Here is a 72,089-nt window from a genome sequence, read left to right as displayed (position 1 = left end):
GGCTTTTGCAGCTCTATATCTCTTTTCATTTTGAGATTTACATTTAGAGAGCTCTTTAAAAGCATAAAAATAAAAAGTGGGAAGATATATAGGCATGAGTCTATGCATGTCTCAAGATCAACAAAACCATTCACTAATCGTTCATGACAAGGTTGAAGATCTATTTACAACAATCACATAGATTTCAGAATTTCTTCTACAATGATATGAGTGCATGAGAGACAAGCTAAGCTTGTTAAATGCACAAAGCCATTAATACAAAAGTACAAGGCTAAACTAGCTTTGAGACAAAGCTCAACAAAGTGATCAAACCTTTTGGATTTTCAAATTTTTATGTGTTTTTGGATTTTTGACACAAAAGCAGTAGAAGAGTGATAAAAAACAAGACAATGAGAAAATATTTTGAACACAAACAAACCACAAAGTAAACATATACTCAAAACACAACGCAAATAATCAATCATATCCACAAAGCATAGGAAGAATTGATGCATGGACATGTTATAATGCTTATGCATGAGTACCCTTTGTCACCCACACGTCACGTGCGTTTGGGGTGATATCCTTGATGGATCGGGTACGAGAGTTAGGACTTTCAAACCTTCTATTGAAGCTCTCCAAGCAAGTGGTGAATGCACCAATCATTTTCATCATGTCCGTCATTCTGGAATCCCGGTTTTGACTTCTTGATTGCTCACCACCCCAGGCCCTCAAGTCATTTCTTCTTCCTCAGGACCGAGGTACACTCGCATTGTTGTCTGCTCTTAGCTTTTGACAGTTTGGTCTAGTGTGTCCTTGCAATCCGCAATAGTGACAAATATAGTTTGTTCTAGGACCCTGCTGCTGTCTTGGGAGAGATCTTCCTCTAGCTCCAAATCTGACTTCAGATTGGTTTCGGGACTTGTTAAACATCCGTTGATTAGCCACATTCATTTTCTTTTCAGCCTCAACTGTCTCTGGAGTAGACTTATCAACAGCCGTCTCTTTGTTTTTCACAAACTTTACTTCCTTTGTGACTTTGGCTGATGAGCTGCTCCCTCTGGTATATCCCAACCTGGACTTGTCCGAGGCATATCTTTGAGATGAAATAACATCATCTAGCTTCTTAGAGGAGACTCTGTCTACTTGCACTACCTCTTGCTCGAGAAACCTCACCTTCGTGTACGCTTCTGATAGCTCACCATTAAGTGCTTCAATCTCACACTTTGCCTCCTTATATCTAACCAACAGGCTTTTGAAATCTTCCTCAGCTCTCTTCATTTTCTTCACGGCTGCCTTTGCTACCTTTGTATACTCTCCTGATTTCTCAAGAAGTATTGCGTAATTCTTTTTAAGGGTTGATGCGTCTTCTTCTTCTTCACCTTCTAATTCTTCAACAATCCCAATGGACTCCTCATCAGAACATTCACCCTGCTCATTCACAAGAGTACTCAAGTCATTTGAAGATCCCACATGTGCAATGGTCATGAATGCTGAGTAATTTCCCTCTCCGTCAAAACTTTCTTCAGAGTCAGATTTTGATGAGTTTGAGTCACTCAAAGTAGTGGCATAAACCTTTCCTTTTGTCTTCAAATAATTTGGACATTCCTTTTTGAAGTATCCATGTCCGTTGCACTCGAAGCACACAATGTCCGAAGGAGATTGAGTCTCCTTCCTTTCTTTCCTTGTAAACTCTTTCTTATCACCTCTTGAAGATGAGAATTTCCCTCTATTAAATGGTTTCCTACTGCCCTTCATCTTCAGAAATTTTCGGAAGTTCTTTACAAGATATGCCACTTCCTTTTCCACTCCATCTTTTTCGGAGGGGTCATCCATTCTTTCGGTGATGGTTTTGAGAGCAAATGATTTACTCGTCTTGTGTGACGGCAGTCCCAGTTCATATGTTTGGAGAGACCCAATCAGCTCTTGAATTTTGATCTCATCCAAGTCTTTACTCTCCTCTATGGCTGTGACTTTTGCTCTAAAACATTCAGGCAAGGACCTCAAGATTTTTCTCACCACCTTGGTGTCTTCAATCTTCTCACCAAGATTGAGTTTAGCAATGACAATTTCGTTTGGCTTCCCATAGAATGAATCAAACGATTCATCTTCACCCATCTTGAGCTCTTCAAATTTGGTGGTAAGCATTTGAAGCTTTGTGTCCTCCACCTTCTTAGTCCCCTCATAAGTTGTCTCCAAAATTTCCCAAGCTTCCTTGGCCACAGTCATGTGAGATATCCTATGGAATTCATCAAGAGACATAACACAAAAAATAGCATTTAAAACTTTACTATTAGCATTGGCTGCTGCAAGAGTAGCCTTATCCCAATTGGCCTTAGGAGCCTCTGGTTTAGTCCAACTTATCTCAACCGCATCCCAAACGGTATCTTCTATAGAGCATAAAAATGCTCTCATTCGGACTTTCCAAAATGCATAATTATTACCATCAAAAAATGGTGGAACAGTGAGAGATTAAGACCTATCCATCTCAACAAGGGGTCAAGGATCACACTTAGGTATTAACACCACAACAAGTGTACCCGCTCTGATACCAATTGAAAGTTCAATATGGGTATGAAACACCCTTGAACGTTTAGACCCCCAGAAACAAAATACCAATTCAAGCTTTATATCAAACAATCAATATGCGGAATATGATAACAAGCTTATAATAGAATTGATAAAACAATCTAAGTCAAATATAAACACATTCACAGCAGTAAATATAAGGCAAAGATAAAGGAAAGAGAGATGCAAACACACGGACAACACACGATGTGTTATCGAAGAGGAAACCGAAGTCCTCGGCGTAAAACCTCTCCGCGGCCATCCAAGCGGCGATAAAATCCACTAAAGAATATAGTTGGGATACATGAACAGCAGAAGACCCTCCAAGCCTAATCTACCCAAGTACCTAAGCCCTCCAAGCTTCTTGCTCCAACTAGGTTATGCCGAACCTATTTCTTCTTTAGCTTGCCGGATTCCGCTACTTAACCATAGCATCAACCAATGTATATTGGTTTCTTTCCAAACTGCTTCCCAAAGCACCAAATGGACCTTCTCACAGACGTGGGTGTGGTGAGATAAGGGTTTGGTAAATGACCTCTCAAGGGTATAACAATGGAGAGGAAGAGAGTAGAGGAATTTTTAGAGTCTCTTTAGATGAAGATTGGGGATGAATCAATCTTGTATTTCTCTAGGGTTTTCTCTCACAAAATTCTCTCTGGAAGCTCTCTCAATATGATGGGTATAAGGGTGTATATATAGTAGGTTGAGAAGGGAATGCAAAACGTCAGTTTTTGCCAAATAGGGCAAGTTGGCGACTTGATCTCGTGGCTTGACCAAGTCGCGAATTCAAGTAGCGACATAACGGCCTGGCCAGACTGGAACTTTTGTCTTATAGCATGACAGCTGGCACGACCCTTCAGCTTCCCAGTGTGCCTCTTACGTGCCTGCCTTTCGCGGCTTGTCAGTCGCGAACCACCCGCGAGTCCTAGCCGCGAGACTCTGTTTTTCTTGCACACTCTTGAGCTTTTCTTCACATCTTCTCACACACTACCCTTACAATTTTTCCACCTAAATACATGGTTTCTAAGTGCTAAATTACAAACAAATTGGTCACATAATAAAGCCAATTAAATGGTTGATTAGATTCAACCTTACAGTCTTGGTCAAAAGTCCAATGCTAGCTAGGATTCTAATTAATAGCCTGTTTAGATTGAGGGGGGAGGGAGGGAGAGCAAGGAGAGTAGATTAAAGTTGGTTAAAAATTGGACTAATTTTTGGTTAACTCTGTTCAGGGACGGAACTATTCAAGGGCAGAGGGGGGCCATTGCCCCCCCCCCCTCTCCCAAAAACCTTTGGAAAAAAAAATCTTAGTATGTGTATTAACAAAAAGAATTTTAATTCTAGCTCTTAAATTTATATACTTGGCCCCCTCCCCAAATTTACAAATTGACTCAAGAAATCCAACAAATAGATAACAAGCAAAATCTATATAAAAAAAATGCACATATCCAGATAATAAGAAAAATCATTGGACAAATCATAAATCCGATCTAAGCAAAAAGAATAACAACAAATTAATTACAAATCCTAGAAAAAAAAATCTCAAAAACCCAATAACTTTTACCCAATTTCTCCCTCTCTCTTGAGAGCTCTATGCCCCTCTCAAATGACTCCACTCTCATAGCCATAGAGACAACTCCTATGCCACATATTAATTACTTCATCCACACATTAATTAGACTTTGAAAATATTAAGATGTGCCAATTGACTTGCAAAACTCTTGATTAAAAAATTCTATTATTAAATTTTTTTCAAAAGAAAAAATACAAATAATAAATAATAAATTAATCTTAATAATGCAACTTTATCAACCTCTAGTATTGATATTCCAATTTTTTTAAATCTAAGAAGAAAGAACTTTGGCCCCCCCTAAGTTTGAATCCTGGTTCTGTCCCTGACTCTGTTATACTCCTCTTCAATCCAAACAGATTACAAATGCGATTGGCTATTTATGGATTTTATCAAAATTTCAATGCTAGGATACTAACAATTTCTCAACTTCTTAACGTGATAATTAAAATTTTGATTTGGAAAAAATCACTCACATAAATTTATTATTGACACAACTTTTACTATGTACTATTAAAACAAGTCATATTAATAGCTATGTAATAAAAAAATAAAAAAATAAAAAACTTATAAAAATGTCAATCACTCAATTTTTTATTGTATGTCAAAGTAACCCTCTCAAATACAATAAGCTTAATGCAATAACAAATTTTGTAATATTTGTCACAACTATTTAGATGGTTGGTTGTGATTCGTATACAATAAAAGTTATATTAGTGGTGTTCTCATGTGAAATTAATATTGCATTAATCACAATCTGTCAACTTAATAAATTGTAAAAATTAAAAATTAAAAATTTGTCTATACCATTATGAGAAAGTCTAGGGATCCCTAGAAAAGAAAAAGAAATAGAAAGTTTAGGAATACAATTTTTGTGCAACAATTATTGCTACAACTCTAACAAGGTCGATTTTGAGTGGTAGAGAAAATATCCATATAAAAGTGATTGTCTATTGCTAAGAGTCGACTACTTCAACAAATTTTAGTAAAATTTGTGATCGTATAAGAATTTTATATACACTTATTGCCTCAAATAAATATAACTTTTCTTATGTAACAAAACTTTCGTGGAGGAAAGTTATTGGCCAAAAATATCTTGGATTCCATCAGCTGTGATCCTTATCCTCTAGATTTATTATCGTCGAATTATATCAAAGTAATAACCTTCTAGAATAAAGTAGACAAAAGAATATTTTTGACCCCTAAAGTCTAGAATTGTTTTCATTTTAGTCCTTTACATTTGAACATTTTTTTTGGATAGGTAAAGAAATATTAATAATGAACTAATTCATTTTATTTTTGACCCTTTTACATTTCAAAATTTTTACTTGGGCTATATGATTGATTCAGTTATCTATTTGGCCCTTTACATTTCAAACTTTCATTTTCCTGAAGGACTAAAATGAATTGTCAATATGAAAGTTTAAAATGTGAAGGGTCAAACAAAAACAAAATCAAACATAAAGGATCGTAAGAGCTTTGCTTCTCCTTCTTCTTCCTCACACTCTTAACAGTTTCAGAAAGAGGGTTCAGATTGTGAATTGTTGGGTGGTTGCCCTTCTCTAAATCCAATGATTTCTATTAACTTAGCCCTTCAAATCAACCACCCATGACCCTTCTCTTCTAAACCCTATACCTAAAGATCAATATTAAAAAAAAAAAAAACAAAAAAACAAACATAAAGGATCATAAAAGTAATTTTAACACGTAAATGATCGATATAAAAACAAAATCAAATATGAATAACCAAAATGAAAATTTTAAAATGTGAAGAGCTAAAATGAAAATAACTCCAAACTTTAAGGACCGAAAATGTACTTTAATCAATAAGGAACTATTCATAATTAAGTAACTTCCTCCGGGAACAATTTAACAAAACTTCCATAGAGGAAGTAATAATACTGGGTAGCCTCTATTCCTAGTTTCCGATAGTATTATTGGAAACAAAATATTGTGAAACCTGCTCGACATTGGTCCTCTGCATTTAGTACTGCCAAAGACTAATTGTTAGTACATACACTAAAAACTAAATTAATGTTCATTGTGTGTAATATGGATAGACATTTCCCTTTGCCAAATTACGTCAAAGTAAAACCTCATCAAGTAAAGGCAAAACTCTTGTGCACTCACTGACATTTGGGCCCCACAGGTTAGCGATTGTGATTCCGTTTCAGAATGAAGACATTTAATGAAGTAATCTCATCAAAAAAAGTTGTGGACCCTGCCCTACTTTATATGAAGTGAAGACAATTCTTCATACTTCATACCTAACTTTTAAGACAATTCTCAAAAAATGAAGTAACATAATAACATTGAATAAAGACAATTCTTCATACTTCATACCTAACTTTTAAGAGCATTACTAGAATCACAATTTTTGCTACAACTTGCTCATATGGTAAGTTATAAGTTGTAAGTAATAGAGTAAAAGTGGTGATTTCATTTGAATTTACAACTCCGCCACACATAACTCCACCACTCCCAATTTGCGACATGAGCAAGTTTTGACAAAAATTATGATCCTAGTATTACTCAACTTTTAACACTAGAAAAAATTCCATGGAGAAGGTGTGTTGTCTTTATTGACCACAAAATATTGTGGAGCCTCTCTATTTGCATATTATTATTCTCCACATAGTATTGTGGACCTGTGCTACATAGTGACTATATGTATTGGATCCGTTTGGATACAGTTAAAAAGTGAAAACTAAAAACTAAAAAAATATTATAGTAAAATAATTTTATAATGTGTGAATAGTACCGTAAAACCCATTTTTAATGAAAAAGGAACTAAAAAGAGAATTTGCTGGTCCGTAAATAGTGCACAATGTGTACTATCACAAACTTTTTAGCTGGGAAAAAAAAAAAAAAAAAACGTAAACATGCGTCTAGAAAGCGCAAAAAGCGCTTCCCAAACGCACACGTTGAGAACGATTAGGTAAATAATGCGTTTTTAATGAAGTTCTAGAATTTTAGTTGCATAGAAACTATCCCACCGTACGTGATAGCTGCAGCCTGCAGGGAATAATAGTGAGGTTGTCGTATCTCTGATATAAAAATGACCTTGGAGATTTGCAATTGGTTCGTACCCAGGTACATGAAATTCATGACCATATTATTAAAGAATATTCTCAGATTGTATCACATGAAATCATGACCATATTAGTTGTAACGTTTATCGCATGAGTGTAAAATATCATGTGCGAAAGTGTCCTCTTCTTGGGCCGATGACAAGGATACGACCACGTGGCTCGCAGTATTAGATCTTTTTCGGATGTCAATTTCGATAACAATAGTCAATAACATCCAGCAAATGGCTTAAATCGGTAGTTTGGAATCGGGTAAATTACATTGCATGTGGAATCGTGGATCCTTCCTGGGAAAGTAACTAGAAGTAAAATATGCTTACTTTTGGGAGATAATCACGAATCCATATAGGTTCTTTAAATCCATATGAAAAGCTAGCATGAATTCCATCAAAAATAAACACAGAAGTTTGTAATTTTATTAATATGAAAACTGAATTACCCTGAAGCCTATAATGCATTTTAATAGAAAATCAGTCCTAGGGTTCTAGGAGATGCTTAGAAATCCTAAAGCACTCTTAGAGTAGCTTCGAAAACACCCTATATAAAAACCCTAATTATATTCTACCACATCATGTGGTATTTGTACATTGTCAGATTAAAAAAAAAATAAATCTTAATAATGGACTCTAATTCATTTAATGTGGAATAGAGATAATCTTATTCTCAATATTGATAAAAATAACAACTTGTCCGTAAAGAAAACAGAAAAATCACCCTTTATTAGTGGCATTGATATCCCTTTTAAATGTATAAATAAGATTAAGAAATCCCAAGTGACTATTCTTTTTCAGTTAGCACAACAATTATTCAAGATACCCAAAAATGCTTTCCTTTTGTAACTTGGACAAATTACAATGCATGTAGATCTTCCTTTTAGATGTTTGGTTAAAGTTGTTGGAACTGGGAGCTTATCTGCCTATATTGTGGAGCCTGTCATAATGTGATCTTCTATCTAAGGTCTTGGTCAAAGTCCAATGCTAGCTAGGATTCTAATTAATAGCTTGTTTAGATTGAGGGGGAGGGAGGGAGAGCAAGGAGAGTAGATTAAAGTTGGTTAAAAATTGGACTAATTTTTGGTTAACTCTGTTCAGGGACGGAACTATTCAAGGGCAGAGGGGGGCCATTGCCCCCCCCCCCCCCCCAAAAACCTTTGAAAAAAAAAATCTTAGTATGTGTATTAACAAAAAGAATTTTAATTCTAGCTCTTAAATTTATATACTTGGCCCTCCCCAAATTTACAAATTGACTCAAGAAATCCAACAAATAGATAACAAGCAAAATCTATATAAAAAAAATGCACATATCCAGATAATAAGAAAAATCTTTGGACAAATCATAAATCGATCTAAGCNTAAAGAAATATTAATAATGATCTAATTCATTTTCTTTTTGACCCTTTTACATTTCAAAATTTTTACTTGGGCCATATGATTGATTCAGTTATCTATTTGGCCCTTTACATTTCAAACTTTCATTTTCCTGAAGGACTAAAATGAATTGTCAATATGAAAGTTTAAAATGTGAAGGGTCAAACAAAAACAAAATCAAACATAAAGGATCGTAAGAGCTTTGCTTCTCCTTCTTCTTCTTCACACTCTTAACAGTTTCAGAAAGAGGGTTCAGATTGTGAATTGTTGGGTGGTTGCCCCTCTCTAAATCCAATGATTTCTATTAACTTAGCCCTTCAAATCAACCACCCATGACCCTTCTCTTCTAAACCCTATACCTAAAGATCAATATTTATAAAAATAAAATAAAATAAAATAAAATAAAATAAAAAACAAACATAAAGGATCATAAAAGTAATTTTAACACGTAAATGATCGATATAAAAACAAAATCAAATATGAATAACCAAAATGAAAATTTTAAAATGTAAAGAGCTAAAATGAAAATAACTCCAAACTTTAAGGACCAAAAATGTACTTTAATCAATAAGGAACTATTCATAATTAAGTAACTTCCTCCAGGAACAATTTAATAAAACTTCCATAGAGGAAGTAATAATATTGGGTAGCCTCTATTCCTAGTTTCCAATAGTATTATTGGAAACAAAATATTGTGAAACCTGTCCGACATTGGTCCTCTGCATTTAGTACTGCCAAAGACTAATTGTTAGTACATACACTAAAAACTAAATTAATGTACATTGTGTGTAATATGGATAGGCATTTCCCTTTGCCAAATTACTTCAAAGTAAAACCTCATCAAGTAAAGGCAAAACTCTTGTGCACTCACTGACATTTGGGCCCCACAGGTCAGCGATTGTGATTCCGTTTCAGAATGAAGACATTTAATGAAGTAATCTCGTCAAAAAAAGTTGTGGACCCTGCCCTACTTTATATGAAGTGAAGACAATTCTTCATACTTCGTACCTAACTTTTAACACAATTCTCAAAAAATGAAGTAACATAATAACATTGAATAAAGACAATTCTTCATACTTCATACCTTACTTTTAAGAGCATTGCTAGAATCACAATTTTTGCTACAACTTGCTCATATGGTAAGTTATAAGTTGTTAGTAGTAGAGTAAAAGTGGTGATTTCATTTGAATCTACAACTCCGCCACTCATAACTCCACCACTCCCAATTTGCCACATGAGCAAGTTTTGACAAAAATTATGGTCCTAGTATTACTCAACTTTTAACACACTAGAAAAAATTCCATGGAAAATGTGTGTTGTCTTTATTGACCACAAAATAGTGTGGAGCCTCTCTATTTGCATATTATTATTCTCCACATAGTATTGTGGACATGTGCTACATAGTGACTATATGTATTGGATCCGTTTGGATACAGCTGAAAAGTGAGAACTAAAAACAAAAAAATATTAGAGCAAAATAATTTTTAAATGTATGAATAATACTGTGGGACCCATTTTTAATGAAAAATGGACTAAAAAGTGAATTTGTGGATCCGTGAACAGTGCACAATGTGCACTGTTCACAAACTTTTTTGCTGGAAAAAAAAAAAGAAACGCTAACATGCGTCTGGGAAGCGCAAAACGCACTTCCCAAATGCACACATTGAGAACGATTAGGTAAATAATCACGTTTTTATTGAAGTTCTAGAATTTTAGTTGCATAGAAACTATTCCACCGTACGTGATAGTTGCAGCCTGCAGGGAATAATAGTGATGAGTGTTCAATCGAGTGATTGAACAGTCCCGACTCCATATAATGCACACAATGATTAAAAAATCATGCATGATATTCTTTATTGGATAAAGTTTAGCTACAAAATTAATTGTAGTCTAAGACTACAAACTTACTCAATATCTTTTTATTGAGGGTTTATTTTGACAAATCCATCATTGAATTACATTTTCTTCTTATATCCTCTGTGCTTACGAAATTTCTAGAAAATTAAAAATTAATAGCTATGTTATCAATAAATTGTTAAAATTGCAAATTTTTATAGTTTAAAATTATGTGCAAAATATAGACCTATTGATACTATAGTAAATGTTAGGGATATTACATAAAATAATGATGGAAGAACAATGTCAATGGAAAAGACAAACATAAATAGATAACTTGAAGACACAAAATTGTTATCCTTAGACACTGTTTGTCCAAACAAAAACAAGACTAGGCCAAACAACATGTGAACAAATTAATTCAACAAAAATCCTATTCAAAAACAAAAATAAAAATACATAATCATTCAAATTTGTAACTCTTCAACCCATTACATAAAAATAATCGTTAATTTCATTTTTCCTAAAAAAAAAGGGGTAAAAAGAGAAATACCGTAGTCGTGAATTCTCCTTGACAAAGCCGGTAACTATGCTAGTTATCTTTAGCTTTGTAGTCACAGCAATTTTTCTCTCTTTAGTAACTTGATTCAATTGTAACAAGTATCATCTCTCTCTCTCTCTCTCTCTCTCTCTCTCTCTCTCTCTCTCTCCATTTTTTTCTTCTCTATGATCATTTCATACTCTCTCACTTTATTACTTTCAACTCAACATTCTCAGTCTCTACTTTATCTCCGATCAGTCCATTTTGTCCTTTTCTCTTTGTTAGTAGAAGGAAATTGTAATGCTTTATATATTTGCATTTGTTTTTATGTTAATATATTTAAGTTATCTCTTTATTAAATTTTGTATCATTGAAGTGTTTTAATGACCACTCTAAAAAAAATTTCTAGAGTTATCATTGATTATAAAAAAAATTAAAATAATATAAATTATTTAAAATTATTTTAATACAATAAAATCATTTTTTGAAAAAATAATTTTTAATAAGATATTGATTATAAAAAAAATTAAAATAATATAAATTATTTAAAATTATTTTAATACAATAAAATCATTTTTTGAAAAAATAATTTTTAATAAGAACATGTACAAATTTAATTTTTAGAAAAAGAAACTAAATAGTTTTTTTTTCCTCAGTTTCTTTTACCAACAAAAAAAAAAACAAAAATTTTCTTCTCACCAACCAATTAGAACAAATGATTATATAGATATATATATATATATATATATTCTTTCACTTACATAGATTTTCTCCCCAACCAAGGAAGATGACTCCGTGGCCATGGTAAATGTGAAATTTGATTTTACATGACACTTGAGTTTTTCAAACTTTTTTCTGATTGTCATGAAAATTTTATAGGAAGGTCAAACAAATTCAACTAGAAAAACAATTTTACTGTCAACATAGAAAATGAAAATCACACTTAAAGTTACAAGTCACAATCATATATACTCTCATATAATCAAGTTATTTGGGCTATAGTCTATGGACTTAAAAGGCACATAAAATCAAGCTTCACCTTTACCATGACCACGGAGTCATCTTCCTTGATCTGAGTTGTTTAGTTAAGGAGAAAATCCGACAAAGTGAAAGAAAATTTTGTTTTGTTTTTAGTCATTTGTATCTACTTGGTTGGTGAGGAGAAAATTTTATAAAGTAATGTTCCATCCACAATAATTTCACAACAAATTCTAGGTAGCAAGTTATTACTTGTGGGTGAAAAAATGGTTTTATTGGTGGGCTTAAATTAAAACCAATAACAATTTTTTTTTTTTTTTTTTGAGATGAAAAAACCCATAACAATTTATCACCTAATTAATTAAGATTTGTTAAGAAAATATTGTAGACATAGCATTACTAAATTCTATATTATTTTTGGTGGGTTATTTATTTGATTGATGAGAAAGAACAAGAAATTGGGAAAAAAAAATTTATCTTAATCTGTTACTAAGAAGGATGAAAAAGCTTAATGGAGGGACCAGTAGCCAGCTACAAGGATGTGACACTAAGGCTATGACATGCCATCTGATAAAATAAAATAAAACGCGTTTATTTTCTCATGTTTATGTTTTCTATACTAGTTAAGGTAGCATGTGCAAGGCACATGCTTGCCGTGGAACGAGAGTAGTAATTAAAGTTAATTCTAGATTTTATTTATATTACAAAATAAAGATATAAATTATTTGATTTCTAAAGTACATAAAGATTTACATTAATCACAAAAGACATTAATTTTAAGAATTTTGATAATTATGTCATAAAAAGTTAATCTCATTCGTATAAGAATTTTGATCACACACAAAATTAGGGTAGCTATTTAACATATAAATATCTATTTTACTATAATAGTTTTTTAGTATTTATTTGCTAAAGGCAATATATTCACTCACTAAAAACTTCTAAAAATGATAATGAATATCATCATCTTCCAACAATAAGCAACCGAGTTTTGCTAAGAAAAGAAAAAGATAACAAAAGGCATGTGTTATCAAATTTTTCATTAGATATATTATAAGCTTCAAAAATTTAAACCTATAAAATCAATGTTCTTTGGATAACAAATAAAACACCTTATATTATCATTCCAACTTTCCAAGCATTACTACCATCTAAAACTCAAAATACATGAAGAAAATTTTTGGGATGTTAAAATTTAGTGGAACTATTTTAGACATTACACAATAAAATATTTAAGAATCATAAGTTTTCATTGGGGGTTTAATTGAGAGAATAGCATATGACATGTTGTATATATAGGTATATACATGGATAGGTTATAATAATGATATATAATTTTGGAGAGTATTGTTTTATAAAGATGATAAAATGAAAATTCAAGTTTTAGAATTTTCTAAGTGAAAATTCGAAATTCAGGATTTTTGATTAGTCGAAGATTTGCTCAATTGATTGAAGTGATGATGAAAATAATCTTGAAGCTTCTACCTGATTCGATTAGTGTTCGATTCTTGTTTGATCAATCAAAAGATCTAAAAGAGCTTTCGATTGATACTCAATTCTCTAGATCGATCGAGACTTATAAAACTAAATTTTCTGCAAAATTTTCTAGTAACTGTTCCGAATGTTTGAAAATGTTTCAAGGCTTGTGAATAGTTTTATGAAACATTTTAACTCTCCATACGTGCCTTTTGAAGGAATATAACCCGGTGGGTATAAACAGTGGTTTATGTTCACTTGATACACATCTTTTTCTCTTCCAAAAATTAGTTTTTAAAAAACACAATAAATCTTGTGGGTATTTTCCAGAATTGCTATCTGTAGAATCCAACAACTTAGTTATATCATGGGGATAAGTTTATGATAACCCTTTAGCAACAATAGTGTAGGGGCAAATATTGTCTAAGGATAACAATTTTGTGTCTTCAAGTTTTCTATTTTCTGTTTGTCTTTTGTGTTAACTTTGTTCTTCCATAATTACCTTGTTTAATATCCCCAACATGACATATTTGCTCTTTTCCAAATATTAAGAGAAAAATTGCTTGAATTTAAAGTTTAAGAAGAAAATGTAAACTGTCCCAAACATAAAGAATGAAAAGTTTTTTTTTTTTTTTTTTTGTATGTAAAACTATGTATTTTTACTTAAAATGGTGCGTAAAGAAAAAAAATATATACAAAAATTCAACTCAAGAAAACTGTATGTGAAATAGGTTCATTATACCTTTATAATTTTGTTATATTTTATTTTGACTTGTAAAGAATTGGCAGCTCAGCAGTTTTGAAAATATTGTGACGACAACAAGATATTTTAACATTTTCACAAAAGAAATGTTATGTCCATAACATTTTCACAAAAGAAATACTATGTCCATAACATTTTCATAACAAATCATAAATAGTAGGTTATTACAAGTTGTTATTAGTGGGCAAAATGATAATTTCATTGGTAAGTTTAAATTAGAACCAAAAACAATTTATCATCTATGATTTATTATGAAAGTGTTGTAAAAAATGTTGTGAATATAACACTTCTTTTTTCACAATACCTTTATTTTTAGTTACAGTTAGTTCTAGGATGATATTTTATTTTGACCTATAAGAAATTAACACCTCAACAATTGTGAAATTATTGTACTAATTTGTTGTCTTAAAATAATGTCTATTACATATTGTGTGTAATAGACATTATGTAATAGAATGTAATGTAATTAATAAAAAAAATTTATAATTATTGAAAACAATAAAATCATTTAATTTTTTTTAATAAGAATGGATATATATATATATATATATTATATATATCAATTCTGGATACACACTAGGCATTTTTTTTTGTCCTCTTCCATAATTGCTTCACATCTATCAGTTCTCAACCTCATCAATTCAAAGTGAAAACGCCTTGCTTGCCACCCTCATTGGTCTCTAAACTTTATTAAAAATTGTTTCTAATCTTTAAACTTTAAAACATTCTCATTTTTTTTTTTGGTTCCTAAACTACTAAAAATTCGTTTTTCATCCCTAATTAAACGGTTGAAAATATATCACCTTTTATCCTTAAACTTTTTTAAAAACTATTGAAGAAAATATCCTTAAACTTTTGGCAAGTATAATATAATATTGAGTATTTTATTTCACTATTATATAGAGTTTCGATTTATAACGTTCACTTCTGATAATTGTGCTCTTCGTTATTACCAAGATACCAATCAGTTTTTGGTATAAGTAAGAATTGAACTCTAAATCTCTTAATTAACAATTAAAGACTTTACCAGTTGATGGAGTCCGAATTGAATGCACTAATATATGTGCACTTGTGCCGACAAAATAAACAAGAGAAAAACTTAGACCCGGTACCTCTCATATATGTATTGGATTCATTGCAATGATGACAAATTTAGCCCCATGAAACGGAATGATTGATCCCATGGACTTGCATGCACCCCTGGATAATGGAAATATCATATGTCGGTTTGGACAGTAGCAAATGGCATCCAGCAGATGAGATGACATGATCTTGACTTTATAGGTCCAAGTCCTTGGATAATATATTTTCTCTCTTTTTTTTTTTTTTTTTAAATTTCATATCCTAATTAATTAGAAATGATTTGTTGAGTTTTACAAGGAGAAATGAGTGACAACCTAGGATAGCATTGTAATTAACTGTGAATGTCAGTGAGTCCTTAAGAGCAATTGTATCAATACACTCTGGGAATAGTGATGAATAGTTTGCAAAACAAGTAATTCTGAAGTATTTCCGAAGTAAGAGAATGGTACTCCTTCTCTCATATTTATGGTGAGATTCATCATGAATATAAGAGAAATAAACATCATTTCACTGTACTACAAAAATACTTAAGAATTTTCCTTACATGACAGGGTCATTAAAAGAAAAGAAGTTCCCTAATAAATAATCTGTCCTTACAAAAGGACCAAAAAGCTTAATGGACAGACCAGCTGCCAAGGTTGTGATGCGAAGGTCATGACGTGCAATCTAATGAAAACCAAAATTGTCATGTTTTCTGTTTTGTTTTTATTTTTTAATAAATAAACGTGTTGAAAATTAGACACAATGTTTTCTGTTTTCTCTTACTTTCTTACCAACCAAAAGAAAATACAAACCACTAAAACAAACAAAATTTCTTCTCACCAACCAATTGGATACAAATGATTATATATATTTTACGTTCTTAGATTTCTCCCCAAACAAGGAAGGCGACTTCTGGCCATGTTAAGGTGAAACTTGATTTTATGTGCCACCTAAGCCCAAACTTGATTTTTCCATAACATTTTTATGATTGTTATGGGAGAGAGGCATTGAGTAAGAGTAATCACATTTATGTTGTAGGAAGAACATGGAATGAATGGGAGAGAGGTGTGGAGGAAATAGTAAGAAATTTATAGGGAAAAGAAGAAGAAAAAGAAGATTTAGAAAAGGGAGATGAAAATTTGGAGGAAGAGTAATTGAAAGGTGAAGGCTAAAGAATGGTTGGAAGAATTATGAGGGGAAGAAAAACCAAGAAATTAAAATTGATTAGTAGACCTCCATTATTATATATTTTATAGATATTATTATTACTTTATATGTAGTATTAAAAAAATGTTAGGAAAAAAAAGTGATGTGGCTAAAGACGTGGCACAATAGGAGTTTTGCAAAATTTAATGCAATCTTCTATTATTATAAAGAATATTTAAAAACGAGGAAAAAAAGTGACTTGACTAAAGACGTGGTGCAATAGGAGTTTTGCAAAATTTAATGCAACGTTCTATTATTATATAGGGTATTGATAGATGCTTGTGCATTGTGCTCGTTCATAAATGTGTATAAAACAAAGTTTGTCCATGGATGTATGTAGACAAATGTATGTAAATTATGGATTTTGCCCACCACTAAAATTAAATCCTTAGCTATGTAGGAAAAAAAAAAGAGTCAAATTCTAGCTTTGCCACTAATCACATCTCGGTCTCCAAACAAAAATTCCTGATTCTGCCCTTGACTGCAAGACCTTAGCAGTAAAGTTTTTGCTATAACTCTAATGTTTTGAGTATTTGACACATTGCAATAAATAATACTTCAAATTTCTGAATTTATTTAGTATGGGCCATGCTTCGTAGAGTTTTTCTCCAAAAACGCTAAATTTTAACAATAGAATTTAGTAGGTAGAATTTTTGCAATATCATTCTTTAACTAAAAGACACTTGAACATTTTGAGTGTTTTGATAAATTACAGTGAATAGGATTTTAAATTTAGGAATTTTGGTACGGCCCTTTGTATTTTAACATGATTTTTTATTTTCTTTTTAAATGAAGAAGAAAATGAGTAGATGAGAGATTATTACTACTAGTCGCACACCCACACATTGCGCGTGATAATTTTTTAGAGTTATCTCATAATATATATATATATATATTGTTGTTGTTGTTGTTGTTGTTGCTATTTTACTTTTGTCTATGTAACTTATGTAAAATTCTTATATGGTAAAATTATCCATATGTAATAGAATAATATTATATTCTTTATAATGCAATAGGATAACATTTAATAATCAAAGAAAATAAGAAAGAAAGAAACTTAAAACACAAAACTAAATTGCATCAACTCAAAGTAGAGTTCTTAAAAATACAAAAAAAAAAAAAAATTAATAACCTAAAGCAGAGATGCAAGAAAAATAAAAAATCCACCAAAAAATTGAGAGGGAGAAATAACTTTTTTTGTGAGGGAAAATTATGCATAGAAATATAGAATAAAAAAGACAATGAAAAATTTATAATAAGAGGATAAGAATAAGAAGAAATAAAATAAATGAAGATAAAAGGAAATATGAATAGTGATATTAAGGTAAACGGTAGTAGGGAGATGAAAATGTGAAAGGAATGAGAAATGTTGAAGAAAGTGTAAATGTTTAAAAAAAAAAAAAATGAGTACAATTTTTTAAGAAAATTTTTATTTATTTGTAGTTGAATTTTTTTAAAAATTAAAAAAAAAAAAAAAAAGAAAATATTAATAATTTAATGATATGGAAGATATGACTGAATTTAAATGATCAATTGTAGTAGGACTATTGATGTTAACTTGAATATTTTTTTTTTTTTTTTTTTTTGCAACTTGAAAAATAATAAACCCTATCCATGTAACTAAATTAAAGTTACTTTATTTTGTTGAGTTAACAAAACCTATTGGTGATTACCAGAAAGCTAAGCATTTAAAAAAAATAAAATAAAATAAAATAAAAAAACCTGAAAGTTGAATATGAATTGTCTTGTTTTATTGCTTGTCATTTGGGTGAAATTGAAGCCTCGCATAAATTAATGAAGCCTCATTAGACCTATTAACCATTATAACTCTAAAGAATACTAATAACAAAAACTTAGCATAAATCAGTACTTACCATTTGCAAGTCAAGAGGTTACACATACAATCTAACGTACATCATTACCCAACAATGTTTCAACTCACCACACAGCAAAGTAATCATGCAAATGAACTATGAAATATCCATTTGGTGTTACAATCAATGGTATGTGGCTTTTAGGAAAAAATATGTAGTAGTGGTAAATTAAACAACAATAATATTCAATTACTCAGATTTATCATGATATAAGGAGAAAATGAATGCATTATGACCCCTTTGTTCCTTAAGTTACAGTTGATTTTTAATTCAAATAATTTAGATGGCCTAATTAGTAGGGTATATTTTATAGGAAAATTGGAAAGAAAAATGATAATGACGTGGACGCTGATATGGCTTAATTGAAGCGTAGCAACAATAAATGCTACGCTTTCAACTTTTAGATATATATAGATTGGTTTGTCTTGGAGGTGCTATAAATTTAACACTAGCACACAGAATCCAGGACAATAGATGCACCGGGCATTCTTCCCCTCAAATGTATAACAGCAGTAAAAATAGTCCATCAGAAAACTAGATATCAAAGCATTCCAAGAATTAACGTTGAACACGAATTTTCATTCCATTACTGCTTTAGAAAATTCCATATGTACACTAAAAAATCAAGTCCCTATAGAGGGCCTATTTACACTTTAAAAAAAAGATATTGAGTTCTATGCCCCCCATTCTCTTGTTGAACTATCTGTATCAGAAACTATCAAATATTCTGATGCATGCTGCAAATTGGTGACAATGTTTCTTTTTCCCCTATCATCTATACTACACAATGTTATTTACATTCTAACTTCAACCACGTCCCCGTCTTTAAGCTCTGTACTGGGTAATACCAACTGGCCATTGACCAAAACTAGCTTTCCCTCAAGTCCTACTCTTCTAGCAGCATCTGCAGCCGTGCTACCAGTCCTCAACCTCATTATCCCACCATGGGGCCAACATACAATCACCACTTCCCCAAGGACAACCGAGCCAGGATTAACATAAGGTTTTCCACCATGCTTTGATTGTCCTAAACTTGCTTCAGAGCGCAGTTGCTCTTCCCACCGAAGCATTGTCCTCAATAGACGCACCTAAAATTCAAAACTCAATTAGTTTACAGAACATTAATTGATATGAAGAGTCTATTTGTAACTACCTACGAAAATGTGTTTGCATGCATGTTCCCACGAGTACAATATGGACTGTGCAGTGATACAGACAAATTGTATTTAAGCCCATGCTGTAATCAATAGAGAGGTGTAGTTGTAGCTAAAACGGAAGCCACTAAATTATAGGTCACAAGTCAGGACACAAGATTTGCCAATAATGCAGTCAACCAATTAACATGTATTCACCGTGAAGATTGCCTTGGGTGCCAAGATCATCCATACACCCATCTTGCAGTTCATTACAGTCTAAATTCATCATGTGCAATGCCTTGTGCAATGTCAATCACTGATGTTGCATCAGCAACAGAGAAAGAAAGCAATGGGGGCTTTGAAGATGCAGCAAAGTCTCAAAATGCCCCATGGTTATATTTTGACTAGAAAACTGTTAAACCAAACAAAAACAGAACAATGTTGCCAAAAAAATAAAAGCATTGTTCTTCATAATCTGTCAAAGTCTATCATCCAGAATGTAAGAATGTAGATGCCAGTTTATCCTAATTAGTTCAGTAATAGAATTAACTAATGGGGGAGTTCCTCTGGCTGAACTCTGAAGAAGAGTATATGTAAAAACATTAAATCCAAAATCATTTAAAGCAGTTGTAAGGGATCAGGTATTTTTGATCCCACATTTTCATAAGATCATCCCCAACATATACATAATCCTCCCAACTTTATATATGACACTCGACAAAAATAAGAAAACACCCCTCATATTATGGTCAACTTCAGCCAGGTCATTTTCTAACAGATTGAAGTATTTAGTGAATCAAGCTTGACTAGCAAGCGTGAAACAAATAACATTAGATAATTTTCAACAAAGATTCACTTACTACTTACTAGTAATAAACACAATTGGCTTTCAGAATAATAAGATGATTGTAGACAAACCTTCTTGTTAATGCTAGCTTCCATGGAAGTTGAAGTAATTGATTCAAAGCTTGGCCTAGATGTTACAGAATCGACCTGTCTGCCCTCAAAAACTGCAGATACAAGATCCCAGTATTCAGATTCTTCTTGTTCTGTCAAGTCAATGACTTGGATGAAGGTTGGCAGTAGGCGCCCAAATTGGTCTTGCTGCATGGTCAAAGATAGCTCAATAAATCTTGACATGTCCGATGAAGGTTTGATCATGGGGATTATTTACTAGCAAAATGATAGTAGTCACTTGAAGATTAGTAACTAAAATCCCAATTTCAATCCTAGAATCCAATAAAAGTAAAAGCAAGCTGAGATTGATCCTATAAAATAAGAATGCCTGGTTTCCATTGAATATTTTGGCATACTTCTACCCTTTTGCCTTTGAACAATTGGCATAACTCTTAAAGTTTTTGTTATGCCTTCAATAATTTTTTTTCATATACCTCAAATTCATAAATATTTTACTCTAAAGCATATCTATAGCTTTTATAATGTCCAAGTAAAAAAAATCAATAGAGTGAACTAGGAAACAGGAATGTCCTGGAACCAGTGAATAATATGGAATTTCATGAAATTACTGGAAATGTATAACAGAATCTATTTAGGTCTTTAAAAAAATGTATCTAATGATTAATTGAGTTTGTTTGTGGCAAATACATCCACCCCAGTAAAGTGAAACTAATTTAAAATGGGAACTAAATCACTAGCTATAAGCCAAACATTATACATCCATCCTTTAATGTTCTTATATTTGATATAATGCTTCTTATGTGTGTGTGTGTGTGTGTGTGAGAGAGAGAGAGAGAGAGAGAGAGGAGGGGACATATTGCATCAAAGAAATGTAAATTAGCAAGAGTTGGTGTGTTTTACATACTATGTTTTGATGGAAACAAAAAAAAAAATGTTACTTTAGTGGAAAATTAGCAAGAGCTGGATATGTCAAAGCGTGCACTATATTTTGGTGGGGGAAAAAAAAATTTAATGTTAGTTCAGCATACCAGATTGTACTAAAATGGACCATTTCCAAAACATCTTAGAGTTTCAATGTTCCATGAGTTTAGCATTTTAGGAAACAGGAAAAACACTAGATTTACATGGTTTACCCAGAAGTAGGGCAAGTCCATGGAGTTGCTATAGTTTTATTATAACTAGTCGTAGACTCACGCGATGCATAAGAATATATAACTAATTTGTAACATGGTATAGTGTATAATTTATTCTATAACGTACTAGAGTTATTATTTTTCAAATTATTTTTCATCTCTCAATCTCTACAAATATATCATTCTATTATTTTGAGGTTTTTTTTTTTTTTTTATTGATATTATTCCATTATTTATTTTGAGATAAAAGATAGAAATACTATTCTTTTTTCAAGTGATTCATTTTTTTCCGATTTTTGTATAGTGTGTTATGGAGTAACAACAAAAATTTTTAAGTTCCAAAATTAATTATTTGAATTTCTCATTCTAAGAAGATTATCATGATAACCAAACCTCATTACAAATTTACAATTGATTTTTCTCAAATAATTTATAGAGACATTCAAATACATAATCATCTCACTTTTAAAATATCTAAAAATTAACTCAATCCAAAACTATAAGAGCAACCTCATCAGCTTATGCAAAATCTTGCAAAATACAAAAAGTAATCCATTTTACATATTTTGAGCAAAATAACACCCATATCAGTGAGTGCAAAATTTGCATAAATGCACAAGTGCTACAGTAATTGTGCATATATGCACGGTTACTGTAGCTCGTGCATTTAATATTTTAGTATTTTTTTGGTAGTGTTGGGTCTGTGAGAGAGAGGGGTAGTGAGTAAGGAAATAATAAAAAATTGTAAAAGAATGAATATTTTATTGAATAGATGTGTAGAATAGATAGACTAATGTGAGTGTTTTGTAAAATTGGTGTGTAAAATAGAAAAAATAGTTTTTTTGTGCAAAATAGACGAAACGTTTGCATAAGCTAATGTGGTTGCTCTAAGAGGGATAGAGAGTACATGTGATAAATAACTCATAAAAGAAAATAAAATTAAAAAGATAAAAAATTGAAATATAACCAAATCATATCAACTTAAAGTAGAGTTACACATAAAAATTCATCAATCTAGAGAATTAAACATCCACCAAAAGAAAGAATATATATATATATATATATAGAAAGAGAGAGAGAGAGTATTCGCCTTTTTGTGTGAGAAAAATATGGATTTGATGGAAGAGAAAATAACAAATTTTTATAGTAAAAAAAATGGGAGAAGAATGGTCAAAATAAAAGGAAGATGAAGGGATGGAGAAATTATAAGGTTAAGATATAGAGTAGTGGGGAGATAAAAATGTAAAAGTTAGTAAATGTTGGAGAATGTGTAATTGTAAAGTGGCAAGTTAATAATGAGAAAAATAATTTAAAAAGAGAGAAAATATTGAAAATAGGTTGATGATGTGGCACTGATGTAGCTCAACAGGAGCGCAACAATGTTAAATCTACGCTTCAGCTTTTAGATATATACAGATAAGTACAAAATGAGCTACAGGAATAAATATCATTAACATATATATACATACACCTTAATACTTTGGGCTTAAGGCAACTAATGTATTAAAAAATACTGGAAATACCCACAATAATTGTACAGGCACAAAGCTTATGCAATCCAAAGCCATAAAGCCCACACAAAAATCCTCACATTGCATCATTGTGTTTGTCTCCCATGAAGTAGCATTTTTTTCTTTAAAAACTATTTCCTAACAACTTAAATTTTTGAGACAATTAGTAATTTACTATGGTATTAGAGTCGGTAGTCATGAGTTTGAACCATGTCTACACCCTACCTCCCACTGAAAAAGTTGAAATCTCTCATGTTGGATCCCATTTATTAAGGGGGATTCTAGGCCTACATGTGAAGAGGGGCATTAAAATTATAGTTAATTAATTAAACTCATTATTTCCCTACAATTTAAGCTTTTGGGATAGTTGGTAATTTATTATATATATATATATATGTATGTATGTGCAAATATATATATATATATATAAAAATCATTTAGAGAATTCTCATATCAGCTTTCACGTACAACAAATCACAGGAAATAAATACAAGACAAATATATAGGCCCAGAAGCCAAAGGTTCCAACGTAAGAAGTTAATGATAATTAAAAGAAGACTTATGGGCATGGATCTCATGCAATTGCATGGCTCTTTGGTTTTGTAACCACACCATTCGAGGTTAATTAAAATGATTGTGCTTCCCTATTCCAAACAATCAAAGCAAGGGGGAGGTTGGGAGGAAGCGGGGGTAGAGAGAGAGAGAGAGAGAATCACAAAGATGAAGGATTTAAAAGGCACAACTAGACAGAAAACTAGATTTTAATGGTATTGAAACTGTTATTGACAGTATATTGCCACTTTCATGGAAATTTGAAGCATGAAACTCTGTAGAGAATGAAGAGGGGCCAGGATCTCCTCTCAACAGTGCTTCTTTCAGTGCTTCTTGAGGCTCCACTCTCCCTTCCCCCCTGAATAAGTAAGACCCCACCATGTCAAGACTGTTAAAGTCACATACTTCTCTAAAGAAAATATTTTCTCATCATCTTTCAGGAATTTATGGAATGGAGGAAAACTTGCACTACCAAGGCAAAGCATTCTATTGCAACTGTACAGTTTTAAGAGATTTCACATAGATAACACTATATACCTTGAGACCTCTCCACTAATCACATAAGATCATCCAGAACTCACAGATAAACCCATAGCAGACACTATTCCTATATTGAATGGACTCAACATTCATATTTCCAACACCACTCCTTAAGAGGAAAACACAACCATTGTGTATAGAATAAAATTTACACAATTAAAAGAATAAACTTTCAGATTGAAAGTCACCAAGATATTGAAATTTGAAAGACAGTTATATTTTTCTTAATAAGTGCATGTAAAAGTACCTTGTGGTATATACCATCTCGACAGAGTGTATACTTCTCTAGACAAGTACACCAATCTCCATGTCCTGGTTCACACCACCACTCATCGGACACCTGGAATGCCGAGTCAGTGGCAGTAAATAAAATAGTTCGTTTGAATTACCATATTAAATGTTACTTGGTCAAAATCCAACCAATACAAACAACTTTGAGCGTTAGTTAAAATCTCTAAAAGAATGATCAATCAATATAATGTTTCCATCGCTTCATCAGCACTTAGCATTTTAGCACAATAGCATCGTTACATTAAAGCATGAAATCAAGTGCCCAAATGGTCAGGTTGTGATGATACCATGTGACCTGGGACAGGTGATCCTATGTGAGAGAGGCAATTGTATTTAAGGTGCCTAACTAAGCCCAAGTTGGTGATGTCATTGATACATTTTTGAGATATAAGTTTGCCTGGCTTGGAAGAAAATATACAAAGTATGGTTTAAGTGAAAAGAGTAAATCATGACATTTGTGGGAGGCCTAGAGTTTCCTTTTGTTCCATCACCAAAAACAAACTATGAGAATCAAGCTCATTGCATGCAGCAGAGAAATTATTTAAAATAATGTCATGTCATAATGAAAATTTCAGAAATTTTCTCTACAAAATAATTTGGCTGAAATTAATCCAAAACTTACCATGAGCATCATCATTATCTTCATACATAATAATGCTTCTGATTCTTACATGGAATAATCAGAAAGAAAAGGACGTTGATCATTATGGATCCAATAAACTTATAATAAAAAATCTACTTGGACTCGATCAATATTAAACAAGGATAGAATCATCATCAATTATAGCTTATTCCTGCTATAAGCTAATTCATCCATATTTATGACCTCTCTCTCTCTCTCTCTCACATATATTCCTGGTCATCAACTATAACTTGTGTCACATACAAACCCTACCTTGGTTGGAAAGGTTTCATAACTTTAGAGGTCCTAAAGTTATCATATATATATATATATATATATAATATTGTCGCCCTCACATTCCTAAAATTAGTCATTGTACACCACAAAGGTTTTTTTTTTTTTTTAAATAGTTTTTATAAGTGTAAACTACAAAGCTAACTATGCACAAGAATTCCACTTAATAGTACAGTAAAAAATAATTAATACTAACACTAAACAGGAAAAAAAAAATGTAGGTAGAAACTGCAGGATTTCCTAACCATAACTTTGATTAAAAATTACAATGAACCTTTTGGGCAACCACAGCCATAGCTATCAAAGTGTCATTACTAGCACTAGCTTCTTCACATGCATATGGCTCTTCTTTCTCAAATAAAAATATATTTTTAAGTTTAACCACAAGTAGCTAAAGTTTAAGTATAAAATGTGTCTTAATTTAAGGAATTTGAACTTTGTACTTTACGTTTTTAAAACCTTTTTTTATTCAATATTTTATTTTGAGAGTTTGACTTTTTTGTGTGGGTGAGTGTGGGATTTTTATTGGGAGTAGAATTTGATTGACAATTTTAAAATTTTCAATTTACCGTTATGTCCTAATTTTTCTTATAGTTAAATCACTTTCAAATAGGTAATAGGGTTATTTTTGGAGGTATAGAAAAGTGGACACTAAAGAGATATGTTCCAATTATATTAATAGATAACATGAAACAAGGTTTAAAACATCAGAGACAATACAAAATCAGAAAAGACCAATACTAATAAACAACCTACTATAGAAAATTATGCCATACTTGACATACAAAATCACTTCAAATTGTATAATTTACAATTTGAAGATGTCAAGCCATTAATATTTTATTTGTATAATTTACAAATTCTAAAGATCTTACTTTTAAAACCATATTTTTAGGAAAATTCTTCCTTAACAACATTAGAAAAATATGTAAGGTACTGGCTTTAAGTATGCTTCACAAAAACAGAGATTTGAAGATTGGATTCATGAAACATGAAAAAAATAAAAAATAAATAAATAAAAGAAGAGAGAAGAGAAATTTCATTCCAAAAATAGTTTTCAAAAAATAACCACCATGCAATGGCCATAATAGGATGCAACCACTTTCGCTGATTCTATCATAAACAACCTTTTTCTACTAATTTACAAAGAATGAAAAAAAACAAAAAAAGAATGAATTAGTGAAGCATGTTCTAGAAATTATTCTACTTTGCAATGATTAAAAAATGCATTCTGTACATTATAGAGGGAATTTTTGAAAAGCATATTAATAAATACAAAAAATGAAAAAACAAAACTTTCATAAGATACTAAGTACTAAGAATTAACTACACTGACTATCATAGACTATCACTATGATAATTCAATAACACTACGTTCAAATCCTATGAGCCAAAAATAAGAACATGAAGATTTTTTCTACCCAATTTGCAAGTGTATAAAATAATTAAAATAAGTTTTAGATTTATGCATGCTCTAAACTCAGTAGTTACTGACAATTTATATTGTATTTTTCAATGGTGCAAGTTATGTTGTGATAAAACCTATGAAATTTACAATTCAATGAAAATATATGCCGAGTTTATCACTAGAATGAACTACACTGTTAGTCACATTTTTGTTCAAACCCTATGAGCCAAAGATAAAATCATCCAGATTTTGTCTATCCAATTCGCAAGTGTATAAAATAATTAAAATAATATTACATTTATGCGTGCTCTAACTCAGTAGTCACTGACAATTTTTATTGTTTTATTTTATTTTAATTTTTAATGGCGCAATTTATACTGTTATAAAACCTGTAAAATTTACAATTCAATGAAAATATATGCAAAGTATATCACTGGAATTAACTACACTCTTAGTCACACTTTTTTTTTTTTTGATAGGTAAACAGAAAACTTTTATTAAAGGGGGAAAAAATAGAAGAGAAGTACAAAGAAGTTCATGATGATGAACAACAACACAACACAACACAACACAACAGCAACAAAATAGCAACACAGCACAACACTACACAGCACAGCACAGCACTACACAACACACCACAACACAACAGCAAAGAGAAGTCAAGAAACTAAGCTAAGAGAAGGCATAAACTCAGAGAGAGAAGAACACTCAGTGAAATCCCAGCAACGAGACCACTCCATTAGACTGCGTTGGCATAAAATCTTTAACTCCTCCAACGTTTTCTCTTTATCTTCAAAAGATCGACGATTTCGCTCCAACCACACAGTCCACATTAAGCACCCTGGAACCAAGTTCCAAATTTCCGAATTATGCTTCCTAGGCCACTGATGCCAACTAGATAACAAACCCGCCACCGAACCCGGCATAACCCAATGAACACCAAAAGCCTGAATCATGAAAGCCCATAGGGAATGAGTAACAGGACAATGAAGAAGATGGTGGTCTACCGACTCCCCATCACAGCAACACATACAATACCAATTAGCCAAAGGGAGACCTTTAAGCATTAGGTTATCCAAAGTGCGGATCCGACCATGTGCAGCAGTCCACATAAAGAATGCCACGCGCTTAGGAATCTTTGGTTTTCAAACACCCTTCCAAGGAAATAAAGAATTCGAGGCACCCCAAATCTCATGGTAGTAAGACCGGGTGTCGAACTTTCCATCCCCTTTTAGCCGCCAACAAAGAGAATCCCTCCTATCACCTTGAGGGATACGAGGATGGATAAGCTGAAATAGAGAATAAGAAGCAGCCAACTCCCAATCTTCAAACGCTCTATAAAACCTTAAATTCCACACTCTAACAGTACCCCCTTCTGGAGTCCACAAAACCTCAGAGATGCAAGCATCTTTGACCGCTGAACATGCATAAAGCTCAGGATAGCGTTTTGGTTAGAGCCCACGTCTTTAATAAAAGAGGAAACTACAGCCCACTGTCCATCATTCCCACGCTCCACACGTAAGGAGATGTCTAAAGTCAGCAAATCTCTTTTGGCAATCGCATTAATATCAGGCAAAATATCAGCCCCGGATTGTGCCGTATCTTCCCCAGAATAACTCCTGCCTTGATCACGGAATGAATTACTGGGAATTGAGGATTTCGAATTTTGAAAGACCGAAATTTTCTCCATACCTGTATTCTTTGCACCACCGTGGTTATGGAGTTTACCAACCGCCACCGCCGCGCCAGCCCTCGGTGCACTTTGTATTCTATGAAGCGATCCTTGACTACTCAGAGAAGTTGGCTTTAAAATTTTCCTAAGGTTTAAGCCAAAACCACGCCAGCCACTACCCAACCTTCCCTCCGGTAACACTATATTACCCTTCCGTCGACCGTGAAGAAGTTCAGAAACCATTAGAAATGTGCCATGGAATTAAAATGAAACCAATTGAATTTAACAAAACTCTAACAGAACAAATTAAATAATAAAAAAGGGCCTTTAAATAGCACATTTTACATGATAATTAATTTTGATTCTATGTTCACCTTAAGTCCAACCATACCAATCAATATAAGGTTATTTGCCAATAGGACCCCTATTTGAAGCTACAACCAAACATTAGCATTCACATACACTAGACCAAACTATAGAGATTCCTTTAGAGCTTATTTCAGATTCTTATGATAACAATCTTCTTCAGAATACAATCACAGGAAATTGAAAAGAAAAAGTACATCATTCCTTTAAAAATTTAAAGAATTTTTAACTTCTTCCAATGAATAAATTTGAGATTAATTATAATAATATGATCAAGAAATTTAAGTAAAGCAACCCAACCTTTTTGTATAACCTTGCATAGGCCTCCCATCGCTTTATTTGGAAAGAAGATCTTCTGGCGGCTACTGCTTCAGAAGCAGGTAGTCCAAAGCTCACAGCAACAAGCAGTTCTCTGCCATCATTATCTACTCTGCAAACATAATTTTGATGCAGAAGTAGAAGATATATGATACAAAGTGAGAAAATTATACACAAAGTAATTATATACCTGATAATAACAGCAGCAAGCAAGTGACTTCCTTCAACTCTAAGGACTGGATGTCCAACTTTGAGGGAACTATACTTATGAAACAAGTCATCTACCATGGAATTTTGGTTGTCCATGTCTTTAGAGATATAGGAGGATGCTTCTATTTCAGATTCATCCATGCTGCTAATGGAAGACAACTTGTTGCCAGTTTCCTTATAGAGCCAATGTGCAGCAAGTCCATGTTCAGCGTACTCGTGCATCCTCTAAAAATGTGAAAGATAATATCTCTATCAGTTAAATCTAGTACATAAACAAGTAAATTTGACCTCATACAAAATTGCTAGAAGATTTATACCTGGGTTCTTATCTGAACTTCCAAAGGTGAGCTGTCAGGACCCTGCACTGCAGTGTGTAGAGACTGCATTCAAAAACGCAACTTTATGGTCTGAAGAGTGGGCTACAAGACATACTAGGTAAATGACAGTGTTCACACTAAAGTCTACTATAGCAGTATTTCATGGGTTCTATGTTTATTTAAAAGTTTTAAAACATAAAAATAAATGAAGAAAAGTTCTTTTTTTGGTTAGGCAACACTAGTCTAGCTGTGGTTATTTAAGAGGTAATTTCTATTCTTTTGGCTGCACCTGCATCAGAAAGGGGAAGAAGGATGATGCAGGACAATGAATAGGCTACATGCATTACAAAGAGAAGAGAGCTATAAAAAGCCGAATGTTGAATGTTGTACAGGTAGGGATCAGGACAGCCTTGGATTAGCTGCATCGAAGGCCTGCCTTTCTAGGAAGGTGGTGAGGATGAAGTGCATAAAATTTAGGAAAGAGAAATAGAAGATTTGAGTATCAGTAGAGAGAAAACAACCTAATTTTTGTGAATATTAGATCAAGAAGAATTATGAGAAGTGAGCACACAGAATTTCCACAAGAAACAAGAAAAGAATTGCTGAGAATATCAGCAGGAGAGAGAGAAGAGTAGAAACAGGAAGGGATGGTAGATTCAAAAATAAAACTCAACAATTCAACTTTCACTTCATATCAACACAAGAAGTTACATCCTCATATAGTTGAGATTAATTCCTAAAGAAATAGTAACACATTTCGATGAAATGTAACAAGGACAATTTAGTAGCTACTAGGATAACCTTATTTTTTTTGAATAAGTTAGCTACTAGGATACTTGGATGGAAAGCAGCTGCTAGCTAAGAGCAGCTGTCTTTCTTCACCAATTCATAGTGAAAAACTATCATCCTAAGCAACAAGCTCCTGTTTTACCTAAGTCTAGGAAATTAACACCACAAAAGTCAAATACTTAGCTGATATTAAATCTAACAAAAATCTTCAAAATAGGCTGCCAGAGTCATTTATGCTAACTGTTAGTTGTTTCTCCTGCCACTTCTTCTCATGGCTGCCATTGGCCTCCAATGAGGCATGTTTGTCCAATCTCCAATCATGTAATGGCTGCAGCATCAGAGGCTTCCCTGGTTAAGGGTTTTCTGGCAGAGGTCACACCAAACTTTTCAATAATCTTCAGATATTATGTGATCTCCATCATGCTAAGCTCAGATGCCTTAGGGGCAATCTTTGAATGCTAATGTTTGAAGCACTTGAATAGGTTTATATTTATACAAAAGAAATAAGAATTTTTATTAGAATAAAGGAAGCTCTAAAAGAGAAGATTCCTAGAAATTACAATCAAAGGTTTAAGAAATCCATGATATGAACTACAGAATTACAAGATACCCCTCCATCATCGTGCATCGTTCAATTAAAGAACCTAGAAAAATAAACTTAAGTTCCAATATAGATCTCTCCACTCCATCCATATTAACCACATAATGAGAAGCCACAACCCACATGGTACTATTATGATGCCTTCCATGCACCTCTATCAAGCAAGAATAGCCATCTATCATCTTAGACAACAACACTCAATGCAACCCAAAAATAAAAGAAAACAAAGGACCATAACTCATAGTCAACCAGGCAATGGTGCAAAAGATGATCAACAGATTTGCCACTCCATTTTATAAGGCTATGTTTGAAGTCTTACCCAACCAGAAGTTCACACAAAATAAACTGCCTTCTTGGGTACCATGCTGTTCCAGATACATCTCCAGGAGAATAGGATTTTACTAGCATATCTCAATCATTCATTCTACAATCGAACACTGATCATACAGGTGCTATACTACTATTAGGTCCCCAACTCATACAACCCACCCTTCCAAGAAAAGAAATCCAATAATATAAAGAATCTATCAATGATTATACGCCCTCTAACTTCCAATCATGGAAATTACAAATGAATCTAACAAAACAATAAAACATCATGTCCTGCCCTCTAGAGCACAACAGAGAGGACACTGCAGCCTCTTTATACTCCACAATCGGATATAAGTCTGGGTATACCTCTCTTAGTGCCCAATCACCACACCACTCATTATACCAAAATTTGATTTCCTCCCATCCTGTACTCCAATTCCTTTCTAAGGACTGTATCCATGTGGCCTACACACATCCAAGGTAGACTAACCAGCTCCCAGTTCCCCATATTTAGCAGCAACTAATACACCTCCAGAAATGGTCACCATCCCCCCAAACCTCCATAACCAATTACCCAACAAAGCTTGGTTCAAAGTGCTTATTTTGCCAAAACTCAACCCTTCATATCTGATGGGGGAGCACACCCAATGCCAATCCATGATGACTAGCTTTTAAGTAACTAATAACAAATAGGAAATATATAATAATGGGGTAGGTTGGGATTCGATAAAGTAAACCTCACCCCCAAACCTAGACCAGAACTTACCTTATCGGCTCTCTAAAAGGAAACTAAGTGCCTAACTGTATATGTATGGATGGAAAACATATAAAACTGTTCAGTTCAAATTGGTTTTCTTTTTTGGTTTTATTATCAGACCTGTTTTGCACCTTACCTGTATCCCCCATTTTAGAATGTAACAGAGCCAAGTCATCTTTCTGCTTCTAAGGTCTTGCTTTTTTCTGGCCATATTTTAACTTTTTATCACTTGTACTTCTTGTATGTGAAACTTTAGACAAATTAGCTCGCAAATTATTTTTAAGAAAAATGAAATTATAATGAAATAGTAGCATTCCATGCTAAAGCCTGCCATTTCCAGTTTAGTATTAAATATTTTATACATAAACATCGATCCACATTCACCACGCACTGCTTTACCATATTTTGTGAGCAAATTTCCAGAATTATTGCAAGTGTGTGATATGATATAAACTACATATGTGCTTCCATGCATGTAGTGGAGAAAATACCTGATAACCACTAGGCTTGGGATTAACAATGTAATCATCAAATTCACCATCAATGGGGGTCCAAAGCCTGCATGGAGAAGAAACAGAGACACGGACCATTATCAGTGCTCAAATCCGTATGCAGTTCTATATATAGAGAAATACTATTCCAAACTAGAGACCACAGATACACAACTGGACCAAAGAATCATATCACCAACGTTTAAAACAAATTGATGTCATGTAAAATGAAAATTGAAGAACAGAAATTTCAATTGTTTTACTTGTGTACAATGTTGAGAAGACTGTAGCAACATTGAACAGCAGGCCCCTGTAGAGTTCCGTTCTTGTCTCCAACAACTACCCTTAAAGCACGGGCATCATATACTTTACTGATGCTGACATCTTTGCGTTTCATCTGAAGCAGGTAAAGATAGAAATATAAATTTCTGTATTTGCATTAAGAATGAATTCTATCTAAATAATTTTCCAACAAATTTCAGACCAATGATAGATAAAATGCTTCTGCAAACTTGCAAAAAAATCAAAATGTAGACTTCATGTTGTGATGAGCCTACTTGGTCAATTCAGCTTCTGTTGCTCAGCCAATATATTTACATCACTTTTCTGTATTTTTCAATGAATTTAATAAAGGAAAAGAAAATATCAAAAGTCTAAGCAGAATTTGTGCTAAAGATAAAGGGGGGACAGGCCCTAAATATCCAAGGCATGAACCTAAAACATTTTCCGCCACTAGTGATAATTAACACTTTTTTTAAAAGCTTAAATTATTAGGAAATAGTGAATTTAATCATTTAACAATAATATTCTAACACTATGCTCATGAGTCACATGTGGACCCAAACTTCCCTTTAATAAATAGGGCTCCACATGGGATTTTCAACTTATTTTAAGTGGGAGGTAGATTAGATAAGGTTTAGAATTCAAGACCACTTGCTTTGATATCATCATAAATTACCACTTATCCCAAAAGTTTAAGTTGTTAGAAAATAGTGAATTTAATCTTGTAACCATTATATATATATATATATTGATAAATAACGGAATTGTATTAAATAAGAAACTAGGTACTCCGGGGGTGTACATGACAAAGAGTACATCAAACACTTAAATTACAATGATCAAGCATTTCTAAAAAATTAGAACAAGGAAAAAGATTAAGTTCCGAAATAGACCGTTCCTTCCCTTCAAAACATCTTGAGTTCCATTTTCTCCAAATACACCATAGGACACAATAAGGTACAGCCCTCCATAAACCAATGCTCCGATGCCCACCAAAGGAACCTTGCCAACTCGAAAATAAATCAGTAACACTGTGCAGCAAAACCCAAAGGAGACCAAATAGAGTCCACACCATAGACCACAACTCATAAGCAATAGGACAATGAAGATGAAGATGATTCACAAATTCCCCACTTTTTTTTACCCATATAGCACCAATCTATAACTGCAACACTCTTATACCATAATATTCTAAGAAAGGAAAGTCCACATCCTTACACAGAATCATCAAACTTTTCAAGGGGAGGAACATTCCACCCTTGAGTTGAAAGTTGAAACGGTCCTTTTTGCTTTCTTTGTTTGACTGGATGATTGCTATGGGTGGTCTTTCTTTTCCTTCCCTTTTGGATTTCTTAGATTTGTGTACTTTTGTTTAATTTCTTCGATTTCCTTAGTACACTGCCTGTGTTCCAGGGGAGTAGCTTCTACTTTATTATTTCCTATAAATATAGTATTTCTTTACCTATCAAAAAAAAGGGGGGGGGGGGGGGGGGTGGGGGGGGGGGGCCAAGTGGAAAACTCCATCCACCCTATTTTCTTTCTTTTTCCCCTTTTCACCCCAACCAAACAATGGAAAATCGCAATATCCCCTCCCTTGTCCTTCCCACCCTTTTCCATCCTCTCCATTTTCACCCCAACCAAACACACACAGCATAAGGAAAAGATAAAGGGGAAAAAAGAGGGGCATGGGGAGAAAAGATGACCTTCTTTGGATTAGATACAAAGTTCTCAAGCCTATCCAAAAAGTTATGAACATCAACAACTGTAAATTCAGCACTGTAATACACTCAAAGAAAGAATTTCTTTCTTAATTTTTGACAAAGTAATATGAGAATTTTAGAATTATGATTAAAAGATTAAATTAACTATTTCCTAACAGCTTAAGTTTTTAGGACTGTTAGAAATACGTGGTTAAATGATTAAATTTACCATCTGTCAATAACCTAAGCTTTTGGGGTAATCGGTAATTTAACATGAAATCAGAGCAAAAAGTCCTAAGTTCGTTCTTTATCTCCTCTACTCTACCTCCCATTTAAAATACCACATGTTAGGCCTCACCTATTAAAATGGGAATTTGAGCTCACACGTGAGGGGGAATGTTAGAAGTATGAGATTAAATGATTAAATTTACCATATCCCAAAAGTTTAAGTATTTGGGACAATCGACATTGGTCCTCCCATTTGAAATCACATGTGTTAGGCCTCACTTATTAAAAAGGGAATTTTAGTCCATATGTGAGAGAGAGCGTTAGAAATATGTGGTTAAAAGATTAAATTTACCATATCTCAAAAACTTAAGCATTTGGGACAATTGGTAATTAAACAAAGACAATGAGTAGTTTATCATGGTATCAGACTAGTTGGTCACAAGTTTGAACCCTATACCCAAGCAAAATTCTCAGCCAAAAGAAATTTCACTCCATTTGAGCACTTTCATGGTAAGTTTTTTCAATATTTTTCAGTATTTTTCAATTTTATTAGTTTGATGCAGCATCTGATACTTTGACGCCAATTTTTAAATATTTTTCCAGAATTGGGCTGAAGAGGTGGTTTATTGTGCATGAAAGAGTGTTGTTACTTCAGAATTCTTTTCTAAAGTCAAATATATGATAAAGGCATTTAATGGCAAGGTTCACATTATTTCTCATTCTGTATCTCAAAATAGACTCCCAAGTACATACTCAACTGTATGAAAGAGTAGCAACTTATACCTTCCTCCTCTAAGAAAATTCCTTTCCATTTAAAAAACTCTACAGCACACTGAGCACAGGCATCTTAAAACAACTTTGAGATTCCTAGCACCATGGTGGATTACAGAAGAAAACCCAACTATGTTCTAGGTTTTGAACTACATTGAAGCAAAGCATTTAAGTAAAATATTATGAACATAATTAACTCTTCCAATAATATATCATATCTCATTTCATAACAGTCTACTAAGTTAAAGCTCACTTGCCTAACAGAATTGTTAAAAAGTAGACTCATACATACCTTGCTGTAAATACCATACAAGCTTTTTAGTCGGCTAGATAAGGTTACCTCCATACCTGGAACATAACTACAAGGGGGAAAAAAATTAAAAATAAAAATAAAAACCCTTTAGCTGTGGACAAAGTAACAATGGTGATTCCCACATGGCACATACACCAAATCAGATATATGCATAAATAAACTAATAATTATAATAACATCTTTTAGATCATATTCAGGAAGCACAAGCAGCAAATAATAGTGTGAGAAGCAGAACATACGAAGTTGATATAATTAACTCCCGCTCAAGTGCTTCCTCACAAACCACTAGAGATGCTAAAGCGATTCCAGCATCGCGCAAAACCTTGGGTTTTGAATGTGTCTCCAGAGTACTTCTGAGACTATTAAGAAATTTAGTCCTTTTTCTCCGATCTAGCAAGATATCAAAAGGAACCACAGCTTCCAAAAGATCCTGTAAGTAAAGAATAATCAACTTAAATGACTAAGAACAAAGGGACTAAATTCCAACTTCTGATTCTTTCAAAGCTAGCACACCTTGCCCTGGTTCATGTCTATTCTGAAAGTCAAAATAAATGGTCATTCCAGATGCCTCCTTAAATAATAAGCAACTTACATATATACCATCACAAGGGTTAAAATTACAATTTTAAATAATATCTAGACCATATATTACAGGGGAGTATTCAAAAGTTTAAAGTAGAAGTTACAATCAAAAATTCAAAAAGGTCAAGAAAAATGTAAGAAAGAGGCATAAGAAGGGACACTGCATAAGGCGATTATCCAATATACTATTTCTAGGGATATGGTAAACAAATAAAAGAAACATAATTTTTAGTTTAAATCTCTTACCTTCATGCTTGTGATGTCCTCATCAATTGCCATGGACCCTTTGTCCTCAGAAGCTATGTTTTTTTCATCCAATGGTAGCAAGCTGGCTCTTGCAGATATTCGTCTTGGGTTTCCTGCTCTGCTGCTAGTGCTCCACATGGAAGCTAGATCAGCTCGCATTTTACGAAAAACTTGAGGCTGCACATATGAGTGCAGGACATTGAGACATATAACTAAAGAATCAAAACTACATACCAAATAATAAGGGCATGAACAGTTGAGCACCATGGATATCATTATGATACATGACAGACAGAAAGATTATGATTAAACCTGAAGAACAGCAAAGCACAGATCTTCCATTTCAGCTTTCAATGCCCACAGACCCAATCTGGAAGCAAGTGAGCACCATATAACTAAGGTCTCTTTAGCGACAGCTTGAGCCTTTGGCAGTGGCAGGACGTAACTGTAAAATAAATCACCATCTAGAAGTTTGCTCGTATGGTGAAATTTTAAAGCATAGATTAAGGTCAGGTCCATTATTTTAAGCTTCACAGGATCCACGGTTTCCATATATTCATAATTTATACAGACCAGTAAGAAAAGGCCCAGGGAAAGCTTTCATGACAAATCGTTATAAAGAAAGCAAAAAGATTTTGTGGTAAAAAAAAAAAAAAAAAACAAGGGAAAAGGTGGTGTTAGCTATTGAGGAATCAATTCAAAAGAAAAATTAACACAACATAGTCACTGTTAAAAGGCATAAACTGATAATATTAACAGAAGTAGAGAGTCAATACATGGTTCTCATGTTGTGAAGACGATCTGCAAGCTTGATGAGCACTACACGTGGATCATCAACCATGCCCAATAGCATAACTCGTAAATTATTAGCCTATTAAACGAAAAGTTAAAACATGAGAATCAGAAAACTGCAGCAGGTAAAATAGGGTGCTTCTCTCAGAACAAGAACTCATTAGGTTAAATTACAATGCTATGGTTAGTAGCATCTAATATAAATAAAAAGCATCCAAATCTTTTCATGCAGTAGCTAAGGTACACCAATGCATGCCCATGGGTCTCAACACAAGCTTCTACAAGCAACAGGAATATATAAGAATCAGTACTAAATCAGAATATGAGATAATTTTCAATCTATATTCGGATCAATGTGATTGATCTCATATATTAGACCTAAGGTCACTTGTGATTCAAGTATGTTGATAAAATTTCAAAACTAACTTCCATAGAATGGCTTATTGCTTTTACAATTTAGCAAATTAAGTTTTATACCTCTTCAGGACCAAGGGTGTCTGGATTAACATTTATCCTGCGGTTTCTCCGTAAAAGCTGCAAAAATATGTATAAATATGTCAACATGAAGAACACTGCAGGAAAGGAGATGAGAAAAACAAAAATATTAGAATTTTGCAAAAGCCAAAATCAGGGCATTGCAAGTTTGTGATAAACAGTACATGAGGAAACCATCAGAACTCATAGATTTAAATGCAATGCCTCCTAATAAACAATAATAAAGACTTTGGAACATGACCTCAATGCAGTAGGACAAAAATATGAGCACAGCAAATCAGTACATATATGTCAACCAATTTCCTGCTTCAAACACAAACAGTATTGTTTTTTATTCACATTCTGCCATCATGCAGGTGTCATTTATTTACTTGTACTAAGGTAGAACCAATATTATACGAGAAATTGAAAAAAAAAAATGCATAATTGAAATTCAACTACATAAAATTGAAGTGAAAAAACCCCTGCACAGAGAGAATTCTAGATTATGTTATAATAAAATTTCTAATTAACAAACCGTTTTCTAAAAGTGACAAAAGTTATTTCTCACACTTTTGTCTCAGTTGCTCAAAAGGAAAAAAACCTGAAAATGACATGATTAGACAAGTTTCCATTGTTTCCAATTTCATAAATGAAAACCATTTCAAAAAATGTCATAAAACTTCTGAAACTTCCTAAATCAACAGGTGAAAAGGCCTAATCTGCCACATGAACCTTTGCCCTTGAAAGTTGAAACCAAAAAATAATGGGTATTATTGTAACAATTTGTTTATAATACCTGATTTATATGACTTAACCTAGAAACACCAGCTACCAACTTAGCTACATCATCACCAAATTCTCCTTCTATACTGTGCAAACTTTCACATGTATCATCAATCACATCATGAAGAATCCCAGCCACAACTGTATCAACAGCCTGCAGCAGATTTTATAATCTTAATGAAGGAATCAATGGGATGCCATGTGCTTTTGAACAGTGAAAGGTTTTCATAAACTACGATTAACACATGCAGCAGTATCGTAAACAGACCGTAAATATTTCCGGTAATGTTTAGTCATATTGTTTTATATTAAAATTGGTCATTAATTTCATAATCACCAACGCAGGGGGGGGGGGGGGGGGAGATTAAGTAATTACCCATGCATATTTTGCCCCAAAGGTTTCATAACAAAATTATCAACACAGGCATAATAAAGGATAAACAATCAAAGAGAAAGGATCAAATAAAAAGGAAAAGGAAGAAAAATAAGATATATTGAGTACTGTGAATCTCAGAAAATCATTTTCAAGCACCAGTGAACTTGAAATTGAGAAGTATTATTAATGAAGCACAAAATACTATCAAAAAGATTTTGCAGAAAAAACAAACTGAAAAATGATAAACCTAGGGATCAATACCTAGTGTTGCTTAGATACGAAAATAACCTTTACTCTAGGAAAATTAAATAAAATACTAATAGCCTATTTAGCTAATAATATCTAAAATAAATTTCAATGAACCAATAGTAAAATCAAATTGATATCTAAAATTAAATAAAACTGAATTAAAATAAAATTGTTTGCATGCTCCCTGCATCAATTATGTTACTGCAAATTGTACTAGAGGTCCATTATTGATAGGGCATGTTAAGAAATAAGAACCATATACTGTCAATTCAAAAAAGTAGGCAACGAATGTTTCCATCTGTCACTGTTTATAATCTTTATATGTATGCCTTGTGTACCTAAGCAATAAATGAGACACGTGTTTAGATAAACCACTTGGTGCTGGAGGGTCTATCACCCAAAACTAGTACTAATCCTTTTCAAATTAAATCAGGAGCCAGGGGGGAAAAACAAAGAATGGCCATGAAGTTCATGTTGTCCTTTATCGACATGAATAAACTAGAAAACTTAAAAAACTGCATGTCTCTACACAACAAAAAAAAGCAAAAATTCAGAATGGTAAGTCATGCATGGATCACAATGGTGAAGAGTGAGATTTGCCACATCCACATTTAGTGTTTCCTCAGTTTAATTTTCTTTTCCTATTGTGCCTTCTTCTTCTACTTTTTGCTTGAGGTTGTTCTGTATTGTATACTTCTTGCATACTTGAGTTGCACCTCCTTGGCATCTTTTGATGCAACTTACTTGTTCTAAAATCAGTCAAGAGTGATAAGTTAATACATGTCTTTTCAACAATATAGAAAATTTTGCAACGTTCTTCATCATTAAAATTTATTACAGTACATTTTGCAAACATAGAAAGGATGTCTTCTTACATTTCTGAAAAAGAGAGTAAGAAGTGATGATTATTGCAAGACTAAATGAATAAAAAATATAAATGCAAAAAACTTAAATCATAATAAGTAGAAGGAGTTTTGCATACTCGTTTGCCACTTGATGGAACCAACATTGCCAAGATTCTTCCGGTATGAATACAATGAGTTAAATAAGGATCTCCTGTCTTCCGTAATTGTCCATGGTGAGCTTTTTTCGCAAATGCAATAGCCTTTTGCACCTGCCTTCACAGATTGAGTGTTTTAGTGGCAGCAAATGACTATATGGAATTCATGATTCAAGTAAAGATGGTAAACCTTTGCATCACAAAATATAGGACACCCAGTTACATCTACTCCCTCCAGTATAAAAGAACCTGCAGCACAATGATACGATGAATATTTAATTTAATATAAAAATAGAGAAGAAAATGAATCCACAAGTAAAAAATTCATAAGTCAACATTTTCAAGAGCAACACCTGTAAGAGACATGAGTTGGTTTTCTTTTCTATAATTATTATTAAAGGATAATAAGCATTTTTTTTAAGAAAAAATATTTTAAAAGGTACTGTTCACAAGTATTATTCACGATGCTGTTCACATTTTCATATGTGTGTGTGTGTATAGATATATATATATATATATATATTTCTGTCTTTTTTTTTTCTTTTCAACCATAATTAAAATATTTTCTGTTTTGAACCTTAGCCCTTTTTCATATGTGTGTGTGTGTATAGATATATATATATATATATATATTTCTGTCTTTTTTTTTTCTTTTCAACCATAATTAAAATATTTTCTGTTTTGAACCTTAGCCCTTCTCTTGTTCTAAATCCAAAATCCACAAATCTTATACCTAAACCCACCACAACAGCACAACCACACCCACATGTAGACAAATTCCCCAATTTGCTCTACATCAGATTGCTCCTCCATATTAAATTCATCCCAGTCAAAAAGAAAAGTTTCAAGCTATTGGCTGCATCATCAATAGAAAAAATGTACTACAGCTAACACCTAAATTGAAAACAAGATGTAATTTATATAAGCTTAGTTTACCATCAAGTAGCTTTTAACAACCAATTCCACTTCCAAAAACAGTTTCACTTAAACGAAAATGGTCATTTTTAACACTTTTGTCTTACACCTTAATAAAAAAAATATTCATATTTCAGCCATGAGAACTACAACATCTGAGAAATTCAAAGTCTACTTGTATTACCTTTCAGTATTAAAAAAATAAAAAATAAAGAGAGTATATGGTTTCGGAAAGCAACTTTTGTAATTTCTTCCAATCTATTTGAGAACTAAAACATCCAAATCCAAAACAAACAAACAAAAAAAGTTTCTCAAAGAAAGAATTCAATCGATACTCAATTGATTGAAAATCATGAAAACAATGACATGTGTTAATTCTAAAGTCCATGACTTGTTTTTCTAAACCTTACTTGCTACACCAATATAAAGGCTTGTTACTCGACTTTGTGTCGCTAGTGTACTACACACAGGGAAATCAGATGCCTCCATCCTGGTGAACCCATGAGTACAGAAACCATATTCTTATTGAGTGTGTGTATACGTGTGATCATAGAGCTTGAAACCACAACCCAGTGAAGTTCACTACATTATCAACTCTTCGAGGAGGTGCCTTCGAGTCAGAGGTTATGGTCATTAACACGGATGGGTTGTTCCTGAAGGAATTCATGAATAAGAAGTTCAGACATTCATCTATTGCGATTGTAAAGTCTAGGTAATAAGGGTTTTTGTTCTAGATTGTAAACTCTTTTTATAATGCATTGCCTTATTTGCAATGTGTCACTCCTGCAGTAGTTTTTTCTTTGGAGATGTTGTTCTCCATTGATTTTCCAATTCATTACTGAAAGTACAATTTAGTGTGAAAAAACTAAAGCTTGTTTAGACCCCCAATTTTAAAATTACGGCTTAATTGTTTTTACTCTAACTTATCTAAGTGCGGAACAAAAGTAAATGAAGCGCAATCACTAGAACTATTCTCTAAGCCATAAGCAAGCAATTATAAATATAAAGCTTAAAGAGTAAGGGAAGAGAGATGCAAACACAAGATGTGTTATCGAAGAGGAAATCAAAGAACTCAGCAAAAAACTTCTCTGCGACCCTCCAAGTCAAAATCGATCCACTAGTAAATAAGTTGGAGTACACGAATAACAAAAGACCCTCCAAACCTAGTCTACCCAATGTACTTGAACCCTCCAAACTCCAGCTACCAACAGACTTCTCAGAATTTTATCTTCACTAGCTTTCCAAATCCCGCAATACCGCCCGATTGCATCTGCCAAGCCTCACCGGCTTCTTTTGACAAATCCCCAAAGCTTCTCAAACTCCAAAACACTCTCTATACTCTGAATAGGTATGAGTTTGTGTTTGGAAACAAATCTCCTCTCAAGATATAACAATGGGAGAGGAAAGGAGAAGAGACTACAAGGATTTTTCAATCAAGGATGAGTAGCTCTCTCTCTAAAAGGTGGGTGTGTTGTGGAAACCTCTCTAGAGTTTTTCTCTCTGAATAGTAATGAAAGTATGTATAGTATGGGTGAAGAGTAAGAAAGTCCCACTTAAAATTCTCTAGGCAAAGAATTTCACGGGTACCTCGCGAGACGGCCTTTCTCGCAAAGTACTCACGAAATACAGTCTGACACTTGACTCTTCAACTTCCAACATGTGCTTCTCGCGTAGCCTTTTCGCGGGTTCCTTTACTCGCGAGTTTCTTGCAAGCCAGTCGCGAAATTGCACTAATCTTCATTGCATGCTTAATTCTTCACCAACTTAATACTAAACTCAAAACAATAAAATTCCACAAAATACAAGGAAATAATTTATTGCAATTACAATACTTTTTGTCATGGAATAAAGCCAACATAAAATATAGTTATAAATCACAACTTTACAATTACCAAATTTGCATGTTCTTGTTGCTTTATCACTTTATTTACAGATTTCATATTCGTTGTGGTTGTGATTTAAATTGCGCTAACTGAGATCACATAATTGATTAATCAGCAATAAATTGATAAGTCCACTACATAATTAATTTGGGGTCTAAACCAGTCTTCTCATTCGGGGAGAACACTATTGTTAATTGGTGTTTCATCTATAAATCTAGTGAAGAGTGAGCAGATCATTTGTTACACGGTTTGGTTGCAAAACAGTTGTAGTCATTAGTAGGTATTTTATTTGAGGTTCACTGGATGAGGGCTAAGGGGGATGTCAATGTGCTATTTTTATTGGGAAGGGGTATTTGAATGCGACAAAAATAGCTCTGTTTGGCATGTGGTTCCATTATGCATTATGTAAATCATTTGGAGAGAAGAATAATCAAACCTTCAGCCGTGTTAACCTCTCCTTGGATGCATTAATCTCTCTCTATCTCTGTCATTCTATCTATCTGTCTTGCTCTTTTTCATCGTCTAATACGATGGCTGCTTTAGCCAGTAATCCTATTTCCTCTTTTTTTACAATTTTTTGATCTATTAAAAAATTTTTTTTTTTAAGGAAAAAAAGAATTAGGAATCATCCTTAGTTGAAATTTATTCTTGTTTTCAGGAAAGGAAGCAACATAAATCACATAATTAGGAATCTTCTTTTGTTTTCATTTCATTATAAGTTCCCTCAGCAACCAAATGGAGCACTAAGCTTTGCTCAGACACAAGTTTGTTCTAAAACACGTTACAAAAGCATAACCAAAACTCAGTTTCTAAGAAAATGCAGGAAGTGAAAAACATATAGTAGAGTCCTTTCCTGTTCTATTGTTCTTCTTTCGTATGCAAAGTTTAACTCAACCAGCTCCGTATATAGTTGTACAAGAATCACTCAGAAAAACAAACTTTTCATTTCATTATTCTGCACCAACATTTTCTTAGCAATCAAATACCCACAAATGCTATTGACCATTAATTCAAAATTGTCTTACTGAAAGCAACCTAGTATCAAACTTCGACTCAAATGTTAATTTTTTTAACAAAACATAACTACATGAAACCATTCATCGAAAGTTCGAAACAAAATTTTGTTTTCAAAAAGCATTTTATCTTACAACAAGTGAACCATATTGATTGCTCCTCCACAGTAAATTGATCCCAGTCAAAAGCTTCATTAGCATCTGTCAAATAATGCACTACATATAAATTGGAAAAAAAAAAAAAAAAAAGGAGGCAATTGATATGAGCCTTAGTTAAACAGAAAGTAACTTTACCATCCACCGATTCTGCTTCCGAAAACAGTTACATTAGTCATTTCTAACAGATTTGTGTAACGCCTTAATCAGAAAATACTCTATATTATTCTTTTCTACTCTGAGAAATTCAAAGTCAACTTATATATTCACCTATACAATTAAAAAAAAAATAGCAGTATTTGGTTTCGGAAAGCAACTATTTGAAACATCCAAATCCAAAAACAAAAGCAAAAAAAGTGCTTCTAGAAGCTACATTTAGCACCGAATTCGCATCATAAAGTTTCACACTAACTAAAAAAATAGTAGTATTTGGTTTCGAAAAGCAACTTTGGCAATCGATTACAATCTATTAGAGAACTCAAACATCCAAAAAAAAAACAAACAAACAAACAAACAAAAAAGTGTTTTAAAGAGAGCAGACCTGGCTGTTCCTCCTCAAGCTTGGGCCACAAGAAATCGACCTTGGTGGAGAGACAAGCGCCAGAAGCGATAGCCACGGCGGTGACGGCGACTTGAGTGATGGCGGAAGTGACGGCGCCGTGGACGGCGGAGCCGGAGGAACCGGAGGCGGCGACGATGGCATTGGCGGAGGCGAAGAGGGAGGAGGAGACGGTAAGAGCGGGGGGAAATCGGTAAGAGTAGATGCTGGTGCGGCGGTGGTGGTATTTACGGGAATTGCGGAAACGGCGGTGGAGAGTGTGGAGGAATGAAGGAGGAGTCTTGTGTGCTAAGAGGGACATTATTGTGTGTGCGCTTTTCTCTTTTCTGGTGGTGGTTAGTTGTTTTTTGTGTTCACATTTTCTGTATGTTTTATAAAATCAAAGAGAGAGAGAGAGAGAGAGAGAGAGGAGAGTGTGAATATGTGGTTGGGAAATGAACGGGTAGGGGAATCTACTACTGGTTATTAGAGTTAGTTGAAAAGCTGTGTGGGATTGAGAGAGAGTGAGAGAGAGAGTGACAGTTTTTCGACTATTTTACGGTAACTGTTAGAATAGAAAGATGACAAAAAAATAAAACACAAACTGATCATAGGAAAAGATGGGGGTGTTGTGCTCTCGTTGAGAGTCGAACTCAAGACCTCCCGCTTACTAAACGGGTGCTCTAACCAACTGAGCTACGAGAGCTTGCTTGTTGGTTTATTTTGAATTTCTTTTGAAATATGAGTGAATGTATGATTAAATTTGACACGGCCAAGCTTGAACAAAATTATTGAGAATGAAAGAGTCAGCAAAATTAATGAACATGATTGAGAGAATTTTCGAACAAAAGACTGAAAACTAGTACTCCGCGGCACCTATATACTAATACATACAACCATTTTATGATAATGGTTTGTCTATAGCTCGAGATGAAAATGAAGCTATTTTAAAGGTGTGGGCTAGAAGTATAATGGCGTGCATTCCTATTTTTGCTGAAGATTTTGCCATAGTTTAGGCTTTGCAATTGGCTAGAGATAAAAAGTTCTAAAGTATAATTGTTAAGGATGATTCTAAGATCTGTGTTGATGTCTTAAATAACAATTTGGAGAAGGCATGTAGGGAGATTCTACCACAGTCGAGTGATGCATTAGTGTTGGCTAATTCTTTTGTGGGTTGTTTTTTGTTGAATCAAAAGGGATGCTAACTTTGTAGCTCATATACTAAGCAAGTTTGTTTTGTACTCAAATATCTCGTATTTTTGTAACCGTCTATCTAAGGTTGTCAAAATCAGGATCCTACGTAGGATTGTTGAAGGTAGGTGAGATCGTAAATCGTAAAATCGGATCATGAATCGTAAGATCTGACATATTTTCAGATTTAAAACAAAAAACACATTGAAAATGAATTTGTATGTTGAATAATCATCTAAATTATAAATTCATCCATAAAAAAAAAATAAATAAATAAAATAAAAACTAAAATTTGTATCATATGATATAATTTGCGTGTCATATATCGCTGAGTCTATACTATAGGAAAAAAAATAATATATATGTAAGTTTTAACCTAATGTATCTAAAAAGTTTAATAAATGTTTAATTAGCAATCAAATACCAAAATATTTATCAAAACATATGGAAAATATTTTACAAGTTCTAAGTTCTAAGTTTGAAATCCAAAATAAATTAGCAAATGGAAACTAGCTATGAAATCCAAAAATAAGATGAATATTAAGGTGAAGTGAATTGTTCACATTCTAAGATTTTTATAACCACTGTCCTAAATTTCTAATCATCATCATCCATTTCTTCATCTATGTAGACATTATATATTTGTATATTAGAACTGCAAAAGACATCAAAATACAATTTCACACTCAACTATTCAAGTTATACTACTCAGCAACAATTAAAGAGCATGCTCAAAAAAAAAAATCAATCAATTAATATACAAATACAAGCATAACTGATAAAATTATATATAAAAAAATATTTTAGTAATATTAGAACATAAATTAGTATATTAATCAAACAAATTTAACAACATTATAGCTTAAAAGGCAGCAAAGCCAACATCAAATTCTTTATTTAGAAATGTTGAAGCATTCATTCATTTTTATTACAAATGAACTAGAAACTAGAAATCATTTGTTTGAGTTAACATAATTTTATAAAAATAAAATAAAAAGTCATACAATCACAACATGAAAAAAAAAAAAAAAAAAAAAAAAAAAAGTGTGAATTGACGGATGGAAGAAGATTTGATTATCTAAGGGAGGAAGATTAACTCTTCTGAACAGTACATTATCCTACCTGCCAACATCTATTTGTCACTATTAACCATTCCTAGTTATGTAGTAAATAGAATTGAGAAGTTGCAAAGGAATTGCCTTTGGGAGATATATTAAGATTCATTTGGGGGAATGGAATACTGTGCGCACTCCATTGAAGAATGAAGGATTGAAGGTGAGAAAATTAGGCAGCTTCAATCAAGCCTATTAGGGAAATGGTTGTGGGATTATGGAGAGGAAGAAAATAATCTTTGGAGAAGGATGATTGGTACAAAATGGGAATGCATGGGGCCAATGGATTGACGAGAATGTTATTACGCTCATGGGTGTCGTTTAAGGAAGAGTATAAGGGCGTTTATGGCTGTATGGGACAAATTTGCAAGTTATATCAGTTACGTGGTTGGAGATGGTACGAGGTTAGATTCTAGCATGATAGCCAGTGTGGTGACATGATTATGCACTGAGAGATGTATAGATTTGTACTCAATTGCAACTGACAAAGATGCATCATAACGTCATTATATTATTCTTTGGAACAGCCGGTTGGAGGAAGGCCTTCCCTATGAAATATCAAATTTGTCCATGGTTTTAATGATTGGAAACCGGAGTTAGTCTATATTTTTTTACATCCTTTACCCCATTATTCCACATAGAGGTTCCCAACATCAATCAAAGTGGAGACCAAAAGGTCTTGTGAAAGATTTTGACACAGGAGATTCTAATTAAAAGAGGAATCACTTTGGTAAATCAATGTCATACGGACAGATGTACTAGCAAAACTTTTGGAGCATTTGCTAATTCATTGCACAGTAGTTAGTGAAATGTGGGCTTTCCTTTCTATATTTGGAGTATAGTGGGTGAAGCCAAAGAGTGATAGATGTTTTATTATTTGGTGAAGCTGGTTTGGTAAACATACAAACTCTTTTGTGTTGCATAGTCCTTCGTTTAATGTGGATTACATGTAGGAAGAGAAACAATCATACTTTCGACAATAAGTAGTCAACTATTTTGGAGATGAAATCTAGCTTCTCAAGAGTGTCGTTTGAGTGGGAACAAATCCTAGGCACTAGTGACTCAAATTCTATTTTAGATTGTTTATCCATCCACTCTCTCTTTGTATGTAATAATTGAAGTTTGTATTTTCTGGAATATTTTGTGTACATACCCTGTGTGCATAAAGTACCTCCACTCTCTCAATAAAATCTTATTACTTTTTTTTATTCCTTTTTTAATGTTTTTATCAGAATAGTGACTTACCAATTGTAGGAACAGTTGATAAAACTTCTCCAATGTGCACTTGTACAGTATAGTTGTTTTGCCGGCTGCATCCAGGCCAAGCATCACAACCTAAGGCATCTCAAATAAAAATTACAAATAAGAAAAGATGCTCCAAGTAAGCTAATAATAAATTGTGTTCATATCATGGAATAATCACTATAAGTCAGGCATATAGGAGAAAGATACTAAAACAAAATTGTTCATAATAGAAGCACCTAACAAGGGAACAAAATTAACAAAGAATACACCCCGGTTTTGGCATAAACAAGGGCATAAAGAGAATGCTACCAGTAAATATTTGGTAAAAAGTATAAGCTGCAATGAAATCAGAAGAACTGGATACAAAGATTTGAGAGAGTGATTTGAGTTTAATCATGTTTCCTACTGAAAATCTCATGAAGAGGTGACAGAAATGGAATAAAGAAAAGAAAAGGAAAAGGTGAAAGATAGATGCAGCTTTAAATGCAACATCAAAATCACTACTCCCACCATGTTCCAAAGAGAATGTTAAATTTGCACCCTTATAAACAAAATCAATAACATGGGCAACATCAACAAGGTCAGCATTAAATTGATAAAGATAGAAAATTAATTTAATCATCATCATTATTATCCTTATTTCATCAATATGTTGCCAAAAATTCAATTTAAATTTACAACAAAGAAGAATTCCAGGAAGAGCAACAAATTCAACAATGATATCTAGCCATATTGTACTATACATGAGATTTTTCTGCTGGGTTGTAGTAGCTTTAACCATATGGAGTTTAATCTTATCAGCAAAATAACCATTTATAAATAAACAGAAAAACAACAAGCAGCTTCCATTATTAATAGGCTACGGTTAGTATCAATAAATGTGTAAGATGAGGGGAAAGACCCAATCAAAATAGTAGTAGTACTATAGCTCAAATTGTCTTAATCTCCACAATTTTGTAACAATCTGTTCAGTAAGGAAGCAAAGATGTTCAAGAATGACAATTGTTCACTGGCAAACTCAGAAGAGCCACAAAAACCATATGACTGAGAAGTAAAACTAGTAAATTTCAACTTACATGCTAGATATTTATAGAACGTGAGGATACACTACATAAGAACTGAGGGACCCACAAATTAAAAATAAAAAAAAAAAAAATTAGCACCAGGTACAAGATCTAGAATACCACAGCAACCTATATGGGTACCTAACCAGTTAGGTCACTAAATCTTCGGTCATATAAGTTTGTCCCCTAACCATTTCTACAACTATACAGCATATAAACATTCTTCAATATTTACCAACTAAAGTATACATTATCATTAATCAACTTCTTCTGACATCAGCCTTAGTATGGCAAACGCCAAGACTGAAGAGCCTCGTAGCTCAGTGGCGTTGCCCAGTGTCCCCATAGGAAGAACTTGGGTTCAAATCCCTCTCCCCCACTTGTCGTAAGCGCACAGCTTTCTAAAAACTGAGGCTTGGTATGATACACCATGTGATGCTTTAATTAATTCACTGACTCTAATTTTTTACCGTTAAGCCATTTGTTACCATATTTGTTTTATTACTATTAGGAAGCACAGACAATTAATTAGGAGAGCTGTACCCATGTGGTCATTCGGGTGTCGTACCCACCACGTCATGTTATAATTTTTCAGAAATTACTCGTGTCCCATACCCGTGTCCATGCTTCCTAGTTACTATATCATTACTAAGCCCAAGCAAAGCAATTGCATGCTTCTAGTCTGCAATTATTGGGCAGATACTGAGAGTTATTAATTTAGCTATAAAACATTAAAAGATATTAATTAACCAAGATATTGTCAAAACTTTCCAATAATTACACTGTCCCCAAAACCAAATATGGGGGAAAAAATCACATACTTAACATGACAATAATCACATAAAATTAAACAAAAATCAAACACTAGCTTATTCTTAAACAAACAACCCTAACAATAATCAACAAAAAATTGAGCTCTAATACACATAAGATTATCATGCCCTAAATGTTTATAAAAAAAATAAAGTGAGTGAGTTTGTGTACCCGCATCTCGGAGTTGCCGAAGAAAGTATCGAAGAGCTTGCGAAAAGCTTGACCCATCGATGCCTCTGATTGTTGCTCTTTGGAAAATCTGCCAAAACCTAAAAGGAAAGTTCGTCGATCACAGAAAAGAAAACCAAAAGAAATGGGGTGGGTGGGTGGATTGTAATTTTGATCAACGAGCTATGCTCTTTAGCTAAAACTAATATCTTGTTGATTTGGTCCGTTGCAAAAAGGTAGCGTTTGCTTTCTTTCCTTCCGGGTTCTCTTTTGATGGCGAAAATTTTTTAAACTATAAATTTTATTTTAAAAAACACAAAACAAAGTAGAATATTCTCTTCACTTTTTGGCAATTTAGGTCTTTTTTTTTTTTTTTCACTCAATAATTTATGAATGATTTTAAATAGAACTTCAAAATTCAAAAAATTTTAGGGAAACAAACTTTGCTACACACTTTATCACAATTTGCATGTGTCAAGTGATAATTGAAGGAAAAAGTTAAAAGACCTTCTAAGAACATTAATTTAGGAAATATTTTTAGAAACATTTTAAGGGAAAATTTAAAAAATTAAAAAAAAACTAATTTTTTTTACAAGTTTTTATATTTTCAATGAAAATGGTATCAAAATTTTTCCAAAATAACTCATTAACAAATGTTCTAAGGGCATCCATTAAACAGATTCATGATTGAATTACTTTTTATCAAGTACCAAGTTGTTGCAAGGTGTGTGGTGAAGGCTGTGCCCATAGAAGAACTTCTCAAAATTTGAGCTTAGGCAACAATCACATTTTTATTTTATTTTTTACAATCTATATAATATCTAAAAGTCGAATCCTAACTTTATTCTTGCTACGTTCTTTCTAAGGTATGTCATAATAATATTTTGGTTCATTTGGTCTAATTCAATCCACTAGGTCTAATTTGTCCATTTGGTACATTCAGTTCACTTTAGCTAATTTCGGACTACTTTGGTCTAATTCGGTTCATTCAATTCACTTCAATCCATTCCTATCTATTCAGTCTATTTTGGACTAATTGGAACTTAAATTGATTCTTTTTGTAGATTACCTCTTTACTTTTGGACTCAAAAATTCTTCTTCATTTAAAAAAAAAATTAAGTTAAAAGGTATAAAATTTTATTCTATTGGGATCAAACTCTTTAGTTTTGGACTAAAAAACACAAACAAAATAGATATTAGAATTTAGAGATATTAGTTCTTGACCTATGTTTCGCATGGTTTTTTCCTTATGAATATTATAAGTGAACTTGTTTTAAGAAAGTATTTGTTATTTAAAAAAAAAAAAAAAAAGTACCATTTGTATAAAGAAGTTTTTTATTATTATTTTATGTTGTCCATTTTTAATTTGTGGTTGAATTTGATTAGAATGTTATAATTGTTTTTCCTTAATATGTTGGTCCAAGTTGACCACCTAATTATTCATTAAAAATTTACTGTAAAAGAGAAGAAAATAACCGTCTCAAATATTGACATAGACAAGTCTATACAGTCCAAAAAGATAGTAAAAGATTTGATGCAATGCTACACGTTTCTGCTTATGATTATCAAACCAGCTGTTCCAAAAAGAACCACATTCTATTTAGACTTTCAGGCCACTTTCCAATCTTTGTCCATCTCAAATGTATCACTAGGTGGGGAGATTTCCTTGATGTCTAGGAGTCGAAGTAAAATCAAACTTTCAAAATATATTTTTCCTATGATTGACATAAAAGTTTCCTACTTTATGTGTAAATAATAATGCATATAAATTTCCCACCTGCATACCATCTTATCTATGAGTCACCAACTAGTAGATATGTGTCTGATTTATATGTCCAAACATAACCATAAGCATTCTTATATCATTTAGGTGCAAGAGGATCAGATATAACAAATGAAACTTACCATGTCTTGTTTATTGGCAAACACCAAGATAACACTGTTGAGCATAAATGGATCCTTGATGATGGCCTGAAAGAAGATTAGTAGGTCAACTGAGAATCCATTACCCACATGATTGTATTCAAGTTATTATACCTTTCTGAATATACAACCTGAAACTCTGCCTTTGCTTTTCCAATTCTCTCACGATCTAAGGAATCAACGACATAGATCTGCAAAATGACATTTTTTTTTACAGATGTATGACTTCCTTTCATATATGTGTATAAGGATCAATAACAACAACAAATTTTCTAGAGAAGTAATAATACATTAAAATACAACTAGTTTTATCAAGACCACACCAACACAAAAGTAAAAGAAACAGAAGATAATTATATAATGCTATGTGCCTTCAGCGTCAATGCAGAACTAAGAAGTAATGACCAATAACTTGAATGGAACAAAGTAAAGAAACCAAACAGAATAAGACAATTTCGAACTAAAATGAAAAGGAAATATGTATTTTTGTTGCTTGGCGCAAAATGAATTCAGGAAAAAAAGGGTAATGCCTCTAGAAACTAATCATGATCCAGGAATACCATTGAAGTCACTCACCAGCCCATCTGTATTGTTAAAGTAATGCCTCCAGAGTGGCCTCAATTTTTCTTGCCCACCAACATCCCAAACAGTGAATATCACATTCTTATACTGAACTTTCTCCACATTGAAACCTACAACAAACCAGGAATATACTAGTGACCATGGGATTTTTAAATGCAAAAACTGATTAAAGGTTTAAGAAATTATATAAGACAAGCAAATAATTTCCAAGGCTTATGACTCTGTGAGATGGAACTTTCTTCTGCATTGTTTGAGAGCAATTGGTACCCCTGATCAGTTTTATGCCTGGGTTAAGGAATGCATCTCTACTCCTCAATACTACATAGCTCTTAATGGGATTTGGTTGGGTACTTTAAGGGAAAAAGGGTGCTGAGGCAGGGGATCCTTTATCCCCACATTTGTTTGTCATAGCCGTAGAGGTATTTTCCAAGTATATTGACTAAAGCTGTGAAGGAATGGAAGGAGTTTACATTCGACCCTAAATTTGCTAGAATTCAGTAATGTCACTATCACCTCTGTTTTCCAGACTACTTAATGATCTTTGCTACAGTAGATATTCCTACCATCCAAGTGAACATAAACGTACTAGATGAGTTTCAGTTATTATTAGGTGTAGTAGCTAATACCAGCAAAAGTGAGACCACATATTGCTTGGACAAGTGAGGTAAAGAAAGAGCAGATTCTTTCAGCTTTGCAATTTAAGGAGGGGAGGCTTCCAGTTAGATAGCTGGGAGTCTCTTTAATCTCAGGCAGACTCACTGCTCAAGACTGCAAGCCACTGATAGAGAAGATAATCAACTCTTGGACTGCTAAACACCCATCCTTTAATTGAACAAAAATTTAACAGATATCCTTGGAAGGGAAATGATACAGATGTTGCCAAAGCTATGGTATCTAAGGCAAGTATGAATGCAAAAGCAAGAAGGTGGTCTCTGCTCAAAAAAAAAGTGGGGAATAGAATAAGGCCACCGCCATGAAAAAGCTTTATGCTAAAGCAGGTTCCATACAGATAGCTTCTATAGACCACCTTTGCGCAATGCCACATGATGATCAAATAAAAATGAGGAAGGCATCCTTTAGAAAGGTTGCCTATTTGCCTATAGGTTTTACTAGCTAGAGGTGAGTCCAAAGGGATCTTGTATCTTGGAGAAGATGGTCTGCAGCAGCCAGCTCTGTTGCTGCTTGTATTTCCTTGGATTGGTCTATTTTAACAACATATAATTTTTTTTTTCAAATAAAATTATCATTCATGAAAAACAAAGAAAACTTCATATCTTTTTATTAGGCAAACTTGGAAAAGGAACAAAACAACCTTCAGCTGCCACCTACTAATAGATAAGAACATAAATAAATAACAAAATAAAACACAATTATACTGCTCACCAAAAGGTAAACCATAACTTACTTTCTGTAAAACGTATATTACAGCTGGACCCAACATGTAGAGTGTGAATTGACGGGATGGAAGAAGATTTGATTATCTAAGGGAGGAAGATTAACTCTTCTGAACAGTACACTATCCTACCTGCCAACATACTATTTGTCACTATTAACCATCCCTACTTATGTAGTAAATAGAATTGAGAAGTTGCAAAGGAATTGCCTTTGGGAGATATATTAAGATTCATTTGGGGGAATGGAATACTGTGCGCACTCCATTGAAGAATGAAGGATTGAAGGTGAGAAAATTAGGCAGCTTCAATCAAGCACTATTAGGGAAATGGTTGTGGGATTATGGAGAGGAAGAAAATAATCTTTGGAGAAGGATGATTGGTACAAAAATGGGAATGCATGGGGCCAATGGATTGACGAGAATGTTATAACCGCTCATGGGTGTCGTTTAAGGAAGAGTATAAGGGCATTTATGGCCGTATGGGACAAATTTGCAAGTTATATCAGTTACATGGTTGGAGATGGTACGAGGTTAGATTCTAGCATGATAGCCAGTGTGGTGACATGATTATGCACTGAGAGATGTATAGATTTGTACTCAATTGCAACTGACAAAGATGCATCATAACGTCATTATATTATTCTTTGGAACAGCCGATTGGAGGAAGGCCTTCCCTATGAAATATCAAATTTGTCCATGGTTTTAATGATTGGAAACCGGAGTTAGTCATATATTTTTTTACATCCTTTACCCCATTATTCCACATAGAGGTTCCCAACATCAATCAAAGTGGAGACCAAAAGGTCTTGTGAAAGATTTTGACACAGGAGATTCTAATTAAAAGAGGAATCACTTTGGTAAATCAATGTCATACGGACAGATGTACTAGCAAAACTTTTGGAGCATTTGCTAATTCATTGCACAGTAGTTAGTGAAATGTGGGCTTTCCTTTCTATATTTGGAGTATAGTGGGTGAAGCCAAAGAGTGATAGATGTTTTATTATTTGGTGAAGCTGGTTTGGTAAACATACAAACTCTTATATTTTTTTACATCCTTTACCCCATTATTCCACATAGAGGTTCCCAACATCAATCAAAGTGGAGACCAAAAGGTCTTGTGAAAGATTTTGACACAGGAGATTCTAATTAAAAGAGGAATCACTTTGGTAAATCAATGTCATACGGACAGATGTACTAGCAAAACTTTTGGAGCATTTGCTAATTCATTGCACAGTAGTTAGTGAAATGTGGGCTTTCCTTTCTATATTTGGAGTATAGTGGGTGAAGCCAAAGAGTGATAGATGTTTTATTATTTGGTGAAGCTGGTTTGGTAAACATACAAACTCCTTTGTGTTGCATAGTCCTTCGTTTAATGTGGATTACATGTAGGAAGAGAAACAATCATACTTTCGACAATAAGTAGTCAACTATTTTGGAGATGAAATCTAGCTTCTCAAGAGTGTCGTTTGAGTGGGAACAAATCCTAGGCACTAGTGACTCGAATTCTATTTTAGATTGTTTATCCATCCACTCTCTCTTTGTATGTAATAATTGAAGTTTGTATTTTCTGGAATATTTTGTGTACATACCCTGTGTGCATAAAGTACCTCCACTCTCTCAATAAAATCTTATTACCTTTTTTTTTATTCCTTTTTTAATGTTTTTATCAGAATAGTGACTTACCAATTGTAGGAACAGTTGATAAAACTTCTCCAATGTGCAGCTTGTACAGTATAGTTGTTTTGCCGGCTGCATCCAGGCCAAGCATCACAACCTAAGGCATCTCAAATAAAAATTACAAATAAGAAAAGATGCTCCAAGTAAGCTAATAATAAATTGTGTTCATATCATGGAATAATCACTATAAGTCAGGCATATAGGAGAAAGATACTAAAACAAAATTGTTCATAATAGAAGCACCTAACAAGGGAACAAAATTAACAAAGAATACACCCCGGTTTTGGCATAAACAAGGGCATAAAGAGAATGCTACCAGTAAATATTTGGTAAAAAGTATAAGCTGCAATGAAATCAGAAGAACTGGATACAAAGATTTGAGAGAGTGATTTGAGTTTAATCATGTTTCCTACTGAAAATCTCATGAAGAGGTGACAGAAATGGAATAAAGAAAAGAAAAGGAAAAGGTGAAAGATAGATGCAGCTTTAAATGCAACATCAAAATCACTACTCCCACCATGTTCCCAAAGAGAATGTTAAATTTGCACCCTTATAAACAAAATCAATAACATGGGCAACATCAACAAGGTCAGCATTAAATTGATAAAGATAGAAAATTAATTTAATCATCATCATTATTATCCTTATTTCATCAATATGTTGCCAAAAATTCAATTTAAATTTACAACAAAGAAGAATTCCAGGAAGAGCAACAAATTCAACAATGATATCTAGCCATATTGTACCATACATGAGATTTTTCTGCTGGGTTGTAGTAGCTTTAACCATATGGAGTTTAATCTTATCAGCAAAATAACCATTTATAAATAAACAGAAAAACAACAAGCAGCTTCCATTATTAATAGGCTACGGTTACGTATCAATAAATGTGTAAGATGAGGGGAAAGACCCAATCAAAATAGTAGTAGTACTATAGCTCAAATTGTCTTAATCTCCACAATTTTGTAACAATCTGTTCAGTAAGGAAGCAAAGATGTTCAAGAATGACAATTGTTCACTGGCAAACTCAGAAGAGCCACAAAAACCATATGACTGAGAAGTAAAACTAGTAAATTTCAACTTACATGCTAGATATTTATAGAACGTGAGGATACACTACATAAGAACTGAGGGACCCACAAATTAAAAATAAAAAAAATAAAAAAATTAGCACCAGGTACAAGATCTAGAATACCACAGCAACCTATATGGGTACCTAACCAGTTAGGTCACTAAATCTTCGGTCATATAAGTTTGTCCCCTAACCATTTCTACAACTATACAGCATATAAACATTCTTCAATATTTACCAACTAAAGTATACATTATCATTAATCAACTTCTTCTGACATCAGCCTTAGTATGGCAAACGCCAAGACTGAAGAGCCTCGTAGCTCAGTGGCGTTGCCCAGTGTCCCCCATAGGAAGAACTTGGGTTCAAATCCCTCTCCCCCCACTTGTCGTAAGCGCACAGCTTTCTAAAAACTGAGGCTTGGTATGATACACCATGTGATGCTTTAATTAATTCACTGACTCTAATTTTTTACCGTTAAGCCATTTGTTACCATATTTGTTTTATTACTATTAGGAAGCACAGACAATTAATTAGGAGAGCTGTACCCATGTGGTCATTCGGGTGTCGTACCCACCACGTCATGTTATAATTTTTCAGAAATTACTCGTGTCCCCATACCCGTGTCCATGCTTCCTAGTTACTATATCATTACTAAGCCCAAGCAAAGCAATTGCATGCTTCTAGTCTGCAATTATTGGGCAGATACTGAGAGTTATTAATTTAGCTATAAAACATTAAAAGATATTAATTAACCAAGATATTGTCAAAACTTTCCCAATAATTACACTGTCCCCAAAACCAAATATGGGGGAAAAAATCACATACTTAACATGACAATAATCACATAAAATTAAACAAAAATCAAACACTAGCTTATTCTTAAACAAACAACCCTAACAATAATCAACAAAAAATTGAGCTCTAATACACATAAGATTATCATGCCCTAAATGTTTATAAAAAAAAATAAAGTGAGTGAGTTTGTGTACCCGCATCTCGGAGTTGCCGAAGAAAGTATCGAAGAGCTTGCGAAAAGCTTGACCCATCGATGCCTCTGATTGTTGCTCTTTGGAAAATCTGCCAAAACCTAAAAGGAAAGTTCGTCGATCACAGAAAAGAAAACCAAAAGAAATGGGGTGGGTGGGTGGATTGTAATTTTGATCAACGAGCTATGCTCTTTAGCTAAAACTAATATCTTGTTGATTTGGTCCGTTGCAAAAAGGTAGCGTTTGCTTTCTTTCCTTCCGGGTTCTCTTTTGATGGCGAAAATTTTTTAAACTATAAATTTTATTTTAAAAAACACAAAACAAAGTAGAATATTCTCTTCACTTTTTGGCAATTTATGTTTTTTTTTTTTTTTCACTCAATAATTTATGAATGATTTTAAATAGAACTTCAAAATTCAAAAAATTTTAGGGAAACAAACTTTGCTACACACTTTATCACAATTTGCATGTGTCAAGTGATAATTGAAGGAAAAAGTTAAAAGACCTTCTAAGAACATTAATTTAGGAAATATTTTTAGAAACATTTTAAGGGAAAATTAAAAAAATTAAATTAAAAAAACTAATTTTTTTTACAAGTTTTTATATTTTCAATGAAAATGGTATCAAAATTTTTCCAAAATAACTCATTAACAAATATTTTAAGGGCATCCGTTAAACAGATTCATGATTGAATTACTTTTTATCAAGTACCAAGTTGTTGCAAGGTGTGTGGTGAAGGTTGTGTCCATAAAAGAACTTCTCAAAATTTGAGCTTAGGCAACAATCACATTTTTATTTTATTTTTTAACAATCTATATAATATCTAAAAGTCGAATCCTAACTTTATTCTTGCTACGTTCTTTCTGAGGTATGTCATAATAATATTTTGGTTCATTTGGTCTAATTCAATCCACTAGGTCTAATTTGGTCCATTTGGTACATTTAGTTCACTTTAGTTAATTTCGCTCTACTTTGGCCTAATTCGGTTCATTCAATTCACTTCAATCCATTTCTATTTATTCAGTCTATTTTGGACTAATTGGAACTTAAATTGATTCTTTTTGTAGATTACCTTTTTACTTTTGGACTCAAAAATTCTTCTTCATTTAAAAAAAAAAATTAAGTTAAAAAGTATAAAATTTTATTCTATTGGGATCAAACTCTTTAGTTTTGGACTAAAAAACACAAACAAAATAGATATTAGAATTTAGAGATATTAATTCTTGACCTATGTTTCGCATGGTTTTTTTCCTTATGAATATTATAAGTGAACTTGTTTTAAGAAAGTATTTGTTATTTAAAAAAAAAAGGTACCATTTGTATAAAGAAGTTTTTTATTATTATTTTATGTTGTCCATTTTTAATTTGTGGTTGAATTTGATTAGAATGTTATAATTGTTTTTCCTTAATATGTTGGTCCAAGTTGACCACCTAATCATTCATTAAAAAAATAAAAATAAAAATAAAGAACTTCACTGCACGATCATCAAGCTAGTCCTGAAAAAATGCATTATTATTATTATTATTATTATTATTATATATAGAGAGTAGCATAGCCATGAAAATCAACAAATTTGTGTTGTGTACACAGATTGCATACCATAAAATGAAGTATACCCAACTCTTTCATTGGCTTTCACTCATCAACATGGTGTGGGCAAATGCGTATGCATGTGTCTTTTAAATGATTTAAAACCATTTTAAATATAACTTTATATTGCGCACCAAATACTCTCTCTACCTATATACCCAAAACAAAAACTATCCAATAAAATTACCCAAACCCAAATCATATTTAAGCCCTTAATTTTTTTTTTTTTTAAAGAAAAAAAAATTACCCATAAGGATTTTGGTGGATTGATGGTAGTGCGACTTGGGAGGCCAATATGATGGAGGCCCCTCAGGTTCCTTTTTTCTCTCTTTTACAAATACTTTGTTAATCTCAAGTCTTTTTATTTTAGTAATAGTGAAATAATGTATTTCATTTAACAATCCACAACATTTTGTGTCTCTCTATCTCTTCCTAGGACCTTATCTAGTTAGTTATTATTATTAGTCCTTATTTTAAATAAAAAAAATTTGTTGCTTTCATTTTTAATACTAGAACGGTGGGTATGCTAAAAGACATGAAGAAGAGAAAAATGTGTGGTGTAAGCTTAAATAATTAATTAGAGATTAATGAGATAATAGTAAAAATAAATTAAATGAAAACATTTAGGTAACAGTAAAAAAAAACTTAATGAAAAGAGGTAAAAAATACTAAATGCAAAAATAGGGTACCATATGGTAAGACTTCATACACTCCAGCATGAGGTCTCTGCTTATATATATATATTGATATTGATGATTGGTAATAGTGACATGATTTTCTAATAAGGCAATATTTATTGTTTCTTTAAGAACCGTAAATGCATGGTGGGATCCACCATCAATGTGAGAGGATGGAGCACCATTTTTTCATACTCCAAAAATACCTGATATTTTTCGTAGCCTTTTGTCTAAGGTCAAGGTGTACTTGCTGTCTCTTAATACAAATTGCCATTGTTGTCGCAATTTATGTTGCTGTAACAGTTGTGTCAAATCACCCTTATTTTTAAAACTATGTTCTTTTTTTTTTTTTCTTTTTTTTTTTTGGTTTATCTTAGCCTTGATGTTTTCTGTCTTTGTTCTATCTACACTTTGCAGGTAGAAGAATAATAACCTGAATATCAAATTATCAGAATTCTACTTGTAAAATTATTATAAAACAAAAAACAAAATAGGATCATGTAACCTGGGAAATTAGAAACATAAAACAAAAAGAAGTGTTTCTTTTGACACTGAACCATAGTCTTTTGAACTTATCTTGGAATAATGGACATGCCCTACCCAATTTGGATCTATAAAAAATTGAAGATGCGTTAATAGGTAATTGAGCTTCGTTAATGTCACACCCCGAACCCAACTATAAAGATAGGCACGTGACAATTGCCGTACGCTTCTAAAGTAAGAACCCTACAAGTGTGCAAGGCCCTTTTTAGCAACTAAAATTTTATCCTCAAAAAAATTAAATCAAATAAATCCAACATACCTCAACAATTCCTTTATGAATAGATCTCCAATAATTTAATAGGAACAAAATCCAAACCTCATGTACATAATGCCAATTGGCCAATAAATATAAAACTATTAGAAGACTATCCCATCCCAAAATCATTAAGCTTCTTTTCCTGCTCACAACACAACATCAAAACTTCCAAAACTTGCTATTCTTCATAATCTGAAACTAGAAGGGAAAAAGGGGTGAGTTGATAACTCAATAAGTAACCAAAATCCTAATAAGTTCTATCAAGCAATAAATCTGTAAAGTAATAAGATGTAATATAAGTCTTCAAAAGTTATAATATACTATAAGTTTTCAAAAATAACTAAGAAGCTTCATAGTCTTAAAATAATAAGTTACAAATAGATCACATACTTTAATCTGACAAATATATCATAGATGGTTTAGAAAGTAGTCAGTTTTTCATATATCAAAGTTATAACTTACCATATGTTCCAAAAAGATACGTAAGCAGTTTTAATGACTCCAAATAGTTCAAATACTCAAACATTTCCAAAATCACATATGTAGTTATAAGGACTCAAATAGTTCAAACACTCAAACATTTTCAAAATCACATATGTAGTTTTAAGGACTCAAAATAATTCAATATTCAAACGTAATTCATATCCTTAACAATCTTATGACTATGGTCACGCTATATCCTCGTGATTGGTCATCAGAGTACCAATGAATAATTTCCATTGGCTAGGTATCAAAGTACCAATGAATGACCTCCATTGATTTGGATATCAGAGTACCAATGAATGACCCCCATTGGCTGGGTATTAGAGTACCAATGAATGACCCCCATTGGTTTAGGTATCAGAATAAATTCATAGTCAGATTATTCATAATCATATACATGAAATCATAGTTTCTAACAAAAATATATCTTATTCAAATACGTATATATAATCATATATTCAATATTCAAATATATTTGTGATATTTCTAAATTCTTTACTTTAAATCAATATAGCTAAAAAAACACAATTAAATAAAATAAATCTTATATTCAATGCTCATATTTATTGGTGGAAATTCTTTATTCTTTACTTTAAATAAAATACATCATATATTCAATAATCAGATATATTTGTGACAATTCTTTACTTGAAATCAGTAATACAATAGAAATAAAATGTAACAATTGTAAACAAATTTTCAGTAATTAAAATACGCAAAAATAAAACCAATTAGGATAAGGTTACTTACCTCCAAAAGCTATTCCAAAAGAAACTTTTCTCTAACACTTCCTCTAAAAATCCTTAAATTTCACCTAAAACAATTTTACAAGTATCATTTACTTAGTAATTATATAATTTAAGAAGAACTTATAACGGTACACGACCAGAAGAGAAATTACTAAAAAAAACTAATAATTTATCATTATTAACTCACAAAAAATCCACATATTCATAATATATAATTTCCTTTACTTTACTACCACCTGCCACCTTTAGCTCACTTTTGAAATAAGGACAAAACTAAATACATGACTATATCATCTCTATCAAAGCACTTAGGCTTTTACGGATACACTTTTTTTTTTTTTAACTTGTCAAACCTCAACTCTAATAATTCGGTATTATTCCTTAAATAAACGGCTGTGCAGAAACTTGTCTCACGAAGTCTAAAAATCTGCAAATTCCATCTACGTTCAACACAACAAAAGGCATAAATAAAGATTTAAGTTACTGAACATAGAAGCATCTGCATTAATAGCGTCTAGTTTACTGAAAATAAATCCAAACTTTTCTTCGTTTGCATCATTAAAACTCTTGAATAATTAAATAATTTCACTACTGGCCAAAATACCCACATAAAAAATACTCTAATTCTAAATAAAACTTAGATTTGACAAGAAAGAAATTCTTAAACTCTTACCTCAATCGTGCAGTCAAACCTTCTCTACTGGAGTAATTTGGGTAGTTTCCCCTCTCAAAATATCTCCCCATATACGTTGACATAATAAGCTTATATATAGCTAGGGTTTCAACCTTATTTTCTAAAAAACCCCTTAGAAGTATTAATTATAAAATTGACCCATAAACAAATTTACTTAAATAACCTTCCTTCTAATTTTTTTTTCCGGGTATTACAGTTAAGATTAATTCAAAACTAATATAATTGATTACCTTAGGAAGATTGTTAATTATTATTATTATTATTTTTTTAGTAGCAAATGCAATTTAGTTAAGAATGAATAGAAAAATATTATAATTTGTTAAGTATGGTTTTTTACATAACATTTATGTTAGCTTTATGTCATAACAAAAAATGTTGTAATTGCATTAGTTTATTTTCTTGTATTTTGTGGGATTTAATTATAATGGGTTTAGTATTAAGTTGGTAAAGATTGCTCAAGACAGTTGATCTTGCGACTTGGCTCAGGACTCAGCACCCGCAAAAGGCAATGTGAGGAGCACATGTGGAAGTTCAAGAGTCAGCATATCTTGCGAGTAACTCGCAACTTGGCTAACTTGCGAGATGACTCACGAGATGCACTGGCAATTGAGATTTTAAGTGTGACTCTTATACCTTTACACATATTATATATACTCTCATTACTTACAAAATTATAAAGAGATTATTCAGAAGAAAACTCTAGAGAGGTTTTTACAATACCCACCTTGTTAGAGAGAACTACACATCTTCAAGAGAGAAATCCTTGTAGTCTCTTCTCCTTTCCTCTCCCCTCCCATTGTTTTAACCTGAGAGGAGATCTGTACCCAAACACAACTCACCCATATTTAGAGTGTAAAGAGTATTTTGGAGCTTAGTAAGCATTAAGTATTTGCCAAAATAAGTCGGTAAGGCTTGGCAGTGCAATCGGGCGGTATTGTGGGCCTAGGAAACTAGTGAACACGTGACTCTGAGAAATCTGTTGGTAGTAGGAGCTTGGAGGGCTCAAGTACTTTGGGTAGATTAGGCTTGGAGGGTCTTTTTGGTATCCTTGTACTCCAACTTATTCACTAGTGGATTATTTCGGCTTAGAGGGCCGTGGAGAGGTTTTTATGCCTAGTTCTTCGGTTTTCCTCTTCGATAACATATCGACGTGTTATCCTAGGTTTGCTATTCTTTTACTTACTGCCCTTTCCATTTTAGCATTGCTCTTATTTGTTCATCTATGCAATTGTTGAATGTTTCGATTGATTAATTTGCTAATCACGTATATTCCGCATTAAGTGTGTTAAGCATAAAATTAATCAAGTTGTAATTGAAATTGGGGATCTAAACTAGCTATAGTGGTTTACACTTTTGAGCATTCATAATTAAAAGAAGTTTACCTTAGGAAGATTGCCATAAACTTCTTTATAAATAGTGTTTTTTGTGTACCATTATCATAGTTTTCTAAACTTATCTTGAGATGATGGACAATGCCTACCTAATTTGGATATGTAAAATTCAAAGATACATTAATAGATAAACGAGTTTAGTTAAGACTGATTCAAAACTAATATAATTGATTACCTTAGGAAGATTGTTAAAACATTTTGTTAACACTTTTAGTCCTTTAGGAGATGTTTTTCCTGAGAAAGTTACATGGAGCTTAATCAACACTCTCTTAGAGTATTTTCTGTTGCAAATGGAATTCAATCCAACGTGTAGTTGGTAATATATATTGTGCAAGTATGGAGGATATAAAAAAATGTAATCTAACGATTAATTTGTCAAATTTCGCATTCAATAAAAAAGATATCAAACAGTATAACATTACTTAAAGTTACATCAAGTGTAACTTGAACTTATCATTAATCTATATATCTATATCTAGAGATGGGTTTAAGTTACACCTGGTGTAACTCTTGTTAAGTTACACCTGGTGTAACTCTTGTAAAGTTACACATTTTTTACACCGTAGATTTCCAAAAGATTTAACAGTTGAAAACGACACCATTAAATGTTATTACTTTCCAATTTTGTCTCTCTCCTTATTTATTTTTTTTTCACTTGATTAAAGGGCACTTGCCATCTTCAACAATCCACTTTTCAAATGAGTCATTAAACTCTCTCCACCCAATCCATATTCTTCTACTACTCTCTCTCTCTCTCTCTCTCTCTCTCTCTCTCTCTCTCTCTCTCTTTGATTGCACGTGCTACCCTCTTGAGGGCCTGGGAAGCCTAAGGCAAGCTCTTATTTTCCTTACTTTGTCCATCAGATGCATCTAGAGTTTATCATCCAAGAAGTGAAAACAGAAGTTACCAGCCTTGTTATTATTATTTTTTTCTCTTCTTTTTTCCTGTTTTCTTTGAATCTCCTTGTTTCAATGACAGAATTTGAGTGTCGTTTTTGAGGAGTGGTATTTCTAGGTGGGGCATATAAGGAAAAAATTGAAGATGAATTAATAGCTATTCAAAAAAATGAAGTATTAACTTGAAATTTGTTTCTTTGCCTACAATATTGTGTGCTTCCTACGACTCATTGAAAAATATCAACATCCAAGCTTTACATCATTTACTAATAAATACTTCTCTAAGAACCTTCCAACTGATGGGGCAAAAGTAGCTAATCTGTAATAGGATACATGTATAGGAAATGACATTGTTTAGTTATAAAATGGAGTTAATCTTTGGATGCTTAAGTGCTTCTGGGGGCACATATGCTCATGTCACCCGTGTGTTGAGTAACCTTCAAATAGCATGACTGCCAAAAAACAAAAGACATATTTTCAAAGAGAGAGAGAGAGAGAGAGAGAGAGAGAGAGAATAGTAGAAGAAGAAGAATACGGGTTGGGTGGAGAGAGTTTAATGACTCAATTGAAAATTGGGTTGTTGAAAATGGCAAGTGCCCTTTAATCAAGTGAAAAACAACAAATAAGAAGAGAGACAAAAGTGGAAAGTAATAGCATTTAATGGTGTCTTTTATAATCGTTAGATCTTTTAAAAATTTACAGTGTAAAAAATGTGTAATTTTATAAGAGTTACACTAGGTTTAACTTGAATCCATCTCCTATATCTATATATATCTAAAAGCTGAAGCGTATCATTTATTGTTGCTATGCTCCTATTGAGCCACATCAATGGCCACATCATCCTCCCATTTTCAACATTTTCTCTCTTATTTTTAATTCTTTTTTTTCTTATTAATTTTCCAACTCATTGTTATACTTTCTCTAACTTTTCCCCTCACCTTTACCTTTTTATCTCCCCAATCTATCTACCTTAATATCACATTTTCTCTATCCCTTTGTCTTCCTTTAATTTTTTTTTCCTTCTTACTATAAATTTACAATTATCTTTTCCATTCTATTCATTGTTTTTTTATACACAAAATGTCATTTCTCTCTTTTTTTCTCTCTTTCATTTTCCACACACAAAAGGCTCTTTCTCTCTCTCATTTTTTTTCTTTTCATTTTTGGTGGATTTCTTAAAATATTTTTCTTTCTTCTCTACTTTAGGTTGATAAGTTTTTGTATTATTTGGAACTCTACTTTGGGTTAATGTGATTAAGTTTTGTGTTTTTAAGTTGTTATCTTTTTTATTTCATAAATGTTATCATATTGCATTATAAAGATAGTATATAAGAATATAATGTTATTTTATTACATATGGTGTTTATAACTATATATATATATATATATATATTTATATATATATATTTTTTTTTTTTTTGCAACTCATATGATTTTTTATAAATTTCTTATAGTATGGTGGTCATTCTATTTCTCTTGATTTTTATTATTTTTTTCAACTCTACTTTATATTGAAGAATCATTGTGATTTTTAAAACTCTATTTTCGGTTCATACATTTTGGTGTTATATTTTTTAGTTATCCATCATATGTAATCTCTCTCTCTATGTGGTGGGCCTTTTCGTGTCTTGGGCTGAATTATTCCTGCTGTACCACAGCCTTGTGATTCTAGGGTAGAAGAGTCAGGACTAGCCTAACTGAAACACATCTTAGGTCAGCTTGTGCGCAAGTTGGGCCCTTCTTGTGTTGACGCACCCTGGCAGGAGTCTTGAGCATGTCACGTGCTCATGGCAAGAAAGACTGTTACAATATGTTATAGCAGGAAAACAATGCAACATGATAACTAAAATATTCTTAACTAAGACATCTTCTTCTAAGAACAATAATACGTGAACTGTTTCACACAAAAAAGGATATCACAATGTGATTAGAGCAAATAAAGATTAATAGCAAGGTGTCAGGTTAGTCATTATCAACCAAGACAAGAGGAAGAGAAGATTAGTCTGCTAAAAGAATGGGCTTGGCTCTTTAGCAAATTCAAGTCCAAAAGGGAACCAATCTCCAATGTGGGTAACCTCAAAGGGGAATCCTGCCGTAGAAGTTACACACTTTGAAAAAAGAACCTAGATGGCTTAATCTTGAGTTCTTGATTCATTAAAGAGTGGGCTATTAAGAGGGAGAGAAGTGTGTAGCCTGTTGATGCATGCTTTTACTCCTATCACTCATACTTTTCCATTACTTTGAGTTTTCTCTATTCTTTCTTTCTTTTTTTGTTTTTGCTCTGTCTTCTTTCTTTTTCTCTGTTTTTTTATATCTCTTGTTTGCCATTTTTCTCTTCCTTTTTTCCTCTCCCTTTCCACTTTGCACATCTATGACCTTTTATACTGCCTGTCATGATAGGATTTGCCATTTTTACCCCTCAACCGCTTTTGGCCTTTTGTGGGTACCTTTCCAAGACTGTCCACTGGTCTGCCGGCTATCCAACCACCACCACTATACTGTGTTGGCTATACCACACCTCATCCCCAGACAAAAGTGGTTTTGTTTTGTCTCTTACTCCCCTTAGCGCTCCCATCTTGATAAGGGTTAAATGCCTCCCTTACCAACCTTTATAGCATGCATCTAGTGATTCCAGCTTATATTTACCTCTTTTGGATGAGATGTCATCCCAGCAGGACATTTCCCCACCGCTAGATCATACACTCTCATACCTCTAACCCATAGCCCTCCTCCCCTATATTGGCTGGGTACAGATAAGTGATGCCTGAGCCTTGTGGCATGCTCCACTTTCGTATGAGCCTGTTGCTTTCTGGTTCTAACGCATTTGTCATTGCCTCCAAGTTTTTCTAACTCTGCTGCACATTCTGGTGCTCGTTTAACTCTTGCAGCGTGAATGAGTCTTTAAGCTTTCATTCTTTGCTTCACATCCCTTCTTTGGGCTGGGCATTGCTTGGGTATGGGCTTTCTCTTCTTTAACTTAGCCCATGTCCCTTTTCATCTTGCATCCGTGGGCTAGCTGGTGTTCCTGCCATGTTACTGTATTGCTTCTGCTGTGATATCACTTATCTTTTACCTTGTTGGTACCTTTGGGCTTACAGGCTGAAGCACCTGCCATGTCAATTTCTTACCTTATTCCTTCTTTTGTTCTGTACTACCCAGCATTCCTACTGGGCCAATCCATTCCGTACCTTGGGCTTCCTTGGCCCATTTCGTTCCTTGGGCATCCTTGGCCCGTTTCATCATTTCCTACCTCTTTCATTCTCATGAGCTTTTGCTAAATTCTTTAGGCTTCCATGACCCAATTACCACATCCTTACCTTTGGGCTTATTGGCCTTTGAGCCAACCACATTTACTAATTCCTTTCTTTGGGCTTCCCCAGCCCATTTTTACTTTCTTTCCCTCCCTTACCATTCACATGGGCCTACTACTTCAATCCTTGGGACTTCCTTGGCCCGTTTGCTTTCTCTCAGGCCAATTATTATTTTAGTGAGTCTGTTGACCATTATTCCTGTCATTCTGGCCCAATGGTCTTTGTTTTACTATTCTTTTTTTCTATCTTTTTCATTTTGTTGAGTTTCTTCAACTATTGGGCCCTTTTTGTCAAAAATGGGCACGAACACTCTACAATAAAATTTATAAAATAAAGGGATAATTACACTTTATCCACCTGTGGTTTACCTCTAATTCAATGTGCCTACCCGTGATTTCAATTTTGACACTTTGCCCACCTGTGATTCTCACCGTTACTGTGCCGTAACCCACCTCCCCCACTTTCTGTTACTCTAACACAAAAAATGTAAAAAACAAAACCCCAAACGGATCAAAACACTCCTCACATGAAGAACATACACAAACATGGATTGATCCAATCTGGACTGACTAGTCCTTCTATGCGATTAGGCAACACTGATGGCTGATGGAGAGAAGTTGATTCAGCCATGGCTATGGTGTTATGGGTCTTGGCTTGGTGGGTTCAGCCTTTGTGCTTTGTAACCTGGGCAAGGCATTTGAGTTTGAATGGGGTTCTGTATTTTTTGGAAGAGATGAGTTTGGTGGGCTTTTGTTTTGTGGGTCCTGCTTGGCTGTAGCCTGTGGGTTTGTGCAGTTAAGGTGTTTGGGTTTTTGCAGAGATTGTGGTTTGTTCTTGGTAGATTTTTGGAGTTTGGCTATGGGTTTGTGTAGTTAATAATCAGTTTATTATTATTATTTTCGTTTAATGATTCTCTCATTTCTTATCAGATCTGCTCTCTCTCTCTCTACGCCATTGTTGCTCCTTCTATGCAGATTTTTCTTCTTCTTCCCTTATGCTTCTTCTATCAATAATGTGAAAATGTCCTAGGGGAAAAAAAAAAGAGCAAAGAAAAAGACAAAAACCCATTCCCTTCTCTAATCTTTTCGACCCATAATTTTCCCCCACATAGCTCTCTGTCAAAAATGGTGCAAAAACCACCGATCACACCAACAAATGGGTCCTTAATTCCCTTCTTCTTCTTCTCTTCATCTTTTTCTTTTTTTGCCTCCGTCTTCTTCTTCTTTGCAATATGGGTTTTTGATGGTTCTTTATGGATTTGAATATGGGTAATTTGATGAGCTGGGGTTTTAGATTTAGGATGAGTTTGACAAAGGAAAAGAGAAAATCGGTTGGGAGAGATGAAGATTGAGAGAGGTGAAGAGAGAGAAATATTTAAAAAATAAAATGCAAAGCTAGTACAGATTGGATCAATCCATGTTTGTGTATGTTCTTCATGTGAGGAGTGTTTTGATCCGTTTGGGGTTTTGTTTTTTACATTTTTTGTGTTAGAGTAATCGAAAGTGGAGAGGTAGGTTACGGCACCATAACGGTGAGAATCACAGGTGGGTAAAGTGTCAAAATTGAAACCACAGGTAGGCACATCGAATTAGAGGCAAACCACAAGTGGGTAAAGTGTAATTATCCCTAAAATAAATTATACATATTCAGTATAAGTTTGATATGAGTTTTAATTATCATGATAATCTCTTTTAATAGAATGAATAATTTGAATATTTTATTTAAATAAAATTATACATACATACATACATATATGTATATATTTATTTATTTTTCTTAAATGTATAATCAATCTCATGCAATTCATTTAAAAGTAATGATGTTAAAACAAATGAATAACTGTCCTAAAGATTGCATTTTTATATTCATAACTTTTATGTTTAAAAATACTTTCACTTAAATTAGTCGTACCGAAGTGAACTGAAATGCTATGTTAATGTGGCTCAACAAAAGCATAGCAACAATAAATATTATTCTTAAGATTTTAGATATTCTGAGTTTGAGATTTATATATATATATATATATAATAAATTTGGATTTAGATTAGATGCTTTCAACCCAAAAATATATTTTCCCATTATGTAAGTGCACAAAAATATATTGAAGTGGACCAAAATGAACCAAAGTGATCTAGATGGACCGAATTGGACCAAATGGAACAAAGTGGATAGAATAGGACTGAATTGACCAAATAAGAACGAATGGACAGAATGGGAACAAATTGGACTGAATTGGACTGAATGGACAAACTAGACCGAAGTAGACCGAATAGAACCAATGTGGACTGACTGGACTGAATAGAACCAAAGTGAACAAAATGGACCGAATAGGACTAAATTTGACCGAATGACCCGAATAGGACTGAAGTGAATCAAAGCGGATAGAATGGACCAAATAGGACTAATGTGGACAAAATGCACCGAATAGGACGAAAGTGGATCAAATAGCCTGAATAGGATTGAAGTGGATCAAAGTGGACAGCATAGGCCGAATAGGACCAATAGAAGCAAAGTAGATAGAATGGACTGAAGAGAATCAAAGTGGACAAAATAGGACCAAATGTGGACCGAATAGAGCCAATGTGGACTGAATGGACTGGTTGGACCTAAGTAGACTGAATAAGACCGAATGGACTGAATAGAACTTTAGTGGACAGAATGGACTAAATAGGACCGAATGGACCGAATAGAACCAATGTGGACAGAATAAGACTTTTGAATATTTATAATTTTTATTTCATTTTTAGAGCTTATATTTCTAATCTCTAATGTCTATTTCAGTATTTTCTTAGTATTTTTTAACTCATAACTAAAAAGTTTAGCCCAAATATAGTAAAATTTCATACTTTTTAACCCAAAAATTAAGAAAAAAATTAATTTTTGAGCTAAAATTGGAAAAAAAAAAAAAAAAACCTACAAAAAGAATTGATTTTAGGCCTAATTAGTCTAAAATGGACTAAAAGGAGACCGAAATTGACCGAATAGACTAAATTGGACTAAAGTAGATCTAATTGGACCAAATGAGACCAAAGTAGACTTAATTGGACCAAATAGAAATTTTTTAATTTTTAAGGAGAACAAATTACCTTAAACAAATTTAGATAAAAAATTATACATTATATTACAATACAAAATAATTATTTATTGACAAGCATAGTGTGGATTTGTAACTAGTAAATTATAATAACCCATTCAATCCAAAAAACCATATTAAAGAGGTGGATGTCTCTTGTATATATAACCTACCTTCTTCACTCTCTACTTGCAATTTCAAGAGAGTAGAACCAACCCCTATCTGCGATTTCATAAGTACCTCCCCCATCTAAAGCTACTGTCTCACTTGAAAAATCCAGCAGCAGCATTGTACCTCGTTATTGAGCAACACATGGCAGCTAGCAAAATTTCAAATAGTCC

At 33.0% G+C, this 72,089-nt stretch overlaps 2 protein-coding genes, 1 non-coding gene and 1 pseudogene across 6 annotated transcripts; 1 reads left to right on the top strand and 3 right to left on the bottom strand.

The window, feature by feature from the left end:
• Positions 1–18,870: 18,870 nt before the first annotated feature.
• LOC111985125 (uncharacterized) lies at positions 18,871–45,407 on the bottom strand. 3 transcript variants are annotated; one of them, XM_024016778.2, is made up of 18 exons: positions 44,858–45,407; positions 40,540–40,598; positions 40,332–40,463; positions 38,738–38,878; positions 37,942–37,998; positions 37,449–37,543; positions 36,985–37,117; positions 36,673–36,849; positions 36,084–36,274; positions 35,824–35,890; positions 32,814–32,947; positions 32,551–32,617; positions 29,601–29,663; positions 29,264–29,508; positions 29,056–29,185; positions 24,350–24,442; positions 20,367–20,552; positions 18,871–19,400 (listed from the first exon to the last, which is right to left on the bottom strand). In XM_024016778.2, exons 1-18 carry the CDS (start codon positions 45,174–45,176, stop codon positions 19,107–19,109), a joined length of 2,583 nt encoding a protein of 860 aa, XP_023872546.1. In that variant the 5' UTR covers positions 45,177–45,407; the 3' UTR covers positions 18,871–19,106. The 3 variants fall into 3 exon arrangements, with proteins under 3 accessions (XP_023872546.1, XP_023872553.1, XP_023872551.1); XM_024016785.2 differs by having other exon boundaries at positions 40,332–40,467; positions 44,858–44,876; XM_024016783.2 differs by lacking the exon at positions 38,738–38,878.
• Positions 45,408–45,486: 79 nt separating this feature from the next.
• On the bottom strand, positions 45,487–45,560 carry TRNAT-AGU (transfer RNA threonine (anticodon AGU)). The gene has a single exon. It is a non-coding gene; the product is annotated as a tRNA-Thr (tRNA).
• Positions 45,561–52,297: 6,737 nt separating this feature from the next.
• On the bottom strand, positions 52,298–58,381 carry LOC111985343 (uncharacterized). Of its 2 annotated transcripts, none has more exons than XM_065779514.1 (5): positions 58,087–58,379; positions 56,029–56,119; positions 52,947–53,062; positions 52,502–52,561; positions 52,298–52,418 (listed from the first exon to the last, which is right to left on the bottom strand). In XM_065779514.1, the coding sequence occupies exons 1-5, from the start codon at positions 58,141–58,143 to the stop codon at positions 52,329–52,331; spliced, it is 414 nt and encodes a 137-aa protein (XP_065635586.1). In that variant the 5' UTR covers positions 58,144–58,379; the 3' UTR covers positions 52,298–52,328. The 2 variants fall into 2 exon arrangements, with proteins under 2 accessions (XP_065635586.1, XP_065635590.1); XM_065779518.1 differs by having other exon boundaries at positions 52,331–52,418; positions 52,485–52,561; positions 58,087–58,381.
• Positions 58,382–72,060: 13,679 nt separating this feature from the next.
• Positions 72,061–72,089, top strand: part of LOC111985406 (myrcene synthase, chloroplastic-like) — a 920-nt pseudogene continuing 891 nt past the window's right edge.

Source organism: Quercus suber, unplaced genomic scaffold (assembly GCF_002906115.3).
Source record: "Quercus suber isolate HL8 unplaced genomic scaffold, Cork oak 2.0 scaffold_13, whole genome shotgun sequence".
In the NCBI taxonomy this organism is placed as follows: domain Eukaryota; kingdom Viridiplantae; phylum Streptophyta; class Magnoliopsida; order Fagales; family Fagaceae; genus Quercus; species Quercus suber.
This window is presented reverse-complemented; position numbering and strand designations above follow the sequence as displayed.

What these genes read in the sequence shown, in the direction of transcription:
- LOC111985125 (XM_024016778.2), bottom strand. Translation starts at nt 45,176, where the DNA reads ATGTCCCTCTTAGCACACAAGACTCCTCCTTCATTCCTCCACACTCTC. An exon ending in GGTTAAGTCATATAAATCAG is followed by an intron (nt 37,999 to 38,737) that starts GTATTATAAACA and finishes ATATTTTTGCAG; the next exon opens with CTTTTACGGAGAAACCGCAG. An exon ending in GAGTTAATTATATCAACTTC is followed by an intron (nt 35,891 to 36,083) that starts GTATGTTCTGCT and finishes TCCCCCTTGTAG; the next exon opens with TTATGTTCCAGGTATGGAGG.
- LOC111985343 (XM_065779514.1), bottom strand. Translation starts at nt 58,143, where the DNA reads ATGGGTCAAGCTTTTCGCAAGCTCTTCGATACTTTCTTCGGCAACTCC. An exon ending in TCGGCAACTCCGAGATGCGG is followed by an intron (nt 56,120 to 58,086) that starts GTACACAAACTC and finishes GAGATGCCTTAG; the next exon opens with GTTGTGATGCTTGGCCTGGA. An exon ending in ATCAACTGTTCCTACAATTG is followed by an intron (nt 53,063 to 56,028) that starts GTAAGTCACTAT and finishes GGTTTGTTGTAG; the next exon opens with GTTTCAATGTGGAGAAAGTT.